Here is a 72,089-nt window from a genome sequence, read left to right on the forward strand (position 1 = left end):
TTAATGATTGTATACATGAGTGTGGATTGGTGGATTTGCCTTGTGACGGTAATCGATTGTTGTGGTGTAATGGTAGGCGAGAGGATAGAAGAATTTGGGCTCGATTGGATCGTATTTTGGTTAATTTGGCTTGCACTAATTATTTTGCCGATGTTACGTTCTCGTATCTGCCAAGGAATACTTCGGATGATGCGCCATTGTTGGTGAAGCTAAATAGAGAAAGGGTATGCATTATACGGCCTTTTAAGTTTCTTTGTATGTGGGGCTCCCATGCTGGTTTCCTTCCGTTAGTATAGGAGGTATGGGCTGAAAGAATTGAAAGTTGTGCCATGGTGCGTATCAGCAAGAGATTGAAACGGCTGAAGCATGTTTTACGGAAGTGGAATAGGGAGGTTTTCGGTTGGGTGGAGGTGGAGGTGGAGGTGGAGTTGAAAAAAGTAGAGGACCGTATGTCAGAATTGGAGGGGCTGCTTTCTCATTCTTATTCTGCTCTGGTTGAAAACGAATGGTTACAGTGTAAGCAGATGCATTTACAGTGGGTTCATAGAGAGGAAGTGATGGCTTGCCAAAAGTCACGTGTGAAGTGGTTGGCAGAAGGGTATATGTATCTGCAGGATTAATTTGGAAAAACAGTAGAGATATGCAAGAACAAAAAATTTTTATTGGAAACATTCCTCTAATGAATTCCTTGGGAACTTCTATAGTAAATGGAATAGATGCGAACACAGGTTTTTTTCATGCATCCATGAGGCTTAAGAAACAGAGTAAGCGTATTTCCAAAATGACGCTTGATGATGGACAGTTGTTGGAAATAGGGGACGCGGTACATGCAGAGGCAATTGATTTTTTCCAAAACTTATTGTCGGGTTCTGCGACTAAAAGTAGCGTGGAAGATTTGGAGCTAATTCAACCTGTTGTTACCATGGAAGATAACGAGGGCCTTTGTGTTGCACCAACGATGGAGGAAGTGAAGAGATCTTTGTGGTCTATACCGGCTGACAGTAGCCCAGGGCTGGACGGTTTCTCGGCAGGTTTTTTTATGTTGGATTGGGACATTGTGAAAGATGATTTGTTGGAGATGGCTAGGGATTTTTTTGCAGGACAACCATTTTCTACTTTCTTTGGGGCTACAAATTTAGTCCTCATTCCGAAGGTTGATGAGCCTAAGGGATTTGGTCAGTTTCGTCCGATAAGTTTGTGCTTGGTCATTTATAAAATCATGACAAAGATCATGGTCTTTCGACTTGCGCCGATTCTGGATAGAATTATCTCTCCTGAGCAGGCTGCATTATTCTAGGGAGAAGCATTTTTGAAAATATTTCATTGGCTCAGGAATTGGTCCGAGGTATGAATAGAAAGTAAGGGGGGAAATGTTTTGGTAAAAATTGATATGGCCAAAGCGTATGATAGGGTCAATTGGAATTTTCTTTTGGAGATTATTCGACGATTGGGATTCTCAGAAAATTGGCGAAATATTGTATTTAATGCTATTTCCACCCCTTTTTATTCGGTGATGTTGAATGGTTGTACCAAAGGATTTTTTAAGTCATCTCGAGGACTACGTCAATGAGATCCACTATCTCCTTATTTATTTATTTTGATGTAGTAGATTCTCTCTCAGATGCTTCATAAAGAATTTACTCGGGGCCGTATTAAGCCTTTTTATCTTGGTGGAGGAACTCTGATTTCTCAACTTTTATACGTGGATGACATTCTAATTTTTGCAAATGGTGATAAGTCCTCTATTCGAAATCTCATGGGAGTGTTGCGACGGTATGAAGGAATGTCTGGTCAATTGATTAATCCGAGTAAGTCGTCTATGTATTTTTCATCCTCTATTGCGGCTGGCTGGAAAAATGACATGCTGAGTATTTCGGGTTTCAAGATGGGTAATTGGCCATGTACATATTTGGGTGTTCCATTAATTGTGGGAAGAATGACTATTCAGACTTTTGATTTGTTGTTGCTAAAAATTCAAAAGAAGTTAGCGGGATGGAAGAGCAAGATTCTCTCATTTGGAGGTAAAATTGTTCTTATCAAACATGTTTTGAATAGTATGCCTATACACATGCTTTCAGTTTTAAATTTGCCAAAAGGTGTAATCTCGAGGATTAAGAGGATGTTATCAAATTTTTTTATGGGGTTCATCAGAAGATCATAAAAAGAGGAAGTGGATTTCTTGGAGTAAAATTTGTATGCCAGTGGATGAGGGGGGGGGGGGGGGCTGGGTATTCAGGATTTGCTTGATGTTCAAGTTTCTTTGCTTATGAAATTTGCATGGAAGTTAATTAATGAGAAATCGATGTGGTTGCAATTTTTCAACAGGAAGTATGTTAGAAATGCTCATATATACTCAGTTATGCAGCTTGACAAAGGTCTCGTTTTTGGAGTGGAATAATGGAGCTCATGCCTCAAGTGTATAACTCATGGTGGATCATTCGGGAGGGTCATGTGAATTTCTGGATGGATAATGGGGTAGGAGATAGACCGTTAATTACTTACCTTTCAGTTGTTGGTAATTTGAATTTGCAGGCGGCGGAAGTTTTCACGCCTACGGGACCGAATCTGCATATGTTGTGAGATTTAATTCCGGAACATGCAGTGAAGATGATTTGTGATGCAGGCATTACGTTACGACAAGGTTTGGACAGATGCATGTGAAAGCCAGCGATTAGTGGAGAGTTCAGTACAAAATCAGCTTGGAATTTGATTCGGCGACATGGAGATATATGTCCCTGGAAAAAAATGGTTGTGGAAAAATTGGTTGCCGAAAAAGTGGTCTTTCTTTGTGTCACGAGCTAAGAGGAAGGTAATTCTGGTTGATAACATTATTCAGCAGTTAGGCATTCCGATTGCATCTAAATGTGAGTGCTGCTTTAAACCTCAATTGGAGTCTTTGAATCATATTTTGTGTGGGGGTGTAGGAGCCCAAAAAATTTGGAATTTTTTTTGTGGAGGCTTGCCGAATGAGAGTTCCTAGAATTCTAAATTGGGAGGGAATGATGAGTTTTTTGTGGCAACATGCCTCTATGTCTACGCAGATGGGATGGCTTCGGGGGGTGCTTCCGATTGTTATTTCATGGGCGTTATGGAGAGCAAGGTGTGTGGCAAGAATGGAAGGTATGGTTTTTAATGTTGATGGTATTATTCGGTCTATTAAAATTCTAATTAGAGATCTATCGGGGAAGATGAAGGCGTTTCCGTCCACCAGCCCTCATGCGAGATTGATCATAGAAAATTTATCCTGCACTATTATTCCAGTTGCTTCTAAGAAGTTAAAACTTATTACTTGGCATCCGCCGGTGAGAGGTAGAGTTAAATTGAATGTTAATGGTGGTTCTTGTGGCAACCCGTGAGATTCAGGTGGAGGAGGGGTGATTTGAAATTTTCAAGGTGAAGTAGTGGCGGGTTTTGCTCATTCATATGGGCATGCTACTAATACCATCGATGAATGTAGAGCACTGCTTGATGGGCTTCGGTTGTGTAAGTATTTGGGTTTGAGAGACATTTTGGTAGAGTCTGACTCCAAGGTAATAGTTGGTTGGTTGGCTTCGGGGGTGTGTAAGTATTGGTTTCTTTGAGATTTTTAGGAGGAAATTTTAGCAACTGTTGGAGAGTTAAATGTTCGTTTCTGCCATATATTCAGAGAAGCTAATATGGTAGCAAATTTTTTAGCTAAACAAAGGGCACAAGGAATTAATTTGCAGTTTGAAGATGTTACGTCCATAGAAGGTCCTGTCAGGGGTTTTATTCAGATGGATAAACTTGGCATTCATTTTATTAGATATAGATGATTTTTTGGTTTGTTGTGTTGGAAAGTGAATTGGGAATTTTTTTGGGATGTTTTATTCTTCGATGAATTGTTTATGGTATTCCTCCGCCATAAGTGAGGTTTTTTAATAAATATGGGAAGGGGTCACTTTTGTACATGTGACCTCGGCTCTTCTTAAAAAAAAAAAAATAGTTTAACACGTGATGGGCTCATGAGGTGATATGTATCATCCGTTAATTGAGATGGAGAGAAAATATGCCAGAGTGGTCTAATCCAAAAATTTTAATAGTACAAGAGATTAATCCTAAAAAAACACATGGGGCAAATCTCCTATGGTAAAAAATATAAGGGGTTTATGTCTAAATTTCCCTTATATCACAATGTATTACTTGATGGAATTCTCATTACACTCTACCATAGTGAAGTTTTCTGGATTCACTACGATTAGGCTTAGATAACTCGTTTGGTTGATTAACTATTCTTTTTTCTATTTTTTCTTACATGGCTTCAACTTGGTGTTGGACTTTATTGAGCCCTCTGTGACAGCAGTTATGATTCCTACTTCAATGGTTTGTCATTATCTATTAATATTGTTTGTCTCCTTTTGACCGTTTTTTTACTTTTACCCTTGGGACATACAACAATTTGACTTTTCCTGTTTCTGGTTGATGGTGCATTGTTACATACGTTCTTGTTGATGGGCTTTTCTCATTGTATGTCTTTATTTATTTTTATTTTTGCTTTATTATCGTGTGAAGCCCTAAAATTTTCACTGGAAATTTGGTGGACTCTGAAGTGTACGGACATGCAATATAAGGTTACCTACACCTGTTAAAAAATAAAAATAAAATACACCTAACATGCATCTAACAATATGGAATATTCACAACAAATAATTTTATTTTGAGCAATTCTATATACCAGATGTAACATATCCCAAAACATAATTATACTTCATAAAATCCACATCATTGATGTTCAAAAGTTACAGTGCATGTCCAAAGATCTGTAAGAACACAAGCACTAGAGATAGCGCTCTTTATAGGATAATCCTTCGAGTAGCTCGTGGAACTCAGTCAAGGAAGCCATCATACTATCGATGAATCGAAGCATTGAGGCTATAAGCTCTGTGTCATGGTGTTGACACCTAATCGACCTCCTCTAGTCGACCTTCGGTCGCGTCTCCGGATCCTGGCACATGATCTACCATTCCTAGGAAGTTGCGATTATCGAGTGAGATTTTATTACAAATCTCAGCAAGTTAACAAATAACTTTAACAATGGTGTACAAAAGCATGCATAACAATAAAAATGTGAATGTTGACTTGAATATGAATAACGTGATGCGACTTGGCAAATACGTGACATCAACTAACATAATCTGGAACTGACATGAACTAAATTGACATGACATGAACTTGGACTGTACGTGAAATAACATGACATGAAAATTGAACATGACGTGAACTGAATCTGAACTGAACTTGAAACCAAACATGAACTTAGAATCTTGTTCCTATATTAACTGCTTGATTAAACATGAACTATGAATGTTACACAGGTCCCTTTGAGCCGTGGCCGATACTGCATCACATCACATGTATCTATACCAGCTGTGAGTGCATTAACATAAGCATCATACCATGGGTATATGCACCCGCTGCAAGTATATAATGTATACATCCCGTGACAGGTATCTGCACATGCACGAGTGTGTATAACATGAGCTTTAACTGTGGTTGGCACCATCTTCACTCTACATATCCAAGAGAAAAAATATTTCATTAGTCGGGCAACTTCTTTGCTCTACATCTTCACTCTAAAATTTATTTGAACCCTCATTAAATAATGTTGTGTTGCAACTTGCAACCTTGAACATATAGAGGTGAAACTAGTTGGTTGATGTAGTTTAGAAAATATTTTTTTTCGTGAAATTTTTTGAATAAATTACAACTGCATTTATTGCACATGTTGCATGAATTACGTATCTAATAGTGTAATTAGTTATAATATAACATCGTTACATCTGGGTATGAGAAGTAAGAAGTAGTTATCGATGCCAAATTGGTTGTGTGTTGCAGATGGAGTTAGTTATTTGGCCAAGCCCCCAAGCATAGATCTTTTTTTTTTTTTTTTTTTTAAATTTATATATATGATAAAAGCACCTCTAGTTGGTTGATTAACCCTTGGTATGTAGATAATAAAAATGGTTCTTAATATAAGTTGTCGCAACCTCATAAGCGCACTCATGATAAATTACTATTTGAGGGTTAATTAAGTGAATGATCACAATGCAATATGAACAAATATCGAGCATGAGACTTCTTGAAGCATGATTTCATGATAAAATAATGATTTTACTATTAAAGAGTTAGTTTAGGATTGATTATAAAAATATATGATAATGACAAAGAAATAGTTGAAATCATATATATATTGTTTTTTAAAAACTTGATTCTTAATGCTGGTTGCTAGGATGTTAACATGGTATCACTGATTTATTTATTTATTTATTTTCTAAATTGATGATATTCTACACTAGTGGTTAATTGGTATCTATATTTCTAGAGTGGTAGATTAACTTTCAAAAATGGAAGTTGGATTTGATTGTCTACAATGAAAATTTAATTAACTACAAGAAAAATGGACTTTTGTGATCAATTTATTGCAACCAAAAGATTAATTACAACCAAGTTTAGTAGCAAATAGTCATTTTGCTAGAATTAACTAGTCGCAAATAAACAATTTTCTTGTAGTAATTTATGTGCATTACTTTAGGACCAAACTGAAGTGAACCCCTGACCTTATACCAGCCAATCTGAATTGTCATGACAATTTTTCAAAAGTCCAGAGTGGCTTTTAGGCTATTAGAAGTCATTGTGTCCTATATAAAATTATATTGATATTTTTTAGGGTAAAAGATGAGGTTGCTGGCAAGATGTTGAAGGAAAAACAAGATATGAAAAAAAAAAAAAAACTTAGCGAAGTCCGATCTGATGTTCTTGATGCGGTAAAAATCGCTCAACAGGCCGGAAGGAGAGAAATTGTCATTCTTGGCCCACTGGGGCGACTTGGGCCTCTTTCGGTATTGTTTGGAGCCCCCGGTAGTGTTCTGATACGACTATACGACGGAGGTGCGTACGTCTATGGCGGTGAATGAAAAACATAAGTGTAGAGAAATAAAGAGATGAGCACATAGATTTACGTGGTTATGCATAATGCTTACGTCTGCTGGCGTTTGGGGAGGAGAAATCTACTATATCATTTTTGTTTACAATTTCTCATATCTCTTTGTACAATGGTGATGTTGAATGTAAATTTACTGGAGAAAGGCATTCGTTGAGCTCTCTCAATTCTCTGGTTGAAGAAGAGGTCGAAGAAGAAGAAGGAGAATTGAAAACGAAGAAGAAGCTGACCCGGAGAAGGAGAACCTTTCTCTTTATTTATCTGAATCTCTTTTCCTGCGTGCACCCCCTCCCTATCATCCCATGTGCCCTTGTCCCCCATGACCCTCCTGACCCCTTTGGCGTGCTATCCCCCATGACCTCTCTGACCTCCCTTGGCGTGTTGTCCCCCCTGACTCACCTGACCCCCATGACTCCCCTGATCCCCATGTCTCATGGTCTCTAATCTTAGTGGGCTAGGCCTGGTGTCTGGGCTCGTATTTATTTTCTCCCCTTACAGTATCTAGCGATTTTTAAGGGCGATTTGTTTCCCATAGAAGACCTTGAGAATCTTCAAAGAAAAAATATTTTCGACTTGATCTGCCCGTTCATTTGTCCCCGTTCATATGTAGGGAAGTAAATTCTGGAGGTCGGTCCCCATTCCTTTGTTCCTCTGGCGCAAATAGCAAATATTTCTGAACTTAAGGTTTGACTGTGTAGAGTGCGAGTGTGTGGCTCGTCTAAGGTGGGGGGAGATGGACTAGACCGCGTAGAGTGCCGGCGTGAAGCTCGGCTAAGGCGGGAGATGGACTTGACCTCCTATTGTTCAAGTGAGAAGCTCGGATGAGGCAGGAGCTCAATCACACATGGCACGAGGGCAGAGCTCAGATGTGGCGGGAGGCTGGCTCGGGTACATATTGCGCAAGCGCGGAGCTTGGATGTGGCGGGAGGCTAGCTCAATCGCATATGGCGTAAGCACGGAGCTCAGATGTGGCGGGAGGCTGGCTCGACCACATATGGAGTAAGCGTAGAGCTCGGATGTGGTGGGAGATGAACTCGACCACGTATGGTGCGAGCGTGAAGCTCAGATGTTTATTTGTATAATGTATGTTCGTTTGAGGCCTTTGTTTTATTTGTTAGTGTTGGAGTTTGTGTGAGTTAACCCACGCAAAGTGGTCAGAGGGCCAGTCAATCCCCTGGGTCTACCTTAGGCGGTTGCTGAGCCCGTTGGCTCGTTCCCGAAGGTTACCTGCGCAAGGTGGTTGAGGCTCGAGTCAAGGGACTCATCTTCTTGCGACTGTAAGGACTCGACTTTGTTGGACGGGGGGTCGGTGTCAAGTCTGAGGACTTTGGACCTTATCCCGCAGTGAGTCAAGGGACTCGTCTTCCTGCGAGTATAAGGACTCGGCTTATCGTGTCAAGGGATCCACCCATCTTCTTGCAAGTGTACTCGACTTTTATCGAATCAAGGGACCCGTCTTCTTGCGAGTGTAAGGACTCGGTTTATTGAGTCAAGGGACTCGTCTTCTTGTGAGTGTACTCGACTTTTATCGAGTCAAAGGATCCGTCTTCTTATGAGTGTAAAGACTTGGCTTTGTTGGACGGCGGGTCGGTGCCAAGTCCGGAAACTTGGGACCTTACCCCGTAGCGAGTCAAGGGACTTGTCTTTTTGCGAGTGTAAGGACTTGGTTTATCGAGTCAAGAGACCTGTCTTCCTACGAGTGTACTTGACTTTTGTCGATTCAAGGGATCTGTATTCTTGCGAGTGTAAGGACTCAACTTTGTTGGACGGGGGGTCGGTGCCAATTTTGGAGACTTGGGACCTTACCCCGCAGTGAGTCAAGGGACTCGTCTTCTTAATCTGCATTCCGCGCTACAAGAAGTAATTTTGTGAGTAAAAATAAATTCATAAATTTTGAGAGACAATATCAAAAAGTTTTTGCCACTCTAGTTGATCTTTTTTTGGCTGAAATTTGTCCACAGCTGTCTGTCACTTTACCCCTCTTTTTCTCATTCTCTTTCTTTTTTTATTAGAGGCATGCCAAGTCTTCTTGCTGGTCCGAACGAAATCGTGCCAATCCTTGTGTAGGCGGGGCGTGGTCCAAGTTGTACAAGCAAGTGACGAATTGCTAAGTCCCACGTAACCGAGCAGTGCTTGGCAATCAAAGGAGGTGTCAAGTCCAGTACACGCATGAATGTTAAGCTGGTCCGACCTCTACACATGCCCGGTCTGAGTTGGTGGTCCTGGGCTGAGCATGTTGGCTTCCGTACGATGAGTGGTCTGGTCTGGACTAGGTGGCCAAGGACCTAGGCAAGTCTGGGTTGTGACTCTCGAGCTGCGTGACTACGAGTTGCGGTGGGGACTCCAGAACGGGTGTGCTGCCGAGCTGAAGGGTTAGGTCCGGGCTGAGGAGATGTCGTGTGGTGCTCTCGAACCTCGAGCTGTGTTCCCGATCATATTTTCGAGCAGAACCAACCATGTGCGATGTGTTTGCCCAAGCCAAGGGACTGCTGTGGACTGTGAGCTGGTGAGGGACCCTTGCGAGATGGTTGCCGAGCCGATGTGGAGAACCATGAGCTTCAGAGGATCTATGGGGGTGTCTGCCAAGCCAAAGGACTGTTTTGGACCATGAGCTGGTGAGGGACCCGTGTGGGATGGCTGCCAAGCCGATGTGGAGAACCATGAGCTTCGGAGGATCCTTGAGGGTGTCTGTCGAGCCAAAGGACTACCGTGGACAGTGAGTTGGCGAGGGGCCCGTGCTGGACTGCTGTTGAGCCGAGGGGTGGAGGAGCTATGGAGGACCTCGTGGGGGTAGTGCCTGAGCCTAAGGAAAGGTGGGGGAGCTGTGGAGGACCCCGTGGGGGTAGTGCCCGAGTTGAAGGAAAGGTGGGGGAGCTATGGAGGACCCCATGGGGGTAGTGCCCGAGCTGAAGGAGAGGTGGAGGAGTTGTGCCCTAATCGAGGTGCGTTTGCCAGTGGCTCTGCAAAGCCTCCGCCACGAACAGCCTGCCATGGGTCATCTCCAAGGGGATAGATGATGCCGATGGTTCGCATGGACACCGTCGGTGCAGGCACTGGCCCCTTGCTCGCGGCTAGAGGCCGCGAACACCTTGTAGTGTGCACGACAGTGTGAGCATTGGGGCATGGCTGTTGGCCACCATGTGCAAGCTGCGAGTGTCAGGGACACCGCTGGTGCAACCAGAAGACGCAGGCAGACCACGGGGGTCTCCACCGGTGTCCCCTCCGCAGGCAACACGGCTGGGCCGCGGAAAAGCCAACGAGCCCAGCGGATGTTGCTCACGCAGGACCACTTCGAGGTGGGGACATGGCGGTCAGCGACCAGTGATCGGTGATCAGTCCAAAAGAATCAAACGGCACCGGCGGTCCTCATGGTGGCCGCCGACGCCGTATCTAGGTTGTGTCACGGCTAGGCCATGGCACCATTGGGGGTGCAGTAGGTGTGGTTCGTGTGGAACCACGCCGTGGGAGTGGGGTGGTCGCTGCCAGCTCAGATGGCGCCGACGTCTGTTTGGTAGCCGTCGGTGCCACCTCCCGCAGTGCCACAACGGGCCGCAGCATCACTGGGTGCATAGAGTGCACCCAACTGGTACATGCCCCGCGCATGGCACTGTTTGTGGACGTGCGGGTCTACTGTGCATGCATGCACAATATACGTGCTTGACACTGTGCACTTAAGTGCACAGTGCCACCGTGTACTATTCCCATCTCTGGCTATCCCCACCTTGAGTACAGTGTCTCAAGTATTGTGCATAAATCAAACTCCCAGAGTTGGAAGATGGGTGACCCAACCGGTGTGCTATTCACTGTCCGCCCATTTTTCATAAATGTAAACGTTGAAAGAAATTGAAAATACTCATCTGGGGGAGTATCATCTGTCCGTTTGGTGATTTGTTTAATGTGTCGAAAAATCGTCCTTCTCCCACCTCTGACGAAGAGAGGAAATAAGATCTCACAAACGGTGCCACTAGTATTGCGGTAAAAATCGTTCAACAGGCCAGAAAGAGAGCAAGTCATTCCCGGCCCACTAGGTGACTTGGGCCTCGTTCGGTGTTGTTTGAAGCCCCCGGTAGTGTTTCAATATGGTTGTACGGTAGATGTGCGTATGTCTATGGCGGTGAATGGAAAATATAAATGCAGAGAAATAAAGATATGAACATATAGATTTACCTGGTTCGGCATAATGCCTACGTCCACGGACGTTTGGGGAGGAGAAATCTACTATATCATTTTTATTTACAGGCTTTTATATCTCTCTGTACAATGGTGATGTTGAATGTAAATTTACTAGAGAAAGACATTCATTGGAGTTCTCTCAATTCTCTAGTTGAAGGAGAGGTCGAAGAAGAAGAAGGAGAACTGAAAACGAAGAAGAAGCCAACCCAGAGAAGGAGAACCTTTCGCTCTATTTATCTGAATCTATTTTCCTACGTGCGCCCCCTCCTTGTCATCCCATGCGTCCTTGTCTCCCATGACCCTTCTGACCCCTTTGGCGTGCTATCCCCCATGACCTCTCTGACCCCCCTTGGTGTGTTGTCCCCCCTAACTCACCTGACCCCCATGACTCCCCTGATCCCCATGTCCAATTGTCTCTAATCTTGGTGGGCTAGGCCTGGTAGCTGGGCCGTATGGGTTTATTTATTTTCTCCCCTCACAGATGTGATTGCCATTGCGTTGCAAAGTTGGATACACAGACTCAACAAGATACCTTAGGCGCAACACGTGGAACATAATATCAAGAATCAACTGAAGGGGATCATGTGAGCACTAATGATGGACTTATCGTGTAGAATAGTTGACATTAATTAATGTAAAGCTAATTGAGGCAATCTAAGTCATGCACATCGTGATTAGACCGCTGACAAAACACGAGGGATCAACCCATCCTGGGGAACACATTTAGCAATAAGTGAATGGACAAAGTCATGACAGCCATTAATGGCTAAGGCTCCTCACACAAAGGGAATTCCAATCTTAACTATAAATACATGGCGAGCAGTGGGTAAGTCTTTCGCATTATTTAGACATTTGATAATTCTATCCTCTTTCTAATTTAAGCGGAGGCGTCATTTGCTGTGACCACCTCAACCCTTTCTCTATGAACTTATAGGCTTAGTGAAAACAATCTCACCCTCAAAAGTCTAGCTAATGGGAAAATGTTTAAACTGTTACATATGATATGAGATAGAGAGACTTTGTCTAAGGAAATTTTTTTCTAACACACGGAAGATGCGCTCTCATTGAAAATAGAAGGAAAAACCTCCAAAACATAGACTCTAAGAGAGCAAGAAGGGAAATTATGTGGGTATCCCTTTAGCCAACCTAGAACCTTCCATATTCAATGTCTTACATTAATTAGTACTTAAAATGACTCCATAACAACATATTACACTTGTCCAACATTAACCCAACTACATAAAGATGCAAGAAAATGACTAATATAGAGACAACAATGGCATTAATTTATTTTAACACTCCCCCTTAATGTCTTGTGTGACATCCAACATTTCTCTCAAATAATGAGATTTGTCTTTTGCAGAAGAGCCTTAGTGAAAATATCAGCAACTTAGTATTGGTTGTGCAATACTCGAGTTGAATCTCTTCATCTTCCACAGTCTCTCTAAGGCCCTGTTTGGATACAGAAATAGTTTCATCTCATCTCATGTCATCATTACAACTTTATCAAAATTTCACACAAAATATAATAAACAATTCAACTTTTTCAAATCTCAAAACAATAATATCTTATCTCACTATCCAAACGGGGACTAATAAAGTGATGCATGATTGCAATATATTTTCTTTGGATATGGTAAACAAGATTCTTTGTCATAGCAATGGCGGATTTTGCAACAAGGGGTAACTATGGATGGATACAGAGGTAAGCCCAATAGTGTTTTTACCTAGGGCCTTCAATCACTAAGGATGTGATAGGCTAAGGATAAATGCCATAAGCCTAGGCCCATTACGATTTAAAAAGCTTAGGCCTTTCTTGAAAAGCCTTAGAAATTAGGCTCAAACATGAAGAAGGCATAAAGCCTTTGGACCTAACTTGGTGATAGTAAAGGCCCTTGGCCCAATCTTAGAAAGACATGTCATTTTGACCTAATCTTGGTAGACCTTTGAGACCTTATATGAGCCCTCAAATCTAGAGATAAGGTCCATTCTTTGACCCACACCAAAAGCCCATAACCAAGAGACTTAAACAAATGACACCTACAAGCTCAACAAGGCCCAAAAGTCTTGTCTTCCATTTTTACACTTCTAATTGAAGCACACATACACCATACCACTGGTTTTCCTCAAGCCCAAGAAGTGTCACATGCCCCTAAGGTTCCCTTTTGACCACGATTAAGCTTCTAACTTGAGTTAAGGGCATTAATCAACTTACACATGATAAGTGACCTCTAAACCATGTTTTAAGCTTAATTTTTTTCAAATTATTTTCCACATTTTTTATCTGAAATTTATTTATTTTATTACTAAATTGCATCATTCTTAGACCAAATTAGAAGTTTAATCTTAACCCAACACATGTCCATAGAAACAAAGTCATGTCAATGCCCAAATCACCACCAATTGGCACACATGTGCACCTTCATATGCATTGCACCAAATCAGCCCCTAGCCCACGCCTTTTTCACAATTTTCTCAAAGGAAATTTCATCATTTACACCCCACCTTAACCCTCCTAGTTCAGTTCTAGCATTGGAAGAATTGGCTCCAATATACCAAACCAAGAAACCCAACCAATTTCATTGCAAGCCTAGTTGAAACCAAAATGAGTGCTCTTAGTTTCAATTGAATTTTCTGCTCTTGGTTTAGCCAACTCCGCACGCCACCACCCCTTCCCTCCAATCCCCAAGAACCCTCAAGTCATCATGGGAGTTTTGACCCAAGCTATCCCCAAACAAAAACCACAAACCAATGGGCATCCACACTTGAACCACTCGGCAACCTCACTTCACCCTCTTCCTTGAGCTGCACACACATCATCACTTGGCAGCCAATCCCTCCATCTTTCACCACCTAAAAAGGGCCTCAAGTAGTGTCATCATACCTGCACAACACAGCCAGGAGAAAGGACAAGAAGGTGAGGCAAGCATGAGATGAATCTGTCCAAATTTTCAGACCCCTACCCGACAGCTTCATGCCATTTTTTTCATTTTCATTTTTTATTTCTACACCATGGCAGCACCTGCATCCACATAGCACCTTGCAACACCTGAAAAACAAGAAATTATGAAGGTTGGAACACTATTCACCTGCACAAGTGATGACACAAGCTAAAACTTGCATCACCACACTCCACCGCCCACTCAACCAATGACCAAACCCTTCTTCAGCCAAGGCCAACGTCCCCCTCCCCTCTTGAAGGCTATAAATACCTCTCCCACTTCCTCATTTATCCATACTTCTTCTTTAAGCCTTCTATTGAGTATTGAGAGCATTTCTCCCCCTTAGTAAGCAATAGAGTGAAACCGAGTGAGTTCTAGAGTGAAGTTGTGTTAGGAGCTCCAAGGGTCACGAATCTTTGTAAGTAACCTTGCCCTAATCTTTTTTTAGTATTATAATAGCATGTTAGGCTTTAATTTATGCCATGGGAATGAATTTTTAATTGATTTTACTTGAGGTTACCATGCTTAGTTCAAATCAGGGTTAATTGGGATCATTAATTTCAAAGTTGGAAGCATGTTATAATATGCTTTAATTCTATCTTGTGCTGATCATCTAAGCATGCATCGATTTTGATTAGTTTATGCTTAACTTATGAAAGTTTTGATTAATTTACCTAGGCTTGAATAATGTGCATCTAGAAAAGCATTATGATTGAGATAAGAATGAAAATGTACGATTTGATTAAACTTTTGAAAAATCTTTTGATGTATACAGCTAGAAACATCATGCATGCTTAGGTTGTGTTTGGATGTTGAAGTGAGTTGAGTTGAGTTGAGTTGAGATGATAAAATATTATTAGAATATTATTTTTTAATATTATTATTATTTTAAAATTTGAAAAAGTTGAATTGTTTATTATATTTTGTATTGAAATTTGAAAAAGTTGTAATGATGAGTTGAGATGAGTTGAGAGGAGTTAGGTAACCAAACGAATCCTAATGGATGATTTAGTGGTGATTAAGGTCTTTTGCCATGTTTAAGTATTAGGATGAACTTGTATGACCTAAACCTAAGTTTTTAATTTGTCATTAAGGTTGTAATTATTGGTGGAACTTGATGAAATTGAGTACACATGAATCCATGGGGGTTAATTAGTTGAAATCACACTTAGCATTAATGGAATGCATGCCATGGGTTGGGTCTTATTAGAATAGTTGCACTTTGATTCTTAAAATTCTAAGGGCATAGATGGTTTTAGAACATAGAAAATATGAGGTTTGTGAAATTCCGTAAATTTTGGGCCTCATTTGCAAATAGTGAAAATTTAGAACCTTAGTGGCAAATTTGAAAAGTTTAGGAGTATTTTTTTTTAAATATCCATTTTTGAACCCTTTTGATTATGAACATCTTCCTTATAAGCTCAAATCCTAACTTAGTATAACCTTGTTCACAGCCGCTATGATTTTTTCAACCTCGGACAATTTGTAAGTTGACCTCTAACTTACACCTCCATAAGTTATTTATGATTTATTGATAAATGTCACATTCATATTATAATTTTCATTTAAGTATGAAATATCATGTTATATGATACATTGAATATATGACTGCTTTCTTACATGACATGTGCACTTTTTTATCACTTGAGCATGTTATACAAAATTGTCATTTTCACAAGAAGCATACTTATAAACGCATGTTATGAAACATATTTTTAAGCATAGAATGAAAACTTAATCTTTTCACAACCCCAAAGGCTAGGATGGGGATTATCCTAGTGAAACTTCTTTATCCACTCTGGAGTGGTTAAAAATGGAGTGATAACCCTGGGTTGACGAAGAGTAGTTAACGGACTTCAAATGGGTTCCATTTAAGGAATGCCAGAGCGAAGTCAAATTTTATGATACCTAAGCCTGATGGATGTATATGTTATGATATTATAATGATGTTATGTCATGTTACCAATGCATTGAAAACGAGTCTGTAGATAACGTGGTCTCAACATGAGTTGTACTACGGTCACCAGTAGGTACTCACAGTACATATGGGGAAATTGTGATGATACGCTATAATGTTAATGTTAATGCGTTTGTTAATGATGCTTAACAATGATGAAATGTTATATTTTTGAAAGATGAATTGGAATATGTTCTTTGTAAGAAAATGTGCATCAAAGTTTTTTCTGAAAATGTTGAGAAATTTGAATGGGAGACAAATACTGATTTTTTTTCATATTTATCATATATCATGCATGATTTATCTTTGTGCATGTTGGTTGTTTAGCTTACTGAGACTTCAAGTAAATATCAAGGTTGTGGACCCACTATCATTCTATTCGGGATGATAGAAGTTGTATCAGAACCAGATAAGGATGGACAAGATGGACTAGTGGATCCAACTAATTGAAAAGGAGCTGGACCTCGATTGAAAATTAGATTTTAGTTTGATGTTCATAGCTCTAACCCTTCGTACCTTAGAGCGTAAGAAAGAGTTGATCTAATCATGGAGACTTATTATTCGAAGTATTTTGTATTGAGTATATGCTACCTTATTGTTTGAACTCGTGATGAATATTAATGTTATTGTGATGTTTTAGTTCATTTTGGCATAAGTTATATTTAGTCACCCTTATTCCGCTACGATTATTTCACACTACTAGTTGCGTCCTAAGATACATTGCATATTAACTGTCATGAATGTGGGTATGTAATCATGTGTTGCATGTCCCGACACTCTAAGTTTCGGTTCCATCCCAAGCGGAGGTTGGGACGTCACATATTTGTTATCACACAAAAGTGGAGTAGCTTCTGCTTGCTTCTCACCAACATCTTTTAAGATTCTCCTTAGCCATATTGCTTGTGAAGTTGCCAATGATGCCGAAATATACTCGACCTAAGTGAAAGATTGTGTAACACTTTATTGCTTCTTGGATGCCCATGAAAATACATTGGAACCAAATGAAAATGCATATCTGGAAGTGCTTCTCATATCATCAACAGTGAATACCGTTCCGGTGACAGTTTTGATCGAGACACTAGAATGAAATATTTTGGTACTGGTACCGTTTTGAGATAGTCTATATATAGATAAATTAATTATATATATATAAATTATATTCCAAATTTACAACAATATAACTCTTGAAAACTTGTATACTTGAAAAAACTCAATAATACTTTTCAATACAATGAGGGAAGGGGAGAAAAAGTAGATCAGAAAGTTAGATTATGAGAAGAATTGAAACAATTGAGAGCTTTTTCGATCTGTATCAAGGGACAAACATGAGTTCTAATGCATGAGTTTTAGAAAAAGTTCTCCATCGTAATACAAGGGGGAATTGATAAACTGAGAAGAACTGGGAGAGAGAATTGGTGTAAAGGTTTTAAAAAACAATTGAAAAATTGAATATACTGCTTCACCCCAAAAGGACTTAGGCAAGCCCTTCTCATAAAGCATAGACTTCATCATCTCAACAATGGTTCTATTCTTTTTTTATGCCATTCCATTTTGTTGTGGAGTGTATCCAATTGTTAATTGTCTCTCCATGCCAATATCTTCATAAAACTTCTCAAATTCATGGTAGTTGTACTCACCACCTCTTCACTTCTCAATACTTTCAAAAAGTGTCCACTTTATCTCTCAACAAACTTTTGAATTTTTTTGAAAATGGAGAAAACACCCGACTTTTGCTTCAAGGAATATATTCATGTCATTCTTGTAAAATCATCAATGAAAATTATAAAATATTTGTTACCTCCATAAATTGGTGTTGACTAGGCCCATAGTATGGACAAGCTCCAGTGGTGCTTTGGATCTCCATGCTTTCTCCTTGGGAAATGACTCACGGTGGTATTTGCCAAGTGCACAACCTTCACAAACCTCTTGCACTTCTTGTATAGTTGGCAATCCATACACCAAGTTCTTTTGTTGGAGAATCTTCAAGTTTTGAAAATTCAAGTGCCCAAGTTTGTATGCCAAAGTCATTACTCATCAACCACATCCATCTTTAAGGCCATATTTATTTAATATGGGAAAGTAAAAGGAAAGCTTCTATTATTTTTCATCTTGATTTTTGCCACAACTTGTCTTCTGCCCCCTTTGTTATAAATCTTGCAAAAATCTCATTCAAAATGAGCAGAATACCCATGCTCTATAAGTTGCCCAACACTTAATAAGTTTTGCTTCAAATCCAAAACTATCAATACACCCCGAATGTATTTTGTGCCCCTCTTTGTTTCTATAGCAATTGTACCTTTTCCTTTTACTTGGACTAAGGAACCATTTCCCATCTTGACTTAGAAATTTGATGAAGTATCAATCTCCACAAAAGTACTTTCATCTGCAGTCATGTGATTGCTATAGCCACTATCAAGAAACCACACATCATTCTTTTGCTCTGATGCCACTTGACAACTATAAAAACAAGTTTGCTTCACTTTCTTGCTCTTTGAAAAAAATTGTTTGCTCATTAATTTTTAACCGACAATCTTTTTTAATATGCCCAAACTTTTACAATTGTGACATTGAGCTTTTCCCCAGAACTAGCAATCTTTATCAACGTGACTATTTCTTTTATAAATTTCACATTTTTGTTGAGTGGACTCCACATTTCCACTTCTCTCAAAATTACTCATTCCCCTTTGTCTTCCATTTCTTCATCTTCCTCTTCCATGTCTTACACTTCCAGAAGAATCACTTTTAAATGAATCTCTTTCTTGAATTTTTGAGTTAACATTGAGTTTAGATTGAAAGACACTTTCAATTGATTTTTTGGAGTGTCTGCTCAACCTTTGCTCAAGTGTTTTAATTGAACCCATCAACTCTTAAATACTCAACTTATCAATTTCTTTAGTTTCTTCAACAACAGAAATAATGGGATCAAACTTCTTTGGCAAACTAATTAATATTTTCTCAACAATTCTTTGATACAAAATATTCTCTCCATACGTTTTCATTTGACTCACAACTTACATAAGTCTGGAAGAATAATCTTTCAATAACTCCATTTCTTTCATCTGCACATTTTCAAAATCTCTTCTCAAGGATTGAAGTTTATAGTTCTTACCTTCATCTGCACATTTGCATTTGTATAGGTTGGATTGTCTTCAAAGCTTTGCCACACGTTTTGGAAAGTTTTTGGGAACGGACAATGATACGGTTTATAGAACCCGAGCCACAGGGGCACAGTTGTGTGTAGCTGTTGATCTCAGAGACGAGCAGATTAAAGGATTTCATGTGATGTTTGGTTCGCATCAGATTTGGCAGTCGGTGGTCTATGAGAAGCCAGGTTTTTACTGTAATAAATGTTATAGGCAAGGCCATACGGAGGTGGCTTGTAGAATGGGACAGCGTGCAAGCCGTGTGCATGTCAGGAAACAGTCCAGAAACGTGGAAGGGAACAAGGATGATGGAAAAATATGGAAGGAAGTGGGTCGGAAGAACTCTGCCGTGGTGATAACCAAAGAAGATGACCATGCAAATATATGTCTTCTTCCACGAAAATAAGTCCCGCTACAAATCTTCACGCCCAGCCAATGTTTTATTTGAACATTGAAATGAGATAGAGACTTTTGTCTAAGAAATTTTTTTTCTAACACAGGGAAGGTGCACTCTCATTGAAAAAATAAGGAAAAACCTCCAAAACATATACTCTTAAGGGAGCAAGAAGGAAAATTCCGTGGATCTCCCCTCTAGCCAACCTAGAACCTTCCATATTCAATGCCTTACATTAATTAGCACTTAAAATAACTCTATAACGACATTACACTTGTCCAACATTAACCCAACTTCATAAACATGCAAGAAAATGACTAAAATGGATACAACAATGGCATTAATTTATTTTAACACAAACAGATACCTTATTTTAAAGGATGACTTTGTGTTAGAATTTCATATTCTAAAGACACTTCTCATGCCAAAATGATGTCTCAATAATACACTGAAGTTCATAGAGCTAGCAACTACCGAGTTCCTCGAGTCACTATATTTCATATTTTGTTGTCGGGGCAGGGTTTATGGATTACTGCTGCAGTATAGGCTGAGTACCCATGAAGTTAACTTTTTTGTACTCTCTTTAGAAAATCCTAGAGAAAGAAAAGGAAACTAGATGCACCCACTGGTGCGAAATGGTGCAGATACAAGCGCTAATGAAAACCTGACAAAACCAAACCTTTACATCCAGTATAATGAACTCACTAGGTAGATAAAGTCATAAAAATGAATAACAGATAATCTATACCAAATATTATAGAAGGAAAAATTTGGAAGTACTGGTCATATAAACTTCATAACTCTGCATTTAGTGTAAGGAATTATAACTTCACTATAGTAAACTAACATCACATATGTCAGGGAAAAAGCTGTACATAACCAGTTATTATTGCAATTCCTAGTATTATAAATGGTGGAAGAATTATGAAAGCTCCAATAGTGGCAAAGAAAACCGTATCATTCCTCTGAGACACCTCATCCAGGTAAGCCTGTCTTCTGACATTTCTCTTCTGTGAGATGGTTAAGAACTTGGGAGTAAACTTCTTTAAATTTTTACCCAAGGGAATGCTGAAGTCGTCATCTCTGTCTCCAACTAATTGTGCTAATTGGTCACGGATTGTTCGGCTCTGAGAGCTGCCATCACTCTCATAACCTGGTGATGATATATGATACCAAGGAAATTTTATACTGAACCCAAGTCCCGTGTAAAAAGATTAAATCTTTATGAGTGAGAATCGAATCATATGACTATTTCAATGCTGGATTAATTCACATACCATCAACCGCTGAGCTAGTGGAAGTGAGTTGTTCCAGCAGATCGAGCTGAATCCGATTGGAAGACAAAGACCCTTTTAAGATTTAAACATTAAAAGTGCATCAGAATCAACATCACGATTTTCGCAGCTAAAACTTTTATGGTTTGAAGTTAGTATATTGCATCAGTGAGCAATATTTAATAATCCTTGAGATTGAATTAGCTACCTTCTAAAGGGAACAGGAACCGAAAAATTGTGCTAATGGAATAAGAAAACTTCAAGCAGTTTGAACTACTGAACTGATGACACCTAGCTAGGAAAACAGCTCCTAATTTTCTAAATCAATCAACCAAGTGAGTATGGTTTCACAAGAAATTTGTATGGCAATGACTTTGGGATTTAATTTTCTTTTTTTTTTTTTTTTTTGCACCGGGATGCACATGCCCTATGCAAGAAGTTTCCCGCAAGTGCATCTCAGGTAATTCAAGAGAAGAGAAAAATCCATCACATGGTCCCTAGAGATTGTTTGCTCCCAGTGGGATTTGAACCTTGGACCTTGGAGGGAGCATACCATCAAAACCAACGCCTTTACCACTTGAGCCCACCCCTTAAGGGTTCAGGATTTAATTACTCGGCATATAAGTTGCACTTCAACAGCAATAATAGTCATTAACTAATAATTTCCACAAGCTTACTGCTTGCTTTCTTTCTGATATAATAAAATAGCTTGTGCATAAGATCATACAATGTGAACCTTTAAAAAAAGGTGACATGACAAGCTTTGCATATTAGCAGAATGCGAAAGATGGCAAGTAACATAGTGTCTACAGTTAGTAAAACCACGGCGTGCAATGATCCTAACAGAATTTGTTTAGTTTTCTTAAAAGTTTAGCCGATTGGTGTTGGAATTAAGATATGACAGACATTAAGCAAAATAATTCCTCTCCCTGGGACGAACAATATACTAATAACACACAAAAAGCAAGGATTGGAACTTGGAAGCCTTACAAATTAGTCTACCCTGTCAAACTCGCATCAACCAAGTGCTTTAACGTCAAACAAAAACAAACAAGACTAGAACAGCTATTTGTTTAGCCGGAAGATCAGTTTATGCTACATACCACACTATAAGGTGAGCGATTCTCTCACTAACCCCAGTTCCAAATCACTCAAAAGATATAAAAGGCAGTACCAGATAAAGAAACAATTCTTCAAAGAAGGAAAAAAAATTGCAGTACCAGATAAAGAAACAGAGGGATCCTCTTCTGTAACTCCTCGTTCAGTGCCGTGATCTGACTGAGCAGATGTTCTAAAATGAGGAGGGGAAGAAGACTGAAGCCTGATAAGGCGCCTATGTTTTGGGAACAAAGACGGAGGAGGGCTAGTAGAAGGTTTTGGGTGAAGAAATGCTGCGATGAAATTCAAGGCCATGGATCCTTCCGTGAAAATTGTACCAAGTTTATGGTTTTGCTTTCCATTTTCAGTTTTTCGAAAAAGAAGCTGTACGTAATGGCCACCTCATTTTTATTTTGGCCAAAACTATCTCCTCCACACATTTATTTCCAGGAGGCTTCTACGTGGCGATAGTATAAAAGGATTAATGTTTACGTCAGCATGTAGCCGCAGCAAAATCAAGCAAAAATATTGCGAAGCTGCCGCCAGCATCAACCGCGACGTCTAGTATAAATTTATTTTTTTATATTTTTAAATTTTTTTATTCATATTTTTTTATCATTTTAAAATATTTTTAAAAAATATAAAAAAATCAATATATTAATAATTATTTTCTTAATTATTAAGTAAAAAAAAAATTATAATAAATGAGATCAAAATGAGATGTGAAAGTAGCATTTTTCATCAAGCAAATATGTTTCTCTTCCGGCTTTGTTGGGACCAAATCGATTTATAAAAAGAGTAATATCATATACAAGTATAATAGATAACTTTTATATAAGTTTTTTGTTAAAAAATATCCTATTAATAAAAAATAATTCTTTTTATACTTTTTTTTTTAGGTGGAATCTTTTTTTATAAAAACATTTATAAAATTCATCTATTTAAGATTTATATAAATCATTTCTCTCGTAAGAATGAAAAAATTCATCAACAATGCTGGCTCCAAAATTAAAACAGTTAATTACAAATTGGTTTACATGGATTTATAATTTTGTTTACAATTTTACGTATAAGATTTATTTTGTTAATTTTTAAAAATTTATATTTTAAATTATATAATTTGTGAAAAATATATAATTTTAAAAATTATATAATTATATATTTTTCGTAAAATTTATATTTTACGAAATAATTTATACATGAAAAAATAAATTATTTTATATTTTTTTTAAATACAGTTAATATTTTTTTTACAGAATTATTATTTGAATTTTTATCGATTTGTAAAGAAATAATTTGATTTTCAATATTTTTACTGGTTGACACATGGTTTATTCACTTTACTGTGCTGTTAGAAATATAATGAGATTTATGACTAATGAAGTAGCTAATTGTGAATTTTTTTAAAAAATCAGGATTATTTCGGCAAATGTTAAAAACCGAAGAACTTATTTGCAAACTGTTTAAAACTCTGAATTTGTAATCATCTCAAATTAAAATTAGATCGTACAAATCCATTTATTTTATAGCTTACTTAAGTTTGTTGGAAAAAAGTTTTCATTTCAAAATTCTCATATTATCTCATCTCATCACATTTAATTTCTAAACATCACTCAAATACAAATATTTTCAAACTGATCATTAGAACTTTTTCAAACTAATTATTACAACTTTCTCAAACTTTCAAATAAAAAATAAAAAATAATTTAACTTTTTCAAATCACAAAACAAAAATAATATTAAAAAATATATTTTAACAATATTTTAACTTTATAATATTTTTTATTCAATTTTTTTTATCTCTTTTTCTAAAGCCTCATAAACATACTCAAACTATCTCACTACTATTTACAAACTATCTTAATATTATTTATAAAATTCATATCTCATTTCACTCCCGAAACATGTCCTTAGTTGTGAATCAAGTTATGAAATAATTATAGGTGCATTATTATCTTTATATTTAATAGAAAAATGTTGCACACTACATGTTATATTTATTTTTGAAACAATAGGAGATGTTTTAGAAGTGAAGAAAAGTATCACATTTATAAAGTAGAATGAGAGAATGATATATAGCATTACTCTATTTAATAAATTCAAAAATTTAATTTCTCAAATTCAACAAGTGATAACAAGTTTAAATTGAGTGTTTAAATATTAAAATATGAAAAATGATACACATACAATTATTTTTACAATCTTTTACACAACTCTATTTTAAACAAGAGATATTTGTATAAAATAATTTATAAAAGTAAGATCTTTTTACAGAAATACTCATAATTCAAAATATAGTTGTAAAAAAAGTTGTAAGTTTAAAATTGCTCTTAAAATATATATGAAAAAAGGATGCAATCCAATTAAATATTACTAAAATGTATAAAGGTGATTAAAATATGAATTTATTTATTAATTTCGATTAGATTACAATTTATGTCTTTAGCCTCAAGTGTCCTCATTTTTTCTTAAATATCTTGATCTACGAAGAAGATAAAATCTCTTATGTTATAAGGTTATTTATGTCATAGTCACAAACTTAAAAACAAAATACTCATTTCTCTTCAACAAAATAATTTAAAAACTCTATATTTTTATAACACCTTAACAAAAGGCCCAAACTGCATAATTTATACTTCAAAATAACTAGTCAATAATATAATTGGAATCCTATAAAACATTATAAAGAGAAAAAACTTTTCTTTTTTCAGCAATGTGAGACCCCATATACTACCTACATTAATCACTTATGAAAATAGGTGTCACAATATCCCATTTGTATTCTCAACATCCTCTTCGCGTCAGCCTATTGTAGGTGACATGTCTCTAGTCTCATATTTCTCGTTAAAATAGATTTTAATACCATTTGTAACGCCCCAATGAAAGACCCAAATCATATATCTTAAACTCTAAAAGGATTAGTGAATGATATAATTAGAGTTTTATTAGAACACTATAAAGAGTAAGAACTTCTCATTCTCCAATAATGTGAGATCTCATATGCCACAGGTTGTGATACCTCATTTTGATAAGTGATAAGAGTAGGTGGTATATGAGATTTCACATTGTTTGGGAAGTAAAAGTTTTCTCTCTATAAGATTCTAATGAGGTTCCAATTGTATCATTGACTAGTCATTTTAGAATATAAACCATATGGTTTGAGCTTTCCATTAAAGCATTACAAATGATATTAGAGACACTCCCAACAAAAAATATGGGACTTGAGCCCTACCACCAATAATGGATTGGCTTGACAAGGATGTCAGGAATATAAAGAGGAGAGATTGTGATACTCCATTTTGATATGAAAAGTGATAAGAGTAGCTTATACATGGGATCTCATATTATTTAGAAATACAAAGTTTTTGCTTTTTAATTATAATGTTTCAATAGGATTTCAATTATATCATTGACTAGTCCATTTGAAATATAGGCCATGTGGTTTGAACTATCCATTTGGGCGTTATACCTAGGTATGACAATTTTATTTTTTCAATTATTGTTACATTTCTTACAAATACATGCTTGAAAAAGTAATTAATATGTGTTTAGTTTTATCGTATTTTTATGCAAAAGAAAAAGAAAACCATCTATCACGCAATCTTAAAAAATTTAATATGGTTTTATATTGGCTTGAATTGTCTCAAATAAGTTTGAATCAACTGACTCAATATAAATCAGCTAAATGGACTAATAAGGTAGACCAATAGTAGAACTTTAGGACAAGTTTGAGAAGTGAGATAAAATAAAAATTTTGTGAATAGTAATAAGATAGTTTGTGAATAATTTTACTCACATATCCGATGTATGTGATTCTGGATGGGTTGGAAAGCTATCTTAAAGGGTTACAACTTTGTCTCTAATAAGTATTTCTAAATTCTAACTCCTGGAGTGCGTACGAGGTTTAAGTCTTAAAAGTTAAGCGACTTTTTATGCGGGAATCATGAAAGCATTAGAGTTTATTTTCTACTCTATATAAGTATATCATTAGCACGTAATTAAGGGGAAGGAGAGTCTGAGTTTTAAAATCCAATAGTCCAGAGATTATTCTTTAAGGTGTCGTTTGGATTCGAAGATGAGTTGAGATGGATTGTGAATAGCAGTGAGATGTGTTGTGAATAGTAGTGAAATTTGTGAGTTAAAGTTGATGAATAATAATGAATAGTAGTGAGATGAATTTAGATGAGTTGAGATGGGTTGCGAATACAAACCGGGCTGTTAGTTTCTTTCAAGGAGGTGGATCTGAAAGGCAGAGGCATGAGTCGTATGCTTCAACAACCGACTCCAACGAAAAGCACTAGTTTTATTATTTTTCTTTTTAATTTTATTATGAGCTAATTTTATTTTCTAGAGCTTTGATGTAGTCTAACATTGAGCACACAATTTATATTTTAAGTTATTTTATTTTCAATATTTTCATGATTGAGAGTTTATTATTTTTTCTTAATACTTGTAATTTTCTAGCTAATTATTGTTCGATCTATTGAATCGCAAGAGACCAAAAGGTGATTTGTGATTAGAGCTCTAAGATTAAGCACTACTAGTTGAGCGAAAGTAGGGGTACTTTATCGCGATTAATGTGATTTTTAAGAAAAATCTAAAGAATTTAATGAATTTATAATTAACTAAATTCACATAGAGATATAGAGTTATTAATTGGAGATGTTTTTAGTATTGATCGAAAGAAAATATTGAATAGTTAAGAGATTTTTATCATCAATTTGGGATAATTGGAATTCTATAACAATGAATAATAAATTGTGTGGGATTCGCTAGGTGAATCAAATGTTTTAGATCTATTTTTATTATGTTTAAAATTTTAATTTTAATACTCTATTCTTTAGTTTAATTTAAATAATATATTCTTTAAAATTTAATTTTTTAAATAGTAATTAATTTAGTAAATTTTAGTACTCAATAGCATAATTAATATCTGTGGGTTCGATGTCCATTTTCTTTAAAACATTTTACTACTTGTTATAATTTTGTGCACTTGCAGATATTTTCAGCACAACACTAGTTCTTAAGAACTAAAACCGGTTCTAAACCGGTGCAGTATATATTTTTATATTTTGAAAACCGGTTTAAACCGAACCGGACATATATATATATATTATATGTTAAATTGCTAAAATTTATATAACATAAAATTCTAATCTTATTATTCAAGTCTATTAATCTTATGTTATAAGATTAGTATAACATGCGATATAACATAAAAATTAATCTTATAATTTTTAATATAACATTTGATATAACAACTAAATTTTAATCTTATAATATAAAAGTAATATAACATAAAATTTTAATCTTAAATATAAACATTAATATTAAGTTATTAATACTAACTTAGTATTCTATCGCAGACTGCCTACTTTGATATACATATTCTGTACATTTTAACTCATACAAATATCGAAATCCAGTACTATGAGCATAATAAAAATCCATCGTAAATATCAGGAAAAATAAGATAGAAATATCAATAGCAATAAAATAAAATAGTAATAACAATACTATCACCAATGGCTCTGATACCAAAGGCGTATATCCCAAGTAGAATAATAAAGTATTAACAAAATAATAATGTATTAATAAGAATTAAAGGCGGTAAGACCTAACAAGAAAATTCTCTCATCCTTATGATCCTCCTTATTATGATTATTACGATTACCAGCAAGCATGGACAAAAATATTTTTAAAACAAAACAAAAATTTGCGTCATTCATGGTTCCTTCATTTTGATAAACTACAGGAAATTAAAACACTCCCGAAATGGTTCTCACTATGGTGGAAATATTATGGACCCGAACCTCTTCTCCTTCCTCTTCCCCTTCAGGAAAGTCTCCAAAATTTCATCTCACAGAATGACAACCCACCAGCATTAAATCATTGCTCACCCCTCTTACTCTTCTTTCTCAAAACAAAATTAAATTGGATTATGAAATGAGAATACGTTATCAAACCTCATCCCTCTCTCAAAACTATTATGTTCTTAGCCCGACAAGTTTCCATCAAATGGTGGGAAAAATACAATTATGATCATGTACTGAAGATATTTTCAAAAGTTACCAAAGCTCCGGACTCCAAAAAATTATTATCTGATTAACCAGCATGACATGCAGATATTATCCCTCTAAAAAGTTATTCGTGACAGATTATTGCCCAGCAAAGCGACAAATAATTTTATACAAGATTACGTGTTCTGTACTATGTTTGTTTTTAGCGTAGGCTAACACTGTTCTTGTCTTTAATGTCGGCCGGTACTGTGTTTGTCTTTTAGCGTCGGCTAATACTGTTCTTATAACGGCCGGTACTGTTCATGTATCTAATAGGGCAATTGTAGTAAAAGAGAATTCTTGATTAATTGAAACTGTTACTTCAACATACCATTTTTGAAAATTTATCTTATTAAGAATATTAATGAAATTGTCCGTTTCATCTAATGTTGAACATTCTCCCTGTTCAATATTATGTTTTTCTTCATGAAGGTTTTTTCCATTTTTCTCTATTTTTAATAATATAATTTCTTGTAATAGTTGTTCGTTTGAAACTTCTAATTTAAGATTAGATGTTTTTAAATTTTTAATTTCCTGTTTTATCTCATTGATTTCCTGTTGTATATCTTGAATCGTAATTTTCTGTTTGTCAGTTTTAAATCTACTTATTATTTCTGAAAAATTGTAAGGTGTTGAGGATGAAGTTATTGTAGTATTTTGATTATTAAATGTATTTTTTAATTTTTCTAAATAATCTTTTCTTTCTTGAGGGTTGTTGATTTTGTCTATTAATTCTAATATAATGTCTTCTTGTTAAGAAAGTACATTAATAGTTTTGTTACAAATACAATTATCCTTGTTTAGACAATTACAAATATGTACTTCATCTTCTTCTAATTCACTATCGGAAGATTGTTCTGAAAAGCTTGATTCTTTTAATTGATAAATTTCTTCTTCTGAAGAAGAACTAACCTCATCTTCACTTGAATTTATTATAAAAATGTCTATTAATTTGTCTTTTAGTGTTTCGGATATATCTAATTCATTAATTTGTTGTTTGACTTTACAGTTTGATTTGTAATGTCCTATTTTTCCGCATTTATAACAAACAATCTGCTTTTTCTTTTTATTAGTCTTTTTAAGATTTTTTAGTGGCTTATTATATATTTGTTTGTCTTTTATCTTTTTATAAGGTTTTCTGTATTTTTATTTTTTATTGGAATAATTGTTATAAACTCTTTTTCCCTTTTTGTGTCTTCTTGAGGGGGCTAATAAAGGAGTATAACCAAATTGTTCACAAAAAGTACCTAATTCTTTTCTAGCAAACTTCTTTTCTTTCTCCATTTACTTTTTTAATCTTAAATCATTGCACATAGTTAATCCAGTTCTGTTAATCTTACTTATTATATCACCATATGTAAGATTATGAAAATCAATAGTACCGTCTGATCTTAATAATGATTCTCGTACCTTTTGGGCGAAGTAATATGGAAGTCCGGCTATGAACTTTTCCTTCCAGTATGGTTGTTGACAATCATTTCTGATCATAACTTTAGTTAGAAATACATCTTTATACCAACGGAAATCAGATAATTGAGGGCATTTAAGATTAATCAATAAATCACTAGTTCTTTTTTTAAATTGAACGGGATCACCAACAAAGTGTTTAGTTAATGCATATATTAATGTATTGACAGCATCTTCTAGGGGTAAATCATTTTCCGTTTTAATTATTTGCATATTTTCATCATATTTATAGGCTGTTAATATACGTGACCTTTCATCATATGAAAGATAATGATCCCACCAACCCTTTAGTTGGCCAGTAAATCCTGTAACAATAATGTGTGCTACCTGATGATCAGTTTTTCTGTTACTTTTATAGACGTTGGCTACCATAATCATTTCTTGAAAATGATTTAGTATTTCGTATTCAGATAATCCGTCTATATTTCATTCGTATAATACATCTGGTGCGAAGGCTGATCTTACTATATGTTCTCTTTCCTCGAATTGCATATCCAGTGGAGTAGGTCTGGGATACCAATTACGAGTAATAGAGATATGATGTTTTGAATCTCTAGCCGAAAAGTTATTAACATGATCTCCTCTAATCTTGTTTATCTGTAAATCTAGATTTTTAAATTGGTTTTCAATATTACTAATTTCAGAGTCAGATATTATGGGTGAGTCTATTTTGCTTAATACATTAATATGTGGTTGTTTTGAGGTGGTGGCAGTGTTACTAATAGTTAATTTTTCTAATTTACTAGAGATCTGTTCCAATAAATCATTTTTATTTTTGGAAAAGATCGATTTTAAATGGGATGGAATTTCGTGGGGAACAAAGAAGGGAGTTTCTTCTATTTCTTTAACAGTAGGTTTTATAGGAGATATTTGGGATCAATCCTTTCAAATTGCTTACCCATGATTTTTAAATATAAATTAGTATAATTGTTTTGTTGTATTATATTATCAAGGTTTTTTTCAGTATTTGCAATATTATGTTTTTTTATTGGTGTAGCCAGAATTTGAGTATTCCTTTGATTGTACTTGATGACTTCAAAAGGGGGATATTCTTCATAAATAATTTGGTTATTTTCTCCTTTAATCTATTGATTAGTAGTCCTGTTTATGGTAGATAATTGGTTTGATTTATATGTCTCAAACCATGTAAAAAAAGGAATATTGGTCTGTATTTTCTCTAAATCTTCGTAATATTTTTCTTGAATATAATCTCTTTCTATTTTTGTAAAGGTTGAGAAAAATGTTATTCTTTTGTGATTATTTTCTTTTTTCATATAATCTTGTTTGAGATATTCTTTGTTAATTTTAAATTTTTCTTTATTCAGGGTATATATTTGGGTATCATTTCCAACTACTTGAGAATACATCGGAGAAGAGGGTTCTTTTTCAGGATTATGGGAGGTAGATGCTCTATCAGGATGGCTAATAGCATATACTGGTGTATCAATAATGTTTCCAGGAATGATCCCTCGAATCTGGGTGTCAAGATTTTGGGATCTAGTATCAAAAGATCTGGTGTCAAAATTTTGAGATTTATTTCTAGAAATTGATATAAGAATAGATCTGGGTGTATGATAACTGGAGGGTGCTGGAGAGGAATAATGTGAGAAAGATCTTCTGAAAGGCTGAAAAGCTATTTGAACCGTCCCATCCGTTTTTTGATCTATATATTCGAGATTATCTTTAGAATTATTTTTTATCTTTGGTGTTGGAGTAATATTTTCTAATTGCCATTCATTAGGAAGTGTGACTTGATTCCAATTGATTTGTTTAGGAATTTGTATACTAGAATTTTGTGTGCTAGATTGTAATAATAATGTATATCCTTTAGGGCTAGTAATTAGAGCTTGTGGTTCTAATGTTGTTTTCATTAATTTATAATGAATCCTGTAAACGACTGTTAAAGCATGTGACCCTTTCATCATTTGATAGCCATTTGTTTTAATATTTAGTACTAATGAGTGTAAAATGTTACCATCAAATAATGATAAAGAATAATTGGGATAACAGTTAAAATAGACCGGTCCTTGGAACAAGCTGGATTCTACCATTCCAAGTAATGAATCATGAAAGTTATAATGTCTTCCGTCTCTTAAACAAAGCAACACTGAGGTATTTAAGCCGTTTCGAGTGAGTGGCTTTATAACTACTTGTACTAGTCCAATATGAATAAAAGAATAATTTTGCTTTTTGTGTTGATCAATAGCCTTTTTTGTTAAGAGATGTAATGATTCATAGTCATTATTTAAACTAATAGTTTTCTCTACTGTTTTAATTGTATAATTTGTAAGGAATGAAAATTTAGAAGAAAAAGTAGAGATTTTGTATATTTGGTTTTTTGGAACATCGGGAATTGTCCAATCTTGTAGACTTCTTTCTATATCTAATATACTATAGTCTTCTTGATTAATATTATCAGATTCTATAGGGATGCTAGTGGTAGATTCATTAGGTTTGAATAAAGAATTCATTGATTCAGATTTTCAACAAAAATTTCCTATTTCCAAAGAGAAATAAGTAGATTAAGAACTTGAGGGAACATCACCGGGACCACCCTTAGAGCCCTCTGGCTTGAATGGGCTGACCATCTGTTTTTCTTGGCTTACTAACACAAGCTTCCCAATATACATTTTTCTCTCTAGTTATGGGTTATCTTTGTAAAATTTGTATCAATGATTCCTTTACTCTTTTTTTTTTTTTTTTTTTTTTTATAAAGCAAGTATTTTCAGATGGTTTCTTATGGCATTAATTTCTTTTCTAAGGAAAGTGCAGTCAGCTTCATAGTATTCTATCGCAGACTGCCTACTTTGATATACATGATATTTAGTCATCATTAATGTATAATTTTACCTCATTAATTATTGTTGTCTTTTAAGATCTTTTATATTATCCATCAAGATATGTAGTTCCATTCTTAAATTATATTCTGTACATTTTAACTCATACAAATCGCGAAATCCAGTACTATGAGCATAATAAAAATCCATCGTAAATATCAGGAAAAATAAGATAGAAATATCAATAGCAATAAAATAAAATAGAAATAAGCACAACTGGCATCCATTACAAACAAAAAGGATTTGAAAAAATTAGCTGAAGTAATGTCACAAATATCAGACAGTGACGATGAAGAAGAAGCACAACCCAGATTAACTCCACCACAGCAACCCGCATTATCACCAGCCCATCAGGCCTCTCCTTCTCAACAGGCTTCTCAATTTCAAGGCAACCAAGCTGCATCTCCTTCTCAAGATTATTCACCTTACCATCTGGTAAAATTGATGGATTCTCAAGACCCGTTTGAACTGGAATTAGCAAATTATGATCCTCAGAATTTGTGACTCCAAAAAATTATTATCTGATTAACCAGCATGACATGCAGATATTATCCCTCTAAAAAGTTATTCGCGACAGATTATTACCCAGCAAAGCGACAAATAATTCTATACAAGATTACGTGTTCTGTACTATGTTTGTTTTTAGCGTCGGCTGACACTGTTCTTGTCTTTAATGTCGGCCGGTACTGTGTTTGTCTTTTAGCGTCGGCTAATACTGTTCTTATAACGGCCGGGACTGTTAATGTATTATTAAAGTTACTGTTTTAGTGTCTATATAAAGGGGTTCACGAGGCAAGAAGGGCATTCAGAATTCTAATATGATATCCCTTCCTCTCTCGCCCAAACCTCTCCAGTCCAAGTCCTGTCCTCCTCTCTTTGTAAATCTTCAATCGTCCTTCCCTCATGTCTTCAGCTCCCAACTCTTTTGAGAATTAATCTCCTTGTAAGTATTATATTCTTAATGAAGAAGTTTATTTCATATCTCTTTTCTTTAATTTTTATTTCCTCATGCATATGGTCGGTAATACCGCCTGCCTACTTTGCTATCATGCATATGGCCAGTCTGACAGCCTTTAATTCTTATTAATACATTATTATTTTGTTAATACTTTATTATTCTACCTGGGATAATAATGGAGGATTAATAATTTGGGAAAGAGAAGGAGGAGAAACAGTTTTGGAATAGGTTGGTAATTTTGGAGAGGCTAATGGTGAAAATGAGTTGTAAGAGGGTCTAATATTTTGTGGTAATGACCCCAATACCGTATAAGGTCTTGGAGTTGCAGAAGGATAAGGTGAATGATAGGGAGGAGATGATGGCCGTGCGTATGAAGATTTGGACTTTATTAATACTAATGTAAAAGGTCTAAAACTTATATAGACTATAGTTAAATTCAGTACTATACTAGTATGTGTTAATTATTATAAAATAATATACTTATACTATAATATAAATAGAATAATAATTTAGTATATGTAAACATAATATTGTTACTAGAATAGATAATATGTAAAATTGGAAAAACCAGACCGGATTGAAACCTAAAAATCGAAAGTTCCGGTTTCGATAGTGAATTGGTTCAATATCGATTCTTAAATTTTTAAAACTGGTCATGTATACTAATTTAGTTCTAAAAAATGTACAAAATCAGATCGAGCCAGACTAGTTATACCCTTAAGATGAGATGAGATGAAAATTTTAGGATGAAAATTTTTTCCAAACAAACCATAGTGTTTTGGGGACTCAAGTTACTTACTGGAGCCTAAGGAAATTGGACACGTTCAAAATATAAAGAATGAAAAAGAAATATATTGCCCCAAAAAAACATATCCTAAGTCATATTTTTTCCTAAAAGAAACAAGGTTATTTGTTTTTCTTTTAAAGTAGAAAGTGCAAGTGTTAAACTTTGAAGTTTTTAGAAGCAGGCCAACTTCTCGCAGTCCGGAATGGACGACAGTTTGGAGATGCAAAGTAAATTTTCCCTCTTTAAATTTTGACCTTGTGTTGAATGTGAAATTAATTGCATATTGTCCGGTACCCTGTATCTTCTTATTTCGTTTCATTTTAAATTCCAGCTGTCATTCTAATCAAATTTCAGCCATTTCAACCGGAACTAGTATTCCGGGCGCTGTTCTATTCCGGATTCTATTAATAGAAGTTTTGTAATTTTTTGAGTTTGGATGACATTTTTACCGATTTAAATTTGAGATAGTATTTAATTAATTCTAAAATCTAAAAGGTATTTATGTAATTTCAACTCTTTTTATAACTTTAAGGTTATGTTCGGATGATGAGGTGATCTGATTAGATAATCTGAGTTGATTTGTAAAAAGTAATATTTTGTGTATTCATTAAGATGTACCTGAATATATGAAATAAGTTGAGATATATATTTGAATGTATGAAGTAAGTTGAGATATGTTTAACTTTTTTTAAAAAGTTGAAAAAGTAATAGGTCCTATCAATGATTGATTTAAGATAGATTGAGATGAGTTTGACACCCAAACATACCCATAAATATGTCCTCTTCTTTTTTTTAATATCATTATTTTAATAATTTCTTTGCTCTTTTATTTTTTCTATATTTTTCTTATGTCTCAACTCAAGTTATTGATTGTTTTAATATTATCTTCTGACACTAAAATCTCTATTTTTTTTTAATGTACAGTCATTTTATAAATAGTCAATTCTTTCACATATATATATATATACACACACAATCCACATTCACATATATATATGTATTTATTCTTTTAGTTATTAGTTTTTATATATAATATATAATTCTCGAATTTATACATCAGAAGTCAGAACGCACTAAATATTCTGTTTTAATGTTTAAATCGAAATTATCATCGAAACAGAAGTTAAAAGATTAGAGCTTATGCTCCACGTCAATTAATGTGTTGTAAGTAAGAGTAAGGTCCACCATGAACCTCACGGAACTAACTGCAGTATATTTTGTCCAGCCAAACAAAAAATGGGCAAATATGTATTCTGATTTTCCAAGAATCCGAAATCGTGTGGATCCGGTCACAGAAAAAGATCCCTAAATTTCGTAAGCTCACGACGCGTCGGAAAGCATCTCCAGGGCTTTTGATATCGAAACTGGCATCTCAGCTCCTTAATGAGACGGACTCTAACACAAATTGACCAAATATATTGCTCGACAATTAGGCCGGCTGTAAATGAATTAGTCTATTGGTTAGTCTGTTTGATACTCATTCGGTTAAATTCGAACTGAATTTGACCTGTGAAAAAAAAACTCACCTATGAAAGCAGATCATCGCTCGATTACTTAGGGCTCGTTTGTTTTCAGAGATGAGATGAGATAAGATGAGTTGAGATTAAAGTTAAAAAGTTGAATAAAATATTGTTAGAATATATATTTTAATATTATTTTTGTTTTGAGATTTGAAAAAGTTGAATTGTTTATTTTATTTTGTATTGGAAGTTGAGAAAGTTGTAATGATTAGGTGAGATGAGATGAGATGTTTTCTGAAAACAAACGAGGCCTAAATGACACATACTCGACTCGATTAAGTCTCGTTAAAATCCGTTTGTTTATACCCGAGTCAAATCCTTAGCTCGACTTGATTAAAGCTAATTCAAATATTGATAAATATATACATACATTTATGTATATATTTATATGTATTAGCTAATAATATAAGCACAACACTTTTATAATTAAATAGATGATATATTGATATGTAACCTAATTACTTATACTTATATATAAATATATATATTGAATATGCTTCATAACTATATTTTATAATTTGTATAATAATTAGTCGATAAGATTTAAGAATTTTATATACTAATATGTGAGAACTATATACGAAATAGATATATACTATCATATTATGTATATGTATTAATAATTTATGTAGGCATATAATATATAATTATTATGGATAAATATCAAGTAGTTACATATTAACTATTTGTAAATTTTTTAAATCTTATAATTCAATAGAGATTTTACTTGTTAATTGTATAAATTTAATATTATATTTTTATTTATCTAATTTATTAATTATTAAATTTTATTAAAAAAAATAAGCAACTCAAATTGAATTCAAACTTCGACTCAAATTCTATTTAACTCGAATTCAAATTGAGTGTTTAGCTTACTAGCCAAGCTCCAATAATAAATTTGAGCTTGAACTCGAAACTTCTTTGTCAAGTCAAACTCTACAAGCCAAAAAAAGCCTCGGCTCGACTCCTATCTACAGCTACAACTATTACTGGTAGGTGCCAGTGCAACAAATGCTCAGCATTTTGATTTTGTTCTAGTCATAAATAAAAAGGATTATTTGATAAGTACCTTGAATTCAATTTAATTAAATTCAAGTTTGGGTTGGCTTTATTATTAAATAGATTTTCGTGAATATTAAATAACGCTCGATTATTTAACAGTAAAAACTTGTATAAAAATCGATTCAACTTTTTGGGTTCGACTCGTTCTCTAGTATATACGATTTTATATATTATATTTTATATAAAAAAATATATATTTTATATATTATATGCATATACTTTATTAGTAAATAAAACACACGTATAATATATAGTATATAGTAGTAATTAATTTATTAGTTATTATGTATTAGTAATATACTCCTATTAATACATATATATTAATATGAGTTATTAATAATTGACATCATGTTACAAATTTGCTATCATCATGTTACATATTTTACTATAGCATTTAGTTTGATGTTTAATTTGTGCAGTGTGCTACTTTAATAACATATATACATTATTACTTACAAAAAATGATTACTAAAAAGCTATTAGTAATCATGAATCAGTTAATTTGCCAGTACGTAACTTGATATTAGTATATTTTAAATTCGAAGCATGTAATAATCTAACAGACTAATTAGTTAATTTTTTGAGAGCAGTTTTAATTTTTTACTCTTATTTCACTTAGTCGAACGGTACAACTTACTAGATATAACCCTTACATTCTCACTTGCAAATAGTAATCATTAAAAATATAAGCAAATAATAATATAATTATAATGAACGATATAACCAAAAGAAACAATTATTAGAAAAGTGTGCACTATAAATTTAAAAAATAAAATATAAATGGTAGATTTGTAAAATATGAAAAAAAAAAAATTCTTAAGAAATAATAAAAATTTAAAGTTAAATAATATTATATCATTATATAGAGTTTAGATGAATAATCAAATGTGATTTTAGGTTTTAAGTAGGATAAGCAAAAGACAAGAAAACTATGATATTAGACAAAGTTTACCTAATGGGATTCACAATCCAATGCTAATGCTTAAGAGTAGTGCTATACCTACGTGTAATTTTACACATAAAATTATATTTGTTGAGCGACAACTTCATTTTATTAGTATTTTTTTTAATTTGAATTTAAAATTTATAAATTTGATTATTTTTAATAACTGACACGTCAGAAAATATGGTTATGTAAGTAAAACTATAAATATAGAAAAGAGTTTAGACTGCTACCATTTTGTGGGGACTAGTGAGCAAGGCTTGATGATGCCGTTAGATAAGCGTCTTAAAAATTTGAGTGTCTTGGTTATAACTAAACACAACGTCTACAAGCCTGGAAGCCTGGAAGCACTCATGCAGTCATGGTATCATACTCTCTCCTTCTTATCCAGTCACCTACACGTCCGTTTATCTTCTCTTCAGCCGCCAAGATGGCTGTTTGATCTGATCATCTTTTTTCAACAGCAGGTAACGGTGCCCAGTTCCTACGACACCTTTTGATTCTTGTTCTCGATTCTTTAGAGTGCGTTTGAATATTGAAGTAAATTAAATTGAATTGAATTGAGATAATAAAATATTATTAAAATATTATTTTTTAATATTATTATTATTTTAAAATTTAAAAAAATTAAATTATTTATTATATTTTATGTTAGAATTTAAAAAAATTATAATGATGAATTAAAATGAATTGAAAAGAGTTAAAATTCTAAACTAATCTTAGTCAAGAGATTGGCCTTAAGGGCGTCTAAGGCTAGCTAACACCCCTTTCTACTACAGGGCTACACGTGTCCATAGAAAAGATAAAATACAAGTAAAGGAAATACAACTTAAACTTGGACAGATAAATGCCGCGTTTCACTAATTAAAACATTACACTTCATTAAAACCCTAACATCTCCAAATGACAGTGTTTTGATCCCAGGCATTAGAAGGAACATAGCTCCAAATGACCACATTTTGCCTCTCACTTCCTGCTTCTTAGGTTACCTCGAATTGAAGTCTTCTACATTTCTTCCAAGTGTTCAGCAGTTGCTCGATGAACCCTCAACCTTGTTCTTCTCAGTTTGCCGCTTGATCCCTAACAAATCCCCTCTGTGCAAAGCACCTTACCCACAGGGTGTGGGTAAAGGGCTTAAAACCTCTACAGTAACTCCCAACTGCTCTCCTCTTTAGAAACTCCAACCCATTTCACAAGTACCTCCGTTACCGCCCGATTACCTTGCCTCCTCATGCGGCGTTCCAAGATTTGTATTGGCTTCGGCTATATCTCCCCATTTGGTCCGTAGGAGGTAGAGTAGGAAAAACTTGGATCTGTGAGCCCAGCTTTCTCTTGAGACAAGAGACGTGAAACATTGCGTGTATTGTTGTGCTAAAAATATCTACAAGTGCACAGAATCGTAACAAGTAGTAAAATATTTTAAAGAAAAATGGATGTCGAACCTACAGAGAATAATTATGCTATTGAGTATTGAAATTTATTAAATTAATTACTATTTGGAAAATTGAAATATGAAAAATAAATTATCTAAATTAAACTGAGGAAAATAGCATTAAGATTAAAATTTTAAAGATAATAAGAATAGATCTAGAGCGTTTGATTTCACCTAACAAATCTCACAATTTATTCTTTCTTGTTATAGAATTCCAATTATCCAAAATTGATGATAAAAATCTATTAACTATTCAATATTTTCTCTTGAACAATACTAAAAATATCTCCAACTAATAACTCCATATCTCTATGTGAATTTAACTAATTGGAGACTCATTAACTTTTTTGAATTTTTCTTGAAAATCACACTAATCATGGTAAAGTATCTCTACTTTCTCTCAACTAATGGTGCTTAATCCTAGAACTTTAATCACAAATCAGCTCTCGGTCTCATTGCGATTCAATAGATTGAACAATAATTAGTTAGAATACAAACATTAAGAATAAGGAATAAACACTCAATCATGAAAATATTGAAAATAAAATAACTTAGAATATAAATTGTGTGTTCAATGCTAAACTACATCAAAATTCTAGAAAATAGAATTAGTTCATAATGAAATTGAAAAGAAAAATAATAAAACTAGTGTTCTTCATTGGAGTCAGTTGATGAATCAATGGGAGATAAAATTAATTATCCCAAGAATAACGAAATTATCTAAAATTAAAGATTCAGTAATAAGCATCTTGATTTACGGAGTTCGGGAGGATTTGGTGGTCAGCAGATTGATTATGGAACTCAGAAGGGTCCCACTGAATAGATGCCGTGTGCACTGTATATAACTAGTCTCCTCGCCTACAGAAAGGAAAGACTCCGGACTGGGATGATAGAACCCTCTCGCCAACCTACCGAGCGGTAAAGCTGCTCGCCTTTTCAAGTTGTTGTCCACGATGTCGTTTTAGTTGGTTGCTTAAATTGGTCGTTTAGACTAGTTGTCCAATTTAGTAGCTTGGAGCCTTGCTCCAAGTCTTCTCGTCCAGAAGGTAAAATATCTCACTTATTGCCTAACTCTGGTCGCGAATTTTGGTCATGCCTTCTGGTTGCGAGTCTCCTTGCCTAAATCTTCACAGCTCTCTTCAGATCTTGTTGTCTCTCATCGGTCAGGATCCGTATTCTCTTCTTTTATACCAAAATGCTCTCATTTTGCACTAAATCTTCTCATTCCTTCAAATCCAAGAAAATAAAATAAAATATATAGAAATAAAATAAAATCAATAGTATTGAAGGAAAAATGACACTTTTCATAAATAACAGAGTAATAAAAATCACATCAAAATCATACTTATCAAATACTCTCAAACTTAAGTTTTGTTTTCCCTCGAGCAAAGAAGAAAAGAAAGACAATTAAAACAAGCATTGGTTTGATTCATAAAATTTACTGCTTTAAAGTTTGCCTAAAGTCTATAATTCAAAGAAATCATTCCAAACCAATCAGGTCCAAAAGTTAATTCAAAACTCAATTCTACCGCATTATTCATCCTCACATTCATGCATACCTATAATTCTCACTTCGTCATTTGCTCCCGGATAGTTTTATGCAAACAAGTAAATAAATAGATCTCTAATCACTCCATAGGCTTGCTTTTCAAATCACTCTCCACTAATGTAGAACATAAACTATCACCAGGGATCAATAGGTCTTTATTACGTTTGTAATGTAAGGCTAGGGTAAGGGCTACGAAGAAAATGTAGGATTCAAACAACGCAAGAGAAGTTAAGTTTGAATACCAACAGAACAAATAGAGCATTCTAACTTCTAATATCTCTTCTCAATCATTACAAATTTTTCAACATGCCTCTCTTTATTGTACTTTCAAGTATCTCCTTTATTCGGCAGGTTGGATATTTTCTTTTTCTTTTTCTTTTCTATTGAAATATTCCATACCTTTTCGACTGCTTTTCTGTATGACTCTCGTTGGTCTTTTCTTGTTGGTCACACAGCAGACGAGATGACTTTAAACACTCCCAAACTTATGATTTTGATAATATTGCTATAATTAATTTTACTTGTAGACCTTCTACCTCTCTTGCCTTTCATGCTCTTGCGAGTCTGTGATTTTGTGTAAACTCAGTTCTATTGAAAGGTAAAGAAATCAGTGTTTAAGCTCGAATAGGGTAGGGAATATGAGATTTACAAGAAAGAAAAATATAAGATCAAAATATAATTCAATAAAGCTCAAAGCGGTGACTAGGGATAAAAAAATTAAGCAGGTAAGTTTGAAAGGCTCAATCGGTCCAAAGAATGCCTTAATCACTTCCCCAGTAATATCCTGTTTAGGATTTCGCCTCGATTGTAATCAAACAAGTTATAGAGTAAGTTGAGACCATACAAATTCACATAAAATTTCTCTAGGTACTCAAAACGATTAATGATCATAAGAAGCATTCATTGAACATAGAAGATATCAAATTAAGTAAGATCAAGTAAAGAATTAACAACTAGACTTAAGTAATGAGAATTGTTCCTAAAAATTATAATCAATTTCAATCATATTCTTATCATAGGCTTTTTATTCATCAAATCATACTTTTTTATCATTATCATCATCATCATCATTATCATCATCATCATCATTATCATCATCATCATCATCATTATTATTATTATTTTATTATTTTATTTTTTAAATAAAATAATATCCTTTCTCTCCAAACTTAATAATCACATTGTCCTCAATGAGAAAAAGGAAGAAAAACTAAAGCAAAGAATGAGAGAAGGTAAGAGATGCTCCCCTGATTTTGTCCAGTTCTGCCAATTGAATATTTTCCTTAAAGGTGTAGCTGTGTGCTCCTTGATGATCTCCTCTCCTCTTTGTTCCTGCAATATGAAAGCAAATGAACAATATTAAGCAAAAGAAATAAAATAAAATAAAAACTTGGGTTGCTTCCCAAAAGCGTTTTATTTAAAGTCTATAGTTAGACATTGTCCTCTCATCATTTATTACTGACGAGATCGATGGAACACTTTGTCGAGTTAAAGTCTCCATCCACATAGGGTTTTAATCTCTGTTCATTTACTTTAAATTTGTCTTTTGTCTCATGATGGACTTCAACTACCCCATAGGGAAACACATGGGTCACCACAAACGGTCCCGACCATTGTAATATCATAAATGGTAAATGATAACTTGGATTGTTTGAGACAATCCACCTCCACAGAAAAGAAAAGCTAGAAAGTTTTAGGAATATTCAATTGACTACCTTCATCCCCTTCCCCTGGCCTTAAGGATGTCTAAGGCTAGCTAACACCCCTTCTGACTTCAGCGCCACAAGTCCCCATAGGAAGGACAAAATACAAATAAAGGAAATAAAACTTAAACGTGGACAAATAAATGCTGCATTTCACTAATTAAAATGTTACACTTCATAAAAACCCTAACATCTCCAAACAGCAGGAATAATTCTAAACGCAAGCGACTCTGTGCACCCATTGTGCACCCGTCAGGCATGGGACCCATAAAGTGAAAACTCATTTCTTCTTTCCACCTTATAGCATTTGAAGCCTTGACTTCGCCCCAAGGATTTTTAAGTCCATTCTTGATGAGCCTGTACTTGGGTTAATATTTTTTTTTTTTCATTCTCAACAGAATCATAAATCAACCCAAAACTAGTTGATTTTGGGAAAAAACTAGTATTGCTGATTAATTTATGCTCTAACGGAGGAATTCAAGAACATGGGCATCGCTGCATCTTGGGAGGGAAAGAGGAGGATGGTAGTTCTTCAAGTATTGGCCGAAGGTGTTCTACTCTCGACGCTTCTGGTTTTCGTAGTGCCTGCTAGGAACAGAAGCTGTTGAGGAAGAGCTTGAAGTAGTTAAGCTGTTATTGATGGTAATAGAATCATTGATGCTAGTGTTGTCGGAGTTGGAACTCTCCATTAATTTTGGGATTGAGTCCATGGATCTCTTTTGGGTTTTTGTTTGGTTTTTCTTGGATCTTAGAGCAACAGTAGCTTTTTTTGTAGGAAATTGTGATGATATTGTATTTCTTTACTTCTGCAATCTTGTACTCAAGCTTCCTACTTCTAGTTCTAGGATTTTGCTTCTTAAAAGCAAGAATAATCTGAGGACAATGAACTGAGAGAGGGAGAGTTTTATTTTAGAAAATGATGCATATATACTGTGGTTTCTTATAGGGGAGCAGTGGATCATGAGTTGTCTATTTTATTCAAGGGCATAAAAAGAGAACGGAAAAAAAAAAAATAAATTAAAGAAAACAAAAGAAAGATGGGATTTGGGGGAGGGGAGACGAAGGGGAGACGAAGGGGAGAAGAAAATGGATCTAGGAAGCCTATGGTGTTCTTCTTCTCAGCTCTTGCTTTTTTTTCTTAAATAAAAAAAGCACTGACAGTAGTAGGCCACATCAGCTTCGTACGTGGATTCATCCACCAAATCATCTATACCTAGATGAACTAAAACAGAAATGCTTTGATCCTAGGCATTAGAAGGAACATAACTCCAAATGACCACATTTTGCCTCTCACTTCTTGCTTCTTAGGTTACCTCGAGTTGAAGTCTTCCCCATTTCTTCCAAGTGTTTAGCAGCTGCTCAATGAACCCTCAACCTTGTTCTTCTCAGTTTGCTACTAGATCCCTAACAAATCCCCTCCGTTCAAAGCACTTTACCCACAAGGTGTGGGTAAAGGGCTTGAAGCCTCCACAATAACTCCCAGCAGCTATCCTCTTTAGAAACTCCAACCCATTTCACAAGTACCTCTGTTATCGCCCGATTACCCTGCCTCTTCATGCGGCGTTCCAAGATCTGTTTCGGCTTCGGCTATATCTCCCCATTTGGTCAGTAGGAGGTAGAGTAGGAAAAACTTGGATCTATGAGCCCAGCTTTCTCTTGAGACAAGAGACGTGAAACATTGGGTGTATCTTGGAGGACTCGAGTAGCTTTAGACAGTAAGCTACCGAACTAATCTTCTTTTTGATCTGAAAAGGCTCGTGGTACCTGGGGGCCAGCTTCATATTGTGCCTCATAGCTAGGGTTTTTTGCCTGTACAGTTGAAGTTTCAAGTAAACCCAATCTCTCATTTTGAATTCCTTCTCTGTCCTCTGTTTATTAGCATAATATTTCATTCGACTTTGAGCTTCTATCAAATTTTTGCTTCAATAAATTGATTATCTGGTCTCTGCTGCGTAATAATTGATCTATTGCCTCACTAGAAATGGTGCAAAGGATGTGTGAGAGGGTTGGGGGTGGGTAACCATAGACAACTTCAAAATGAGTCATTTTGGTGGCCGTGTGGTAGGTAGTATTATACCACCACTCGGCCATAGTAAGCCATTGTGACAAGACCATGGGTTTAAACCTTGGATAGTACTATAGATACCGCTCGATACATTTATTTAGACCTTTAGTTTGGTCATCTGATTGGGGATGGTAAGCTTAATTGAAGTCTAGTGATGAACCTTGACAGTGAAACAAGGCCTTCCAAAATGAACTCAGAAAAATTGGATCCCTATCTGATATCACAGACTTGGGAAACTGGTGAAGCTTAAAGATATGCTTCGTGAACTCTTCTGCCACACTTCAGGCAGTATATGGGTGGGCCAATGCCATAAAATGACCGCATTTAGTGAAACATTCTACTACAACAAATATTACACTGAACCCCTTAGAAACTGGTAGCCCTTCAACAAAATCAAGTGATATGTCAAACCAGGGGTTGTTGTGGAATGGGTAAGGGCTGAAGCAACCCTGCAGGATGTAAGGTCGCATATTTCATGGCTCGGCAAATGTCACATTCTTTCACCATTTGTTTTATGGCCCTCCTCATGCCCCTCCAATAGAAACCACGCTTAGCTTTCTGGTATGTTTTTAGATAACTTGAACGGCCTGCCTGGGGGCTGTTATGAACATACTACAATACCCTTTTTTTTTAAATCAGAATCAGGAGCCAAGACTATCCACCATTTTTTAATTATTAAACCCTGTTGTAATGAAAAGCCTTTAGGGATGTTCTGGTTAGAATGGAGCTGATTTAACAACTCAGCCATCTCAGTAGAGTTCTAGTAACTATGTTTTAGCTCCTTAACCCATAAGAGGTGAGGAATGCAATCATGGTAGAACACATAGTCTCCTGTAGCTCTTCCTCCTTTTAAGAAAGGACATCAACCACCCTATTCTCCTTCTCCTTTTTATATTCAATAGAGAAATTGTTCCCCATTAATTTTGCCACCCATTTTTGTTGAGTTTCCATGCCCACACACTACTCAAGTAGAAATTTAAAGACTTGTTGGTCTGTTTTAACAACAAAAATCTAACCAAGGAGGTATGGCCTCCATTTTTGTATTGCTGTCAGAAGAGCCAACAACTCTTTTTCATAAGTAGATAATAGAAGAGCCTTTCATTTAAGTGCCTAACTTAAGTAGGAAATAGGTTGTCCATATTGAATCAACATTGCTCCAAGCCCTGTCCCACATGCATCGCATTCGATAGTAAAAGGGTTTGCTAAAATTTGGCAGCTTCAATATTGGGGGTTGTGAAACAACCTGTTTTAGGGCCATAAATGCCCTCTTGGCCTCCAAACTCCACGAAAAAGAATTATTTTAAAGTAAAGTTGTAAGGGGTGCTGTAATGTGGCCATAGTTTCTAATAAACTTCCGGTAATACCCTGTTAGCCCTAGGAATCCCCTTAGAGACTTCACATTTTTAGGCTCAAGTCACACAAGCATAGTAGCAATCTTAGAAGAATTGGCCATTACACTTTTAGCATTAATTACACGGTTTAGATAGTCAATCTCCTCAATTGCAAATCTACATTTAAATCTCTTGGCATATAAACAATGTTGTTGCAGCATGGTTAAAACCTACTTTAGGTGCCCCAAATGCTCATCTCGAGATCTACTATACACCAATATTTCGTCAAAAAATACGAGCACAAATATCCTTGGATAGGGTTTGAAAATATCATTCATTAACCCTTGAAAAGTGGTTGGTGCATTCGTTAGGCCAAAGGTCATCACCAAAAACTTGTAATGCCCTTTATGAGTTCGAAAAGCCGTCTTGGGTATGTCATCAGGTACTACCCAGACTTGGTGATAACTTGACCTTAAATCAAGTTTAGAGAAGATAATCGAGCTAAATAATTCATCCAGCAATTCATCGATTACTAGAATAGAGAATTTTTCCTTCACCGTTCCCCTATTTAGTACCCTATAGTCGACACAAAGTCTCCAATTTTTATCGGCCTTGAGAACGAGCAAAACAGGGGAGGAAAAGGAGTTGTAACTTGGTCCTATCACCCCTGATTTTAGTAATTCTACCACTATCTTTTTTATTTTTTATTTTTTGGTAATAGAGGTATTGATAGGGTCTATTAGTGATAAGTTGAGTGCACTCCTTTAGGACAATCTTGTGATCATGTGTCTTAGGTTCCCTAAACACCCCTTGGAACTCTTCCAACAATTCAATAACATCACAATCCACAGTTTTAAGATTCTACCCATCCCCTCATCAGTCACAATTTGTAACAAGATCCCCTTGCCCTTAAACACTGTGGCCTTGAGCAGTTTGTGGCCATCCTCCACAACCGATGGACTTAATTTTAACCCCTTTAATTCAACCAGCTTTCGACCATGCACAAAACTCATCAACAATTTGAAAAATCCCATCTTATATGGCCCAATATCTTTAACCATTGGACACCTAATACAATATCACAATCAGCACGTATCAAGCAAATAAAGAGAGGGTTGAAATAGGGTACCTTGCACCTTAAAATTCATTGCCCTGCACAATCTTCCACTTTTGAGGCATTGACCATTAGCCACCTTCACCCTTAAATTGATAGAAGAGTCTACTAGCAGCTTCAGTTTGGAAATCAATGTTGAGTCAATGAAATTATGTGAGCTGCCAGAATCTACTAGTATCACCATTTGTTCACCCATAATACTCCCCACTAGTCTCGTGGTTCTAATGGTGGGAGTTCCTACAATGGCAACCAAAGAAATTTTAGGTTCCTCCAGATTATCAATAGGCACTGTCACTTCCTCTTTTTCTACATTGTCCCCATGTTGCTTACACTCCTCTTCTTCTAACACTTCTTCATTACCTTGTAAAAGGTAAATTCTAAAGTTTTTGCAAGTATGGGTTGGGCTCCACTTCTCATCACAGTGGTAGTACATGCCCCTCTTGTGCTTTTCATCTAGCTGAATGGACGTCACCTTCCCAGTAGACACCAAGGATTTCTTCCATCTATTGTTACCATCACCAGAATAGAAGTAGTGAGAAGAACTCCCCCCCAACTACTGAATTGATCCTCTCTACTATGGGTTTGCTGATTTTTCTTGTGCTCAAGAGGTATTCCTCTTGTATTTTAGCTAACCCATATGTTGCGTTTAAATTGACAAGATTCAACATCTGGATTAGAAGGCGGATATCATCTTTTAAGCCGTTGAGGAAGCAACTTAACTTGTGCATATCCGAATGCCCTCTCAAACGGTTGGAAAGAGCCTCAAATTGTGCCTTGTACGTAGCGACGGAGCTATTCTACTTCAATCGAGTTAGTACCTCCATGAGATCATAGTAAGCGGTAGGCCCAAAGCGAACAAGCAAGGACTTGGTGAATGTATCCCAATCTTGGAAGTTCCTCCCTCCATAGAGTCTTGGTACCACACAAAAGCCTCATCATCCATGTGATAGGAGGCCATGAGCATGCGGTGAGGCATTGGAGTCAGATGGAAGTCAAAATATTGGTTTGCCTTGAAGATCCAAGCTACTGGATTGTCTCCTTGGAGGTGAGGAAACTCAAGTCTCACACCTTGAGATTTCCCCTTCGATGATCTTGTTGTTCATGGTCCATATCATGCTGAGCCTCACGTTGATGGTGGCTTTGAGAAGCTGTAAGTGTACGCATCATGTCATTCATCTGCTCCATGCTAGCTTTCATGTCCTAGATGGTCTCCTGGTGTTTCTCCACTTGCTATTGAAGAGCCTCCTACTGCTGGTGCTTTGATCTTGTGTTATCTACCCGGTTGCTGATTCCACTTGTTAAAGTCCTACGCAGCTGCTATGGTGTGTGTGTGTATGAAGGAATTATAACGTATTGCTCAATAGCTGAAGAGAAATACTGTAATATTATAAATGGTAAATGATAACTTGGATTGTTAGAGGCAATCCACCTCCACAGAGAGAGAAGAAAAGCTAGAAAATCCCACTGTTCATCCCCTTCCCCCGACCTTAAGGGCGTCTGAGGCTAGCTAACAGAAAGGTTCTAACAAACTTCCCCCCTTCCTACTACAGTGCTACACGTGTCCATAGCAAGGACAAAATACAAGTAAAAGAAATGCAACTTAAATGCAAACAGATAAACGTTGTTCACTAATTAAAACGCTACACTTCATAAAATCCTAACATCTCCAAACGACAATGTTTTGATCCCAGACATTAGAAGATACATAGCTCCAAACGACAACGTTTTCCGTCTCACTTCCTGCTTCTTAGGTCAGCTCGAACTGAAGCCTTCCTCATATCTTCTGTAGTTGCTCGATGAACCCTCAATCAATGTTTTGAATACCGTAGTGGACGCCGTATTGGTCAAGGTACTGAAACGAAATATTTCGGTACCAATACCGTTTCGGAATAGCGTTTCGAGATAACGTTTCGAGATAGTCGATATATGAATAAATTATATATATAAATATATATAAAAATTATATTCTAAAATAATAGTCTATATATAAATAAATTATAAATAGTCTAGTCTGAATTGGGGGTTAAAAAATAAGCTTGTAGTTTGAAAAAACGAAAAAAAAAACACAGGCTGAAATTCAGGCCGGTAGGCCGGTACGGAACAGATATAGTACCTGTACCGGCCAGACGGCCGAAACGAAAAATTTCTGCCGTACCGGCCGGTATGATACGAAATTTAAAACACTGCCCTCAATCCTCAATCCTGTTCTTCTCAATTTGTGGCCGGATCCCTAACAGATTCCCTAATTTTTCCAATTTTTTTTCTTATTATTTTGATGCGGTGTTTTTTTCTTGAAGGTTCTTGACATCGATTTGGAGTTTTAGTTTGATTCGGCCCTTATTTGTCCAAACCAGCTGATTAGTTCTCAATCTTTTTGCTAGTATGCTTTGGAATTGAGTCCTTAGATTTGGGGACTGTGCCAACTTAAATGGGATCTTTTTTTTTATGCTTATTTATGTGCATTTGATTGTTTTAAAATTATTACTGGTTGCCTTCAATTATATTCTGTTTGGAAAAGGCATGTCCATATATATGCGTTTGACTATCTATCACGATTATGGAATCCCTCAAGATGTTCTTAGCCTATGAAAATGTCTATTTACTTTATCTGTTAGACTCCATTTTAGAGTTTCTAAACTGTTAGGAAGTCCTAGACTAGTGTTGGGAATGAAAATCCCATATTACGCTGGCAGTTCTTTGCTGTTTTTTAGTTTTACATGCCGAAATGATAAATTCCGTGGCTGTTTATTGTTTTTGTTTCATACGTTCTGTTTTCAGAAGCTCCTTGCTACTGGTTCACTTTGATGGCTCTTTGCTTGAATTCTAAAATTGCGAACATCCATAGTTCTGCACTGTGAAAGGATTATCCGGTTGGTGGCTGTTTGGTGTTTTACTTTTTTGTCATGTTGATTGAGAAGTTCCTTACTGTTTGGTGGCTCTTTGATTGAATTCTAAAATGCTTTCAGCCATACTTCTACACTTTGAAAGGTTACTTTGGTGGCTGGTAGGATTGTTGATCGGGTCGGGTATTTTGGGCACGGTCTGGAATCCAAAAAATGGGATTCCAATTTTGGGTTCCAATCCGGATTTACAACCTGGAACTTTTTTTTTTTTTTTTTTTTTTTGGGGTTGAATACCTTTTTAATACCAATATTTATTATGTCTATCTCGGCACTGTCAAACAGAATACTGATGATACGAAGAGGGATGGTTACGATCATGCCTGCAGTCTTTAATTCCCAATGGTTTGGATTATTCTCAAGGCCTCGGTTATTTTTAAAGATGAGATTGGATGAGATGAGATGAGATGAGTTGAAAGAATAAAATATTATTAAAATATATATTTTTAATATTATTTTTATTTTAGAATTTGAAAAAGTTAAATTATTTATTTTATTTTGTATAAAAATTTAAAAAAATTGTAATAATTAAATAAGATAAGATGAGATGAATTGAGATGAGTTGTAAAAATAAACGAAGTTATAAGTCGGATGAAAGTGAAATAAAGATATTGTGGGATAATGATAAGGTTATTATCTTTTTACTATTTATTTATTATTTTTTTTTATATTTTTTTAATGTTTAAGAAAGTGATTATTAATAAAATTATATATATTTTTTTATTTTTTTTAAAGATTAATAATATTAAAAAATATTTAAAAAAATGATAAAAAAATTTAAATATATTATAAATAATAAATGAATAGTAAGAGGAAACTCTATCACTACCCACTGCGTATAGGAGCTCTGAAAATCTGATTAAAGAGTATGTAACTCTCTCTGCCACGCTCTGTATTGTCACCCTGCAAATCCATATTACGAGTACGAGAGGTCATTAAGACAAGCCGTATAATGCGGAATGGGCAGAGAGTTTGCATAGTCAAATGTTTTCGACTTTTCACTTGGGACAATGGACATGACTTGAGCGATAAGCTAGTTTGACAAATGTTTTCAAATTTTTACTTGGGACAATGGTGGACATGACCTAAGAGATAAGCTAGTTTGACAAACGTTTTCAACTTTTCACTTAGGACAAGACACGGTACAGGAGATAAGCAAAACGTTTGCAACCAAAAAAAAAAAAAAAAAAAAAAAGTTAACCCGGAATCTGGGTTTTTTAAAATTCTGAATCATCTAGATTTTGGCCTAGGTCTGATTTGGCTAATCTGGTTTGAATTTTGACTCGAGTTTGAAATACAGGTTCTGATCTAGATATATGTGAATTTTTGGATTGAAATTCGAATGAGCAGTTCTACTAACTACTTGTTGTTTATTTTTAAAGTTAAGAGAACTTGAGTAAACACTGCACAAGAGTAAAAATATACAGTAACATTCTTTAGCGTGAATGCAGCTTTTTTCTTTTTCAAAATCTAAGTTTTGATTATAGTTATAGCAAAATTGTATATAATTGTGTTTGAAATGAAAAAAATTTGTATTTCTATTTAAGTTTGGACATTCTCCATTTGTTTTTAAAAAAACATAAATAATAAATAATTAAATAAATGAGTCGAGTTGAGCCAAGTACTCGTTTAAGAACTTGGCTCAATTTCTTTATCGAATTTAGACATGAAGGCGTTTTACTGAACTCGAGTTCGAATGGGGGAAAGAGCTAGAGCACAGCCTAATTCGATAATAATCAAGTCGAGTTTGACGGGGCACTATTTGTTCTGGATTATAGCCCTAGTTGCAAAGGTCAATCATCATGGCGGTCTTGTTTCCTATTTTTGTTTTGGGAGCGCCTGGGAGCAAGATTAGGTGAGAAATAAAGTTTTACACCATTCAATCATAGCTTGACATGTATGAATTTTAGGAAATGTAAAATATAATTGGTTGTAGGGAAAAAATGGAATTAGTTGTAGATTTCTCCCCCTACCTATGTTTCTCCCCTCCCCTTTGTAGCCTCTTTCCCCTTCCCTCCCAACCAACTCTTTCACCTTTCTTTCTCTCTCCTTCGAACTCGAAGGTCTGATTTCAGCCCTGATTCTCGGCCCCCATCTCTCTCTCTCTCTCTCTCTCTCTCTCTCTCTCATCTTTCGTTCTCTCTTCAGTCGAGAGAGAGAGAGAGAAAGGAAACCCTAGAGAAAGGAATAAAACAATCAAAATGTAGAGAGGATTGTGGAGAACGAGACAGAACATAGGGTAATAGTCTACAGTCGCACTCACGGTAAACAAAATAAAAAGCTTACGTGTTCTCTTTCCATTGAATGGTGTAAACTTCTAATTTACACCTTAATCGGTTTGAAGTTTTCTCTTTTGTTTTCTACAAGGTTAGACGAGACTCACGTCTTTTTCTTTTCTTTTATTATTTTTCTTTTTTTTTAATAAAAAATAGGTTTTAATTTATATATATGTATATATATTAAATAGATTGCCATACTTTTTTAGGTGTAAGGGGATATTTTTCACCACACAAGCCCAATGGGCTTCAACCCGATACCCGGACCCAGGACCTAAACTTACCCATGAAACAAGACGCCTACAAGGAAAAGTAAACAATAATGGCTGATGGGACAGACGAGCCTGGCATTGCTTGGTCACACTCCGATCATGGGGACTTGTACAGGGCAGAACGAGAGAAATGGAGAACCCTTGATCCTCTGATATGGGGACATCGACGGGCCACCGAAAATAAAGCAAACCAGGGACATCGATGGGCCACCTTCAAATTCACTGTCTTGCCTGAATAATTACCTTGACTCTTATCACGGCAAAGGAGCAGATCAGCCACATCGCTGTCCAAATTACCTCCTCGGGGAGCAAAAGGGTAGTTTGGCTTGAGGCATTCCAACCTCTCCTCGATGGAGTGTGGGTAGTCCTCAGCTACTCGAATACGAAGACTTACTTTTTTCGTAAGCGTCAATAGGTAAGAGCGGGTCCAGATACAGATTTTCCGAATGAACTACCTCCTCGCAGACCAAGGAGAAGGGTCGAGCCAGAGGCCTCCTTGTCTCCCCGCAGCGAAGAGCTGGACTAGCCCAACAACTACCAGAATAACTTACCCTGACCTTCGCTACGACGAAGTGTGGAATCAGTGCCAACCTGACCCAAACTTACCCTTCCCTGCAGTGTCAATGGGCGGGAGCAGGTTCAGTAGCAAACTACCCGAACAACCTACCTCCCGCTAGGAACAAAGGAACGGGTTGAGCCGAAGGCTGCCTTGTCCCTCCCATGAAGGAGAGCGGGTCCAGCCCTGAGGTTGCTCAAATACTTATCCTGGCTCTCATCGCAACGAAGGAGTGGACCAGCCACATTGCTATCCGAATTACCTCCTCGGGAGATAAAGAGACGGTTTGGCGTGAGGCATTCCGACCTCTCCCTGACGAAGTGCGGGCTGAGTCCATCGACCACTCAAAAACTGCAACAAAGAACGCGGACATCCACAAGGAAAAGAGCAACAAGCACATTGTGGTGTAGGCCGGAGGGCACAGTTACATGCCAAAATAAAGCATAGCAACTTAAAAAGGAAGAACGGAGGGACTAGGCAGGGCAAAGCACATTTAAGAGGCAGACGTTAAGAAGGAGGAAAACGGCATTAAGGAGAAGTTGAGAGACATCAGCCTAGTCCAAGAAGTGTCGCTAAAGGCCCCAAGAGGACAACTGCCTAACAAGGTCGAACAAGGATATCGCATAAGAGTCGTCGGCCAGCAGGGTCGCCAGGAATAGGTTAGGCACTAGCGGGGTGGACCACAAAGTTTTGTATGGCAGTAATTCCCCCCCCCCCCAGCTAACGCCAATCTCATAATTTCCTGCAACGAAATCCCTCAGGCCGACCATAAAAAAAAAAAAAAAAAAAAAAAAAAAAAAAAAAAGGGAAGAAGGAAACAACAGAGAAAAATATGCAAAGACAAACAGCCTAGGAAAACAAAATATAAGGTAGTCTCATTAATGATCACAAGTTACAACATGAAGCCTCAGAGTTATAAAAATCAAGTTACAACATGAACCCACAGAGTTACAAAGAACAAGTTACAACATAAATCAGCAAATGACAGCGACATACAACATAATTCAACTAAATACAACGAAAAGTTGTGAAGGCACACAACAAACCAAAGTATGATCAGATCATATTCCAATAGAAGTGGAAGACAGAGATCTCCATCACTACGACATGCCGATAACGCCCGACGTTTCCTTTAAGAAAATCAAAAGGGATGTAATGAGGCAATTAATTGATCTGTACAGTGACAGCAACTGCCAAGGCGCCGCCAAGGGCTGCTCGTCTGCCCAAGGGGGTGCGAGGAACTGTTGGAAGAGGTGAGAACAGGAGGGCAGAATGAAGGCTGAAGGCGAGGTTGGGAAGCAAGATAGGAATCACCTTGAATACAAGCTCAGATGCAGGATATGAAGAAAGATAATGCATTTTTGTACGAACATGGCGAGGTTGAGCTTTGGAAGAGGAGGTTTGAAGCCAGAATCTCGAACAACAGAGAAGAGAAAGACTAGTCAGAGGAGTCGCTCGAAGTGCAGCTGAGGAGAATCAACCATCAGCAAGCGGGATTGTTCCTGGCAGAGCTACCCCTAAGCACGCTCGGGATTAGATCCCTCCCAAGGAGAGTAACCCGCTCTACGGACGCTTCATGCAAAGGAAGCTCCAACACATTTAGAACCCTCATATCGTGTTGGGGAATTCGGAGGATATGGGTCTTCATTCGTTCCAAGCTGTCATTGTAACCGAGGTACCAGGCGTCATTGCGAACACCACAAACATATGATAGCTCCTCCAACAGACCCCAAATGGTAGCATCACGGGCCTCCAAAGCGCGCTTTTCCTCTGCCTAAGCAGTCTCCAAATCCTTCCTCAGTTTCCTTTCCTTTTCCAGGGCCTTTCTCTTGTCCGTTAGAGACTGGGAAGCCTCCTTGAACCGCTTCGTCATCCACTTGTACGACCGATAGTCAGAGTCTTGCCGTTTGTGCAACTCCCTGTTTTCTGGCCCGCAACTGCTCAAGCTACTGCTGACAGTTGTCTAGAGACTTCTGTAGCCCCTCATTCACCTCGGAGGCAAGCGCTGCTTCGAGATGAAGAAGGCCAACCTCATCCCGGGACTTCGACAAGTCAACGAAGGCCTCCTCAACCTCTTTCTTCTTCTGCTCCTCTGTCGCACAGTGTAAAGCCAATTGTGTGAGTGAACAAAGTTTTCTGTTCTCACTCGCCACCTCCTCTCGGCAGTCCACAATGAATGCCGCCAGACGCTCCAAGCCCTGCCATATAAGTTTGGGTCAAAATCAAAGAAGGAAACGAAAAAGAAGTGTAGAGAGTTTGCAAGCAAAGATCTTACCCCAGCAAAGAACCTCTTGAGCCTTTTATCTGTCTTACAGATGCGGTCGGCACGGTTCCCTGAAGTCGTCGGCCGAAAGTCTGCCAGAACCTCATCAACAACCTCCTCGTCCGCTTTGAGAGCCGCAGGCGCTGAGACTACCTTAGGCAGAGGAACGCTTGTTACTGCCTCCTCGGCCCTAGTAATGGCCCCTACCACTTCATCGCCAGCCGTAGCGGCCCCGACCTCGGGAGAATGTAGTAGAGGGGACTCAGGATGGAAACCCGCTTAGGGGACCCCTCGTCCTTAGCAAAATGCTCCACGGGCAAGGGCAAAGGCATCCACTAGAGATCCGTGCCAAGGGGCGAGGTGACTACTGAAGGCCCCCTCACCGCCAAAGGGTTCGGTGAGGTCGCAGGAACGGTTTATGCAGCAGACCTAGGGATCGGCAGCTCAGGTTGAACATCCACAACAACTCCTTGAGCTAGAAGAATGGCACGAGAAAAGTTCACGATTGTCATCATCTTCTTGGGCGACGACGGCTCGGGCTGATGACGAGCACCTCCCTAAAAGGACCTCTGGGAGGAACGGGAAGGCCGTCAGAGTCAGATCTGATGGGGAGATTCTCCAGGAATTTTTTCCTTTCCCCTCCACCGGCGGGCTGGGAGAGCGGCTACGGACCCAGAAGGTGACCTCCCTTAGCGGGAAGGCTACGTCAGAGAGCAAACTGGCCGAGGGGGCCAAATACCGACGAAGGCTATCCTAGGCCTGTAGAGCCTCTGAAGAAACGTCATCTGGATGGGCTTCACCCAAGCATGGACAACCTCGATCCTGAGCATCTCGTCCGAGATCGCCGTGGGACGACGACCCTTGTCACTGCGCATGGTCCCCCATACAGCGTGAACAGGGAATAAATGCCGATTGGCCTGGTTGATAGGGAACTCCCATCCCTTTCCAGATAGAAAGAAGAACAGACGACCCCACCCCTCATGACAATGTATTGTGGCTCCAGCCGAACCAATGCCTAGACTACTTCAACAGAACCCTATAAGTCTCCTTCAACAACTCCAGTTTAGCGGAAGTCACTTTCGAACGCCATGAGAAACCAGCAAACTCCTCTGGAACGGTGCCGCCCTGACCATTGGCGGCACAGGCGATGTTGGAAGGTTTAGCTCATCCAGAAGGACGTGGGGATTTCTTGGGAGCCATTGGCAATCAGAGGGAAAAAAGAGAAACCAGAGGGAACAATACAATGAGAAGTGTTTGAAAGCGGAAAAGGAACACATGATACTAAGCAGAAGAGAGAATGGACAAAATACCCACTGCTGAGAGGGAAAGGGACTTTATATAGGCTAGCTTGACGATTGATATTATGAGGCAGTAGGAACTCACGTGCCCCACTGAGTACCATAATCTCAAAATTGCCACGATTCCAACAGAGCGTATCTAATAATGTGACGTGGAAAATAAATAACTGCTTGACGCGAGTAATGACGAAGGGATTGAATGGGTGCCATTTAATGCGGAACAGAATCGTAAAAATATAACCATACAAGCTGTAGACAAACTGTTACAAGACATAGAGTAAAGACAAAAAAGGCCACTCGGACATAGTTGGGGAACAGGAGTGCAATAGGTGAGAACCAAGAAATCCGCAACCCCTGTCCCAGAAAAGAAAAGGTCGTGTAGTCACAAGTGCAAAAATTGTTTAACCAAGGGAGGAAAGACAGATTTCCCCTCGGAATTGGTGAGGTAACTGGAAGGGGATTTTTCCCACCGCACAAGCCCACTAGGCTTCAGCCTGATACCCGACCCTAGGGCCTAAGTTTACCCATGAAATAAGGCGGCTATAAGGAAAAGTAAACAATGATGGCTGATGAGGCGGACATGCCTGACATCTCTTGGCCACACTCCAATCATGGGGACCAGTATAGGGCAGAACAAGAAAGACGAAGAACCCTTAATCCTCTGACATGGGGACATTGACGAGCCACTGTAGATAAAGCAAACCTGAGAACACGTTGCATTAATGGCACCGCATTAATGACATCGTCGCAAAGGCACGCCCCATTAAAGAACTTTGACAAAAGAAACAGTGCAAAGGGCATGGACTCCACGGGAGCAGACACGATCTGTCCCCCCTCCCCAGACTCATGGTATAAATAGTAACTTTTAGATACGAAAAACTCTTTTGATCCCTAGACTCCTTCACTTATTTAGAAACTTTGAAAAGACGATACTAACTTTAGCATCAGAGACTCCCTGGTCCCAAGGCCACCCTCTCCCAGTTGCCTCCTTCTCTATTTTCACAGGCACAGTTCTAAAGATTTGAGTTGCTGGAACCTAGCCTAAAGGCATATGAAACACGACGTTAGCATTAGGTAATAAGTATTTGTTTCATAGTTTTTACGCCAAACATTTTTATAAGGCTAAAAAATATTAAGTGGAATATAAAATAGGCGACATCCCATTCTCATGACTATCAAAATTTATGAAGCCTTACTCTAAGGAGAGGGTCCTCAACTAGGCATGCCAGTTGCAAGTTTCATTCTAGCAGCCTGCCAAAATCTCCAAACCTTAGACTGAGGATAAGCTCCTTGGCTGGACAATTGGTCGTTGACAATCTTATCATCTTTGAAGCCTCAGTCCAAAGATAAGATCCTACAATCAACATGAAAGTAGTAGAAATCCCATTCCCATTGCTCACCATTATCTCCTCGGCTGCGTTGTTTCTCCTAGGGGTGCTACCCGCCCCTATGAGTTGGGCCACACACCCCCCTGCGCATGGGTGGGTATGGAGATTTTTTCCCTGCACTCTGCCCCCGTCCATGCAGAGGTGGGGGGGGGGGGGGAACTCCATCCATCCGACCCCACCCACTGGGCCTTTGGCCTAGTTTAGTTATCTAGGCCCAAAATGGCCTAGAAACTCGTTCAAACTTGTTTTGGGCCATTTTAGGCCCAGAATTTAATTACAAAAATAAATATATTGCAAAAAAAAAAAATTATATGGATATTGGATAGAAACTATTAACTAATAACTATATACTAAGTTCAACTAATACAATTAAGTATTAACTAATAATCATCATTAAGACACTAAGCTATTACAATTATACAAATTAAGAGAACTAATAAACTATTACAATATTACAAACTCATCTAAAAATAGTAAATATTACAAATTGTACTACTAAATATTGTAGCAACATTACAATTAATTGTAAATTAATAAAATCATAACATTTCAAATTTGATCAATTTGGGTTGGCGGTGAGTTCACTGAGTTGTGTCGAGATCATAAAACCTGCAATATTAATAAGTTAAAAAATAAAAGAAATTAAAATTATAAATTTATAAACATGAAACAAAAATTTAAAATACATGCATATTGTGCAAATCATGGCAAATCTGTAATGATGGGTCCAATTCATACAAAGTCATACTATATCGGAGGTAGTCGTAGACGCCGTCTCATATATCACTATAACAATTAAATTTAAAATTAATACCGATTAAATGAAAATAAATAAATTCAAACAAAAAAAATGAAATTCAAGTCCCGCGATTACCAGATCCAGGCTGATCACCACCCTCCTCCTCGACGTCAGCCTCCTCATAGTGAAGAACATTCGAAACGCCAATTGGACTCCCCGTGATCCAATTCTGGTGCAAATCAAAACCTCCATAGTAGTAGGAGCTAATGAACTTCAAAATGAATCCAATATGCACTCTCTGGTGCTAAAGGATAACTCTGAGGCTACGATGCTAATAGAGATGACCAAAATATTGGAGGCTATCTTTCCAAGGATGTGATACTTCACGGCATTCACCTTCCACCAACTTAATATATCAATATCTCGTGAAAATGGTTCAAGCTCTGCTGCCAAGCATCTGTCTATCTCTGACTGAGCCTCTGTAGAAATCCGGACGAAGGGGTTTTGCAACCTTTCACCCCAATCCAATCTACGTCTTTTCCCAACTCCGGCTTCTGGAACTGGGGGGGTAGGTGTAGGTGCCACAATATTACCACCCCGTAAGATGGTAAACTCATCAAATAATCTACCAAGGGTTTCCTTAACCCTTGCTGCAACATGCTTCGCCCATACGCAATTCTCAATCCATATACCATGCAATCCACCTTAAACCGAGGATCGACAACAACAGCTACATATAACAAAATATTAGCCCTAACGAAATCTCCCCAATACTTGTCGTACTTCGTCCTCATAATCAATGTCATCTCTCACAGCCTAATGTGACCACCCGCGACTATATCATCTAATTCTTATTTTACCCTACATATTTGCTGACAGAAATAATAAGATGTAGGGTATAAAGTTCCAGATAGCGTTATGGTGATCACGTAGAAAAGCCTAAAAAAATCTACGAAAAATAGATACAACTTCTCAATCATCATCCATAAGCTTCCCCAATCTCCCGTGATCATCAAAATATTCTACATATTGGATGTCTTCATCACCCAATCATGCAAATGCCAACTTATATTCTTGGGCCGCCTCCAACATAAAAAATGTTGAGTTCCATCGTGTAGGTATATCAGTACAAATGCCCTTCTTGGATGTTAGGCTCGCAGACCTCGTAGTAATCTTGAATTTCTCCAATCTTGAAGGAGAATATCTCACCCATCTCACAGCAGTCCTAACTCGAGCAATCGAGTCATGAAGATCTCTCAAACTATCAGTGACAATAAGAGATTCATAATATGTATCGTACATCTCACATTCAAACACTCACCACCCATGATTGTCTTATTTGTCTCTCTAAGATAGGTTTTAAGATGTCCCAAAGCGACATCGTTAGACGAGGCATTATCAACTGTGACTGTAACAACTCGTGTCAACCCCAACTCCTTTATTCAGCCTCCAAGGTCCTCTCAATCGTCTCACCCTTGTGATCGGTGATTTGACAAAATTTTATAATTTTTTTGTGCAATGTCCAGTCACAATAAAAAAATGCACAGTCAAATATATATAATTAAAATTTTGGACCGATGTCCAAGTATCGGTGGTGAGGCAAACAAATTGACCCGCCAATTGACCCCTCAATTTCTCTTTTTCAAACCAATAATATTTTTTTACATCATTTGCCACCATGTGGCGAGAATGAAGATTAAACCTTGGTTCCAAGCGTATTCTTGGTTCCAAGTAGTGAGAATACACTTAGAACCTTTTCCCATAAGCAACTTGAAAAGGTAGCTCATCCATGATGATCATACGAGTTATATGTCTCCTACACTTATCGAGATCATACTTAGTATGCCTCCTCAACGCTGCACCCCCACTACTCCCATCCGCCATTTTTTTAAGTCTAAGTGCACCTTTAATTATGAGGTACCATATTTCCTATAGTAACATCCATAAATTTTACTATAGTGGTTACACTTGGCTTGTGGGTTATTGGGGTCACCACCCTCTAATTTGGTGAAATGAGGCCAAAGTATGGAAGCAGGTTTCTTGCTGGGCTTGGGGCGGGGCAAGGTTCTGTAGGCGTAGGGGTACGTGTTGGGCCAGGAGTAGGAGTAGGAGTAGGAGTAGGGGTAAGGGTAGGGGAGCTCGCATTAGAATCTGCCAGATTTTCCATAAACTCAATCAAACAACAAATATGAAATTAGAACAAACATGACAATATGCCAAACAATTAACATCCAAGTATTAACATCCAAACATTAACATCCAAACAATTAACATCCAAAAAATTATGACAGATATTTCCATTAAAAATCTTCTCCTCTTGTAGAATAATCAATGAAGTCCTAATGATGAATGGCTCTGATTGAATCAGTTTACTAAATAAATCATCTTATTTCACTGAATATCTTATGATCATTTGTTTCTCTCTGTATTGATCCTCACAATCAAGCCTTTACGTTCATCCAAGTTTCTCTTCTCTTGGGTATTAGAGTCAATCATCGAGATAATGGTGATCATGCATTGAATAGTCACGACACCTCAACTAATATATTAGGAATAAATGAAATTCTGATAACTGCTTATTTACACAAGAAAAAAAGAAAAAAAACCTAATATGATACTCTCTATTTTAATAGAACCTTAAAGTAACCAAGAATCAAGAAACATATATTCTTTAATATCACAATTATTAAGCAAATCAGTTCCTACTTTCACTAAATAGTCAGGATTTTTTTTCAGTTGCATCTAGTTTTGATATACTATTTTTAGTGCTTGTCTATTATGTAACTATCATTGTAGTTACCTTTTTATTAAGGAAGACATACATTCATCAAAAAGTCTAAATAAAAAAAAAAAGAAAAAAAAGAAAGCAAGAAACGAAGTGATTAGTCCCACTCTATAACTTAGCCATGACAAGACTTCACAAAAAACCTAAAAATAAAAAAAATAAAAGAAAAGAAAAAAAAGAAAAAGTTAGCCATATTAGTCTAACAGAGTGAGTCATGGTCTACTTGTTCATGATTTAGCTGATCTAAAACAAGAATTTGGCAAGTTGAGACCTTGTTTTGGATATATGGTGGGGGCCTTAAATCATCAGAGCGGCCAATGGAGGTTGGTTGGCGGTAAGGCATAGAAAAGCTATTAAAAAACACATGACTAAGTTCAATGCTTATGTGGACAAAAAAAAAAAACGAACCTTACACTCCTCCAAGATCAAGATAGATCCTTGATGCCAAGGAAAAAAATGCACAACATAATCTTTTTTTTTTTTTTTCAAAAAAGCTAATCCTTTAACTCAAGGCATGTACTTTGCAAGATGCACTGAATTTCGAAATCCTAAATTAATTTAGGATTCTAATCCGAATTTTGAAACCCACAAAATCACCATCACAGATACAATATCACATATTCAATCATCAAAACACATCACCAACTAAGAAAAATCACTATCACAGATTCACACACCCACAAAAATTAACACACATCAATCAGCAAAACACATGCATAATCGAGTCTCCACAACACACAATTCACATGCACAATCTCATCTTCTATCTCCGATTATACCACATCGTTTCTCAAATCTCCATTCCATAACTCAACAAAAAATAAAATTTATGAAATCGAAGATTGAGAGCAAATTCTTACTTTCGGTGACAAAGATGTAGACGGATGGCGACGACGTAGTGGGAAAGACGATAGTGACAGTTGGATGGCGACAAAGATGAGAGAGTGAGAGAGACTCAGAGAGGGGGAGTCACGGGAGAGGAGAATCTTAATAGATGGCCAAACAAAATGACGTCGTTTGGTTATTTGTTGTTAAGTTAAAAAAAATCCTAGGCATGCCTGGATTTTTTTTTTATATTATAAATACATATATAATAACTTATATATATAAGCGGGGCGGGAAAAACATGTAGCGAGGCTGGCCCCCTCCTCCCCCTATCTCTGCCGTAGGCCTCAAATGCGGACTGTGCCTTCTGTCCCCCGCATCTGCAGCATGGATGCCGTCCTGCCCATGCAGGGGCTGAGTGGATGGGGGTGGGGCAGCGGGATGTGGGGTCCCACTGCCCACCCCTAGACTTTCTCCATGCCTCAGTACGAGTATGAGCTCCTCAGCTAGGCATGATTTGTCAAAATGTTCAAGAGCAAGTTCCTCGGCGTGGCATGCTTCGTCTTTGCCATTTCATGTCATAGATTCCCGCCCACTAGGATTACATTGACATTATTAATCGCTAGGGTCACGTCATGTCCCGTTTAGATAGAATCACCACCATCATTCAATCATAGCATTGCATTGCTCCTCCACCAGCGTTGGGGGGTGAGTACAAAACATATTAGGAAGCCTGACACCACGACCCTTGTAATATTTTTCATAGTATTGTATGACCATTTTTTTAAGTGTGGAACATTTTATGAAATTGAAGGCTTTAAGTCGTTAAATATAAATATTTTTAATTATTAAGCTTGTTAAATAGAAAATATAACTGATGTTAAAGTTGGATAAAAATAAATGTAGAAGATCGAGTTGGATGAAAATAGATGTAGAAGATTGAATATTGACTTTTATGAAAATACTTGCAATACAAAAGTTGATAATGGGAGAGCATGAGAATGTCGTCTTCATAATTGATAATAATTTATGAAGTTTTTATACAAATTTTGAATTAAATAATTTCCATTTTTGAAAAATTTTAAATGAGCAAAGTTGTTTTTATAATTGAAAATATTTATTATAAATTGGAAATTTTGAATTAAATAAGTATCGACGTGAAAAAGATGTTAAATTGAATTTTAACTCAAACTGAGCGTTGTCATCGTAATATAAACCAAAGTTTGGAATAAAATGGGGGCACGAGAATATTGTAGGAATAATTGCTAGCCATTTAATATTTTTTTTATCAATTTTGAATTAAATAAATTTCACTCAAAAAATAATGTGCAAAATTCATTTTTAAAGGTGTTGAGAGAATTTTCTCATAACAATTGCGTTTATTACTACAACATATAAATAAAATTATTATTTTACCATCATTACTAATAAAATCAATAATTAATGGAACCTACAATTTTTTTAAGTTTCTATTAAAAATTAAACATAACTCAACATACTTCATACACCAAAACATCTCAAACTCATGTTAATGGGACTCATAAACTCATTTCATCTCTATTCATTATTATTTACGACTCTTTTCAACTTTCCTCACTATCCAAACACACCCTTAACATGATGTTACGATCTCATATCGACTAAGTATGAGATTGGTTGATGGTTTATAAGCCTGTAGACAACCTTTTCTTGTAAGCCGATTTTCAAATGTAAGTTGTACCTAGTGAGTTCATAATAAATAGTATTAGAACCACTCCACGTATGCAGTCCATATTGGTATGATTGTAATCGAGCGGCATGGGAGGTGATGCCGGCATGATAGTGTTTGTTCGGAGTTAAGAAAAACCTAGCGTACAACCAATCCGTGTGAGCGTCTAGACCGCCATGAACGTTAGTTACGGAGCGTGATGGTTATTACGATCCTAGATCGATTAAATATGAGATTGATTGATGGTTATAAAACCCTAAACATCACTTCTTTATAAATAGATTTTCAAGAATAAGTTATACTTAATGGTTTCATAACATATGCTAGGTACGTCCCCGAGCTCATGAATACTCTATGCCATAAGCTGATCCTGATGTCGCAGGGGAACCCATTGATAGGCGACCGCCCGAACCTTCATTTATCTTAAATCTTCCAGAACCTTGTTTTTTCTCCAGCTATAACCCACTTCCTCAAGGGCATTCCAGTAATTTCAAGTTGTAAACTGATTTCAAATAGATATGACCGTTGAGAGAGACCTACGTACCCAGGCGTTTCAAGTATATCGTTAGAAAATCTAAAGCAATTAAATTTCAAACCACTTCACGTGGAATCTGATACCAAGTAGACGTGAAGAACCTTTGGCATAAAAGCAAACAAAGGCTTAGGGTCCCTTAAGGGAAAGACGAAAGAGGAAGAAGTTGAGAAGAAGAAGTGTGGTTTCGTTGGTGGTCAATGGCAAAGTGTGGAGCGGAGGAGATGGCAGCGGAGATGGCAAAGGAGGTGGTGGAGGGACAAGAAGAGGCTCATCCCTACGCTTTCCATGTTTCAGGACCCCGCAATGTTTCCGCTCCAAATTGGAGAGACCTCATCAGTTCCAGTTGGTTAGTATCCATTTCAATTCTCCATCCTTTCTCTACAGATTCCCTTTTTCCCATCCTTTGCCTACCAGATTTTACTTATTCGAAGATTTGAGACGAAAGCAGTGAATTAATAGAGTAGACAATCTTGGGAAATATGTGAAATTTAAAAATGGTTTTCACAATTTTGCCAGTGTAGGTTTCTCCCTGTTTTTTTCTTTTTTAAAGGTAATCTTCGATGCCGGGAACTTTTAGCTTTAGAACGATTTACTTTGTGGTATTTTTGAAGAAAACAATGATAAGTTTGGTTTAGTGTTTCATAACGAAAATATTGGTAAATAAGGAATGATAGTTTGGGTATCTGGGTTCTGAGTTACAAGGTTTTGTAGCGAGATTTTCCATTTGTATGAGTTTTGCTACTCAATCGTCTCCGCACAACATATTTATTTTTACTTTTACTTTTAAATATTTTTTTGATTTTATTCTTCTTAAACTAATTAATTTCTTCTATTCATCATCTATACACTATATATTTAGTAAAAATAAAAAATAAAAAATAAAAAATTATGTATTGTGTGCTGTATGTAGAGAGGATGAGTAGAATTTTCCACGCATATCTGCATCAAAGCAGATTTTGGGTTGGTCATTATTCGTATAATTATTGTTGTTACTTTGCCACATGACTTTCCGTTTTGAATTGAGTGGATTTTATGGGTATTTTTCACCCATCAGATACCTAGCAATTTGCTTATGGAAGGTTGGTGCAGTCATAACGTGGCACCTTATGATTGGTTGGTTTGGATGGAGTAATTTCTGCATTTGATTTCCGGTTGTATTTTTGGTAATTTATCCTATTGGCTTAAATATTAGTTGGATGCCCCATAATTTGATGCTACTAAAGTATCTAGGAAAGTACTTGAATTCTATGGGCTGTATTGGATTTGTTTGAACTTTGAGGTGACTTTAATAAAGAGGATTCGGAGTTTGGCGAATACTCTGTAAAAAAAAAAAAAAAATTACCTATATTTGAATTAACAGCTGGGCAGTGTTTTCTTAATTGTTTTTTTTTTTTTATTATTCAATTAACGGCTCTCCCCACTTTGACACCACGAAGTGCATTAAGAATGTGCACACATACGCACATAATATTTAATTAATTCAATGCTTTAACCATTGTTAGATTAAGAGTTCTTTTTACTCATTAGTTCTACACCATACATTTGTTAAGGAAAAAAAATAAAAGATAAAAAATAAAAGCAGGTGTGTGGTATAAAAATAATGAATAAAATTTTTCTTCTTATCATTACTTGTACATGATACCTAATTCTAACGGTTGAGATCATGTATTAGGGATTTACTCACAGAGGTGGGTTTGTGTGAAATTACCACTTGTCCTAGATGGGAAGAGGTAGATTTTATTATTTATTTTATATCTAAACACTCTCCTTTAAGTGTGGGCTAGACTCCCCCTTAATGGATAGCTCAACACGTGGAATATTTAATTAAATAGGGTAAAATGTAGAGTTGAGATTCAAACTTAGGATCCATGCTTTGATACCATGTGACATCACCACTTGTCCCAAAAGTTTAAGCTGATGAGAAGATGTAAATTTTATTATTTATTTTTATATCCTAACACTCCCTGTCATGTGTGGGTCAGACTCTCTCTCAATAGGTGGCATAACTCATAAAATATTTAATTAAATCGGATAGTGTAAAGTCAAGATTCAAACTCATGACCTCTACTCTGATACCATGTGGAATTACCACTTATCCAAAAAATTTAAACTGATGAGAAGAGATAGATATTATTATTTATTTTATATCTTAACAGTTCGAAAGACCTTGTCTTTGGTAGGTTTCACATATATATATATATATATATATATATATATATAATATATACACACACACCTACCTAAAAGTAGAAAAGACTATAATTTTGAAAATTTTATTGTTACGAAGTTCTTAACGCTGGATCACCTTGATATTTGATAAGCGCATTGGTTATGGAAAAATATCTTGACACGCTAGGTTTGACTAAATAATATTGTAATACAGAGTTTATAGAGAGCTGTAACAGTTACACCAGATACTTGAAGCTAACATTATTCACATACACCTACACATTCTCCTTGTTTCTTTTTTGCAGTTGATTAAAATGGTTTTAACCTTTATTCTCAGCAACCGAATGAAATGATTTGTAATTTAGAGTGGGTTGTGCTTATAATATGGGAAATTCCTAGAGATGGGCCTTTTAAAGTCCAATTATCCGATTTTCAGTTTCATTGAGATCAATAGCTTGGTGATTAGCAGGTTGCTTATGCATTATCATGTTACACATACGTGCTATTTCATGTTTTGCACCCTAGTCGTGCGTCCTTGTTTTTGAAGTACTTCTGTACTTGAGAACAAAAGGAGAGAAAATAAAGTTAAAAAAAAAAGAAAAGAAAAGGGGAAAACGGCTCAGAAAGGAAGTAGTAAGACATCTTTACAGGCATGATACCGGACCTCAAAAGTTGTCGGTCATTTGGGAAGTTTGGGTGCGTGTACATCGGATTTGAGATGGGGCTTATCTCAAATTTCGTTTTTGATTCTCAATTGTTAGTTCTTTGATCTCCTTAGGCGGTAACTACATCCACCATTATCATGAGCTCCGTCTATATTCTTAGTGTGTATTAGTCAACGTCCACCTTTCTAAAGTCAACAGAATGAAAATGTGGACTTCTGGATGGTAATTGATGAAAATACTCTTTTCATCACGCTTTAATCTATTTTCTTGCATCACTTGCATGGGAATTCCTAGCCCTTTTTAATTCATTGTACAAACAATTATCTGCAGTTTGATGCCTTGGATCTTCTAGTCATTTTTCTAATGTTTTGATAAATTAGTGTACCATTGTGCATTCTGCTGATAGAGCATTGTACACAGGAAGGATGTGAATTACAAAAGAACTGTCATTGCCTGTTTCATACAAGCAGTTTACTTGCTTGAACTTGATAGACAAGAGAACAGAACTGAAGAAAATTGTCTTGCTCCAAAATGGTGGGTGCCTTTCAAGTACAGGCTAGCACAAACTTTAATTGATGAAAGAGATGGATCCATATTTGGAGCAATATTAGAATGGGATAGGACTGCAGCAATGGCTGACTTGGTAATTGTCAGGCCTAGTGGTGCTCCAAGGGCTGTTTTAGCACTTAGAGGAACATTGCTCAAAAGCCCAACAATCAGAAGGGATATTGAAGATGACCTTCGTTTTCTGGCTTGGGAAACCTTGAAGGGCTCTGTCAGGTTCAAAATAGCCTTGGAGGCACTGAAATCAGTTGCCGACAAGTATGGAAGCAGCAATGTCTGTATTGCAGGCCATTCCTTAGGGGCTGGGTTTGCACTCCAAGTGGGAAAGACATTGGCCAAAGAAGGGATATACGTGGACACCCATTTATTCAATCCACCTTCTGTCTCACTTGCTATGAGCTTGAAAAATATTGGAGAAAAGGCTGGATTTGTTTGGAAGAGATTTAAATCAATGCTTCCTTCGAGTAGTATAACTGAAATTAGCAGTGACGATGACAAGAAGACCCTGGGTATCGGATTGAAGAATTTTTTACCCCATTTATATGGGCCAAAGAATTCTGATGTAGGATTTGGAAAATGGGTACCTCATTTGTATGTAAACAATAGTGACTATATTTGTTGCTCTTACACAAACCCTGATGGCACAGAAGAAAACAATGCATGCAAGGAGAATGTGGCTCCTACAAATGGTCATTTGGCAGCAAAGCTCTTTGTAATGTCCAAAGGGAAACAGAAGTTTCTTGAGGCTCATGGGTTAGAGCAATGGTGGTCAGACGACTTGCCCCTTCAACTGGCTGTCCACAATAGCAAGCTCATGAGCAGGCAGCTGAAATCCTTGTATAGCTTCCCAGCTCCACAGCAAACGCAGGAAAAGCTTCAATAGGAAAGGGTCGAGGATTTCATTGTTTGCTCAATGATTCATTTCTTATCCATAAACTTTAATTCGTAATAAACATTACCATTATCATTCAGGGGGTGTGAATATGTCCTGATATACTTTTATACTGGTTTATTGGTTTCTTGTTTTTGATGCTAAAACGTTTGCCTTCTTGCCTGGATATATGAATTGTGAAAAGAGAGAGTATTGAATTGGCAATTTCTAGTATACTTGATTCCATATGGGATGCCAGTTTCTGATGCCAGGTGAATAGTAAATGATTCCATTGTGCTTATGTAAACTAGAAGACAGCAGCAACTACATAAACTGTGTAACATTCAAGACAGCAAAACGGCAACAACATTACTCAAACACTGAATTTCAGTATGGCATCTGATAACAGATTATCATGCTGAAATTTAAACAGTTGATTTATCATCATATTTTACTATTGTTAGAATGCACAGCGGAAAAGTACCTCAAGCTCAGCTTAAAGAATTGCTCCACAAGTTTTTCCAGATTGATAAACTCCAAGCGTTTCCTCTTAGTGGCGAAAGTGTACTACGTAGTATGGAACTAGAGTAACACTTACAAATTCACAGCTTAAATATTTTATCAAGAGAGAACAAAAAGAGAGAGAGTCTTTTTTCTATTTTTTAGATGGGTACCAAAAACACAATTGAGGAGGACTATATATAGTCCTCCTATGCACGGCTGGCCTTAAAGGCCAGCCTTCAATTGCCTTGTGTAACGGCAGTAACGCATGGCTTTAAGCCATGCGTTACATACGTTACAAGTAACGCATGGCTTTAAGCCATGCGTTACCAGCAGGAGGGGTCAGCCCTACGTGGGCGCCCCTCCATCTAATATCTCCCACTCGCACACAGTGGGCATGACCCCAGATCAGCATCTCTCTAATGTTCTCAATTTTGTTCATACAAATAAATAGGCCGTGCGACCACCAAGCACATCTGTAGAAAGGAGGGAGTACATACACCAAATCTCTCCCAGAGAAGACCAGCATAGTAACATCCCTAAAGTGTCTGGTCATGTCCTAGACTTATTCGATCGCATCAAGATCAAGCATTTTCGAACCCTCTTGAGTTAAAATAAATTCAGAACAATGCTTGACTACCTCCAAATATTTCAATGTGTTCACAACCTTTAGCCGCTACCAAGATGTAGCGTCATTTGTATGACGTCAGCAAACACTATCGAAGATACGATATCGAATAGTCTTCCCTTTACACTCATATCACTCAATTTTGGTCGAACTGCTTTCCCAACAATGCCTCTTTAGACCGTATCAATCATGGCCATAGACAGCATGCCAAAGTAGCAAACATCACAACCTCCATCTAGTGACATAGTCAAAAGTAAAGGACATTTTTTAAGAAATGAGACTCACACAGTGAGAAAGAGGGAAACATTTTACTCACTTACTCATATGGTCGTATAAGCACATCTAGTATGAAACACATGCTACGGTGGATTTCTCTTTCTCAAAGAGCATATGTCTATATCAACACCGTACAGATCTCAGTCTAGCCGCTCCTTAAGCGTCTAACCCGAATTCCTCAATTTGCACGTCTCCAAGGCGTCAAAGAGGAACTCGCATCTGGCTTACTACAGGTTACATGGATGGTGGGGTAACCCATGCATAGTCCTATCAATGGACCTCATCTTAGCTCCCACTAAGGCGACATAACTTTGTGTCAACCAACTTATCCCTTTGGACAAGTACCTAGGGACACAATGTCTCATCTCTACTCGCTACTTAAGCGCTAGAGGCGATCGCTCGTGTGAGTGAGCCGATCTAAGCCTGTTGACATATCTTGTGTATGTGTATTAAAAACAATACGATAAAGACAAGAACTGAATCATATTGTATTAATATCCCAAAGGAAATGTTACATCTTTATGTCATTTGAAACACAAATTACATTTATAGTCTACTCAGTCCTAGATTCCTAACATGAGCCTCGAAGACATCTCTTGCTATAGGCTTCGTTAAGGGATCAGCAACCATGCGACTCGTAGAAAGATGTTTCAGAACCACTTCCTTTTGCGCTATCATGTCTTTGATGTAGTGATATCTGATATCTATGTGTTTGGTTCTTCCATGATACTTTGAGTCCTTAGCATATGCGAGAGCTGCCATGCTGTCGCAGAATATTGTCACCGGATCTGAAGTATCCGTGCCAATGTCTAAATGCTTGAAGAACCTCCGTAACCAAACAGCTTCTTGAACTGCTGCAGAACAAGCTATGTATTCTGCCTCCATGGTGGATAAAGCTATACAGGGTTGTTTTTTGCTGCTCCACGTAATGGCGCCTTGGTTGAGCAGAAAGACATACCCAGTGGTTGATTTGTGCTCATCTAGGTCGCTGCCCCAATCGGCATCACTGTAACCTCTTAGCTGCAAATCTGAACCCTGATAGCACAGCACATAGTCCACAGTTCCCTTGAGATATCGCATAATCCTTTTGACCGCTTTCCAGTGAGCTAGTCCGGGGTTTGATTGGAATCTACTCACTAAGCCAACTGCATAGCATATGTCAGGTCGAGTACACATCATTGCGTACATTAGACTACCCACAGCATTAGCATAAGGGACACGAGCCATCTTTTCCTTTTCTTTTTGAGTCTTAGGACACATCACTTTAGACAAGTTCTCGCTCCTTGCAACAGGGGTGTCAATGGGTTTACATCCATTCATTAGGAAGCGCTCGAGGACTTTCTTTATGTAAGTCTGTTGAGACAAACACAAAAGTCTCTTTGAGCGATCTCTGTAGATCTTAACTCCCAAAATGTATTCTGCTTCACCCATATCCTTCATCTCAAAATTGAAGGATAACCACTCTTTTGTGGCGACTATCAACCCTTTATTATTTCTAGCTAGTAGTATGTCGTCAACATATAATGACAACATAATGAAACTCTTCTTAGACCTTTTGACATAAACACAATGATCCTCTGTGATCATCGTAAACCTATTCGAGAGAATGGCTCGATGGAATCTGAGGTACCATTGTCTAGATGATTGCTGTAGGCCATATATAGATCGTTTGAGCTTGCACACTTTGCGCTCTTGACCTTTGACCACAAAACCAGTTGGTTGATCCATATAGATCTCATCATCTAGTTCTCCATTGAGAAATGCTGTTTTAACGTCCATCTGGTAGAGTTCCAAATCCATGTTTGCTACTATAGCTAGAATCAGGCGAATTGAGGCAAACCTCACCACTGGTGAAAAAGTCTCCTCATAGTCTATACCTTCCTGTTGGGTATATCCTTTCGCCACTAAGCGAGCTTTGTACTTATCTATTGATCCATCCGACTTGCGTTTGACCTTAAGAACCCATTTGTTCTCAATAGTCTTACGTCCTATTGGTAGATCAACCAGATCCCAGACCTGGTTAATCTTCATAGACTCAATCTCATCATTAAGAGCTTTCATCCACTCATCTTTTGTAGAAGATGAGAGAGCCTCATAAATTGTC

General features: G+C 36.7%; 2 protein-coding genes across 2 annotated transcripts; one reads left to right on the forward strand and one right to left on the reverse strand.

The window, feature by feature from the left end:
* Positions 1-20,350: 20,350 nt before the first annotated feature.
* Positions 20,351-22,318, reverse strand: LOC121253651. The gene is made up of 3 exons (XM_041153644.1): positions 22,062-22,318; positions 20,845-20,916; positions 20,351-20,720 (listed from the first exon to the last, which is right to left on the reverse strand). The coding sequence occupies exons 1-3, from the start codon at positions 22,252-22,254 to the stop codon at positions 20,425-20,427; spliced, it is 561 nt and encodes a 186-aa protein (XP_041009578.1). The 5' UTR covers positions 22,255-22,318; the 3' UTR covers positions 20,351-20,424.
* Positions 22,319-64,323: 42,005 nt separating this feature from the next.
* Positions 64,324-68,805, forward strand: LOC121253250 (GDSL esterase/lipase At4g10955). The gene is made up of 2 exons (XM_041153242.1): positions 64,324-64,657; positions 67,566-68,805. The coding sequence occupies exons 1-2, from the start codon at positions 64,509-64,511 to the stop codon at positions 68,590-68,592; spliced, it is 1,176 nt and encodes a 391-aa protein (XP_041009176.1). The 5' UTR covers positions 64,324-64,508; the 3' UTR covers positions 68,593-68,805.
* The last annotated feature ends 3,284 nt before the right edge of the window (positions 68,806-72,089 follow it).

This window comes from Juglans microcarpa x Juglans regia, chromosome 2S, assembly GCF_004785595.1.
Source record: "Juglans microcarpa x Juglans regia isolate MS1-56 chromosome 2S, Jm3101_v1.0, whole genome shotgun sequence".
Taxonomy (NCBI): Eukaryota; Viridiplantae; Streptophyta; class Magnoliopsida; order Fagales; family Juglandaceae; genus Juglans; species Juglans microcarpa x Juglans regia.

Coding starts and splice junctions, on each gene's coding strand:
- LOC121253250 (XM_041153242.1), top strand. CDS start 64,509: ATGGCAAAGTGTGGAGCGGAGGAGATGGCAGCGGAGATGGCAAAGGAG. Junction 64,658..67,565: donor GACCTCATCAGTTCCAGTTG/GTTAGTATCCAT, acceptor CATTGTACACAG/GAAGGATGTGAATTACAAAA.
- LOC121253651 (XM_041153644.1), bottom strand. CDS start 22,254: ATGGCCTTGAATTTCATCGCAGCATTTCTTCACCCAAAACCTTCTACT. Junction 20,917..22,061: donor TCCCTCTGTTTCTTTATCTG/GTACTGCAATTT, acceptor AAATCTTAAAAG/GGTCTTTGTCTTCCAATCGG. Junction 20,721..20,844: donor CACTAGCTCAGCGGTTGATG/GTATGTGAATTA, acceptor TATCATCACCAG/GTTATGAGAGTGATGGCAGC.